The sequence below is a fragment of the Pinus tabuliformis genome, chromosome 6 (genome assembly GCF_031772625.1).
Source record: "Pinus tabuliformis cultivar Carrire ecotype Pingquan chromosome 6, CPIR1, whole genome shotgun sequence".
In the NCBI taxonomy this organism is placed as follows: domain Eukaryota; kingdom Viridiplantae; phylum Streptophyta; class Pinopsida; order Pinales; family Pinaceae; genus Pinus; species Pinus tabuliformis.
Genome location: NC_142292.1, coordinates 367,710,450 through 367,782,538, shown reverse-complemented (window position 1 = coordinate 367,782,538; position 72,089 = coordinate 367,710,450). Strand labels below are relative to the sequence as shown.

Genomic DNA, 72,089 nt, shown 5'->3' with positions numbered 1-72,089 from the left:
CGAGGATGAGGAGGAATGGGGCCCGGAAGGGGCCGTGGATAGCTAATCTATTACAATTGCAGAGGACCAGGGCACTACGCTCGTGATTGTACCAACCCAACAAGAATATCTTGTCCGTATTGTGAGCAGTTTGATCATGAAATGGTAGATTGTCCGATGCTGATCGCACAAATGCACGAGAAAGGGGTACTACATCCTACTCTGACTCAAAATATCCAAATGATGAGGTCCAAACCGCGCAAAGAGGACCCCAATGTGAACATGATGCTCAAAAGTGGCATGACCACAAGGGAAGATAAGGGGAAGTAGCCCAAGGAAGATACATGGGTTCGCAAGGCTCCTACAAAAGAACCTAAGTTTGACTTGGAACGTGCAAAGTTGATGTTTATGGCAGCTAAGAAGAGCTTCACGGAGGCCTCTACTTCAAGTAGTAAGGATCAGCCAGAGACAGGAATGGATCCTTCTATGCTAACTACCTTTTTAGAGACATGCACGAAACTGTTGCACGACAATAAGGCAGTTAAAGGACTACAAGAGCTAATCGCTAGGTGTGCAAGGTCGAGTGAACCGCACATATTCTAGAAACTGGGAAGGCATGCACTGTGCACTAGGAGGGAAATGAGATTGGCGGCATAGATTGGCGAGTATGAAATGGATCAAGTAATATTAGACTTGGGTTCAGACGTGGATGTGTTACCAAAGCAGACATGGGAACGCATGGGAAAGCCCGTGTTACAAAGGTCTCCTATTCAATTAAGGATGGTGAACCAACAAAAGATCTTTCCCATGGGAAGATTGCAAGGGGTAACAGTGGATATCGAAGGTGCGAGCACGCAGACAGACTTTGAGGTAATAGAGATTGTGGATGACAGTAACCCTTACCCCGCATTGCTAGGAATAGATTGGGCCACAGATATGAATGGAGTCATCAACCTAAAAAAATGGAAGCTAATATTCAAGAAAAAGTCCCTACACATAGTAGTTCCGCTAGATCCAGCTGAAGGAGAGTGCTACACTGAACCTGTGCGCAACGATGGAAGCAACAATGAGCTGGATTGTATCTACAAGATAACTACACCAGACTAGGATTGGCTAAATCCAACTGTAGATGGAAGGGTCTCGTGGGAGTGCATAGGTTCCTGCCCTTCGGAATCAGACGAAGAAGATGAACGCTCGCAAAATCGTTTGGGCGAAGTGACAATGCTTAATTGTATTATGATGACTAAATCACTGTGTTGCGTAACCACCCAGGCTCGAGATCTACCGACATATGATGGGTTGACAGCGGTGGATGAATTCTTGAACAAGTTTGAGAGCACAGTACCAGAGCACCAATGGTTCGATGCATTGAAGTGGGTGCTACGTGCGACACCTACACCTTGGTGGGGAACACATCAAGGAAACTTTGAAAACTGGCACGGTTGCAGGAGGATGATGCGGCTACGGTTTTGGAAACCTGAACTACGAATAACTGAGAAATACAATGGATGCGATGACCCATGAACGCACGTCACCAAATGGACCAAGGCATATGGAGAAGAACCTCATTCTGAATGGGTACACTTATTCTATTATACCCTGGATGTCATACCAAGGAACTGGTATACCAAGACAGAACTTCGACATGGTACAGGTGAATGGGATGTCTTGCGCGAAGGATTTTTGTTAACATTCTCATTTGAAGACCCTTGGGAGGATACTGTTGACGATGCACTGCAAGCCGTGAAAGTCGCTATTTTCAAAATACCACAGGAACCATGGGAAATAGATCAACCAGTATGGTCACCTCAATTAAGCCATGCCCTAGAATGTTACAACGTACAAGTGGAGGATGATGATGAAAACCCCCGAAATAATAATATTCTGGAAACTGAAGGGAGTTTCAAAGTTCGAGGACCATCAGTCAAGGACCCCAACATTGCTGCGTCGCTAAAAACAAAGCAGGTAAACGTTGGTAAAGATGCAGAGCCTAAGTACGCCACACTTGGGGATTATTGGGATGATGCCATGGTGGATAAAATCGTCAAGTTACTTCGTGAATATCAAGACTTGTTCCCAACCAAAATCACAGAGTTAAAAGGGATCCTTGGCGACTAATGAATGATGAAGATTACTCTGAGGCCGGACACAAAGCTTGTTAAGCAACGGCCTTACCATTTTAATCCAAAGTATAAGGAAAAGTTCCGCGAAAAATTGGACAAAATGCTAGTAGTAGGAATTATTGAACCAGTGGAAGAATCCGACTGAGTGAGTCCTATGATAGTGCAAGAATAAAAACAAAAGGGAAAAATTTGAATCTGTATGGACCTCAGGAAGCTTAATGACGCGTATGTTCACGATCCATTCATGACACCATTTACAGATGAAGTATTTGGGAATGTTGGTGGACATGAAGCATACTCATTCACGGACGAGTTCTCAGGGTACCATCAGATCAAGATTGCACCAGAAGATAGGAGCAAGACAACCTTCACAACCGAATGGGGTTGTTTTCAGTACACCGTTATGCCCTTTGGACTGAAGAATGCGCCAACGATGTTTTCGTGCGTAATGGTGGCCACATTCAAGGAATTCATCCACAAGTTTTTTGAGGTCTATTTAGATGATTGGATTGTATTTGGGTTAGTTAAAAACCATATAGTGAGCTTACGGTTGATGTTGGATACTTGTCGATGATACTAGATTGCACTGAATCTTAAGAAGTGCACCTTCCTCATCCCCTTTGGAAATTTTCTCGGCCATGTGGTCTACAAACAAGGCCTAATTGTGGACCCTACGAAGATTGTTGTCATTCTCAATCTAGAAGCACCGCGAAGTGTCAAACAACTACACACCACGTTGGGGCACACTGGCTACTATCAAAAGTTTATTAAGGGCTATGCACAAATCACAGCACCAATGGAACAGTTGTTGAAAAAGGATGCTACATATTGTTGGAATGAGGATTGTAAGAAAATTTTGGAGGTTCTCAAGGAAAAAATGGCATGTTGATGCGTCGTTTATCGCGCTGGGCATTGTACTCAAGCAGGAAGGTGCGAAAGGCATCGATCACCCGATCGCATTCGCAAGTTGGTGTTTGTCCAAAGCCGAAAAGAACTACTCTACTACTGAGCGCGAGGGATTGGCGATGGTATACACACTCCAAAAATACTTCCACTATCTACTTGGTGGGCACTTCAATATGTATACCGATCATTCCGCGTTGAAATACCTGGTGAACAAGCCTGTGTTGAGGGGGCGCATATGCAAATGGTTGTTACTGTTTCAAGAGTATGACTTCGAGTTCATCGTAAAGCCGGGACGCTTAAATGCAGAACTAGATCACCTATCACAAATTGAGAATGGTGAGGATCCAACAAATTTGGAGGAAGGACTACCTGATGCGCAGATCTATGCAGCGCATGTCATGGATGGCCACTTTGAAGATATAATCCATTTCTTAACCACAGGGATCGTGCCGTAGGGATATTCAGTCCAGCAGAAGAAATAATTGGTGGTACGCGTGGCATATTTTTCTATTATCACGGGGCACCTCTACAAAATGGGAAACGATGAGATATTACGAAGATATGTACCTGAATTTGAACAAGGGCAGATCCTCATAGAAGCACATTGGGGGGCTGCAGGAGGACACTATGCGGAACGAGCGATAGCACAGAAGATTCTTTGCGCCGAACTATGGTGGCCAACTCTACATCAATATTTGAAAGCATACTATTGGGCCTACGACGTAAGTCAACGAACTAGGAAACCATCGCGAAGGGATGAGATGCCACTCAATCCACAAATGACACTGCAACCATTCAAAAAATGGGTGATAGATTTTATGGGGCCCATCAAACCTCAAGGGAAGACGGGTCCGTGTTATATCATCACCACGACATAGTACCTAACTCAATGGGCGAAAGCACAGCCGGTTAAGGACTGCACGGTCACTACAACTGCAAAATTTTTGTTTGACAACATGTTGACACGGTTTGGATGCCCGAAAATCCTAATGAGTGACCGTGGAACGCACTTCCTAAATTAAACTATCAGCGCACTCACTGAGGAGTTCCAGGTGTATCATCAGTAAAGTACACCGTACCACCCGCAAGCTAATGGGACAGTAGAAGCATTCAACAAGATTCTAGAGACTGCATTGACCAAAGTATGTAACGCGCAGTGAAACGATTGGGACTTGCGCATACCTGCCGTCTTATGGGCATACAGAACCACATGCAAGAAATTGACGGGTTAGACACCTTTCAGGTTAGTCTACGGCATGGAAGCCGTCATGCCAATGGAATACATTGTACCCAGTTTGCGGATAGCAGCGATGACAAGCATGGCAGACCACGAAGCCTTGGAAGAGAGGCTCGCGCAACTGGAAGAACTTGAGGAAGAATGATTTCTGGTGGGATTCCATCAGCAGGTACAAAAACAGCACGAGAAATCTTGGCACGATCGCCATATCAAGTTGCACACATTCAAAGTAAATGATTTAGTATTATTGTATGACAGCAAGTTCGAAAAATTCCCTGGAAAACTCCGAATGCATTGGTTGGGACCATATGTAGTGAAAGAGGTCACAGATGGAGGCACGGTCTAGCTCGTCAAGCTTAATGGAGAGACCTTCCTAGGAAGAGTAAATGGCAGTCACCTGAAGCCCTACACGAGTGGGTCGGCTATCTAACTAACCGACCGAAGCACGATCTCAGCACTCCAAGCAGTTGAAAGAAGGCATGAGACTATAAACAAGTCTGCAAGAGAGATGCACGGAAAGAGGGTTCCACGTAGTGCGAATCTATCACAGGGATCGCGGTCGCACATAAGGGGATGCGCTGCTGCACGGACAGGCTGGAAAGTGACGGTTGAGGTCACTATTCATGACAAGATGGTCAACTTAAGACAAGAAGGAGTGGATGGTGGGCAATTAAGACATGGATTCAGTACTGTATTTGAAACGATCTGCCGCCAGTATCGCATTAATGAGCCAAAAAAGGGGGGAATGGTTGAATTTGAACTTCAATAGGCCTATAAATCATGGCTGGTCATCCACCGAACAAACCGTGGCATCTTGAGACTTAAGTTATTGTGCTATCCAATAGGTATGGACTCATCGAACTTCAACACTTTCAGAGTAATCCTAGTGGTTGCGACATTGCCAAAAGAGACGTCGGACCTTCAGGACAGCATAATATCGACAGCCAAGGCCGCCGCGCCGAGCCCAACATCAGCGGTGGGAGATGTACCGAAAATTCCTCAACGGATAACAGGACCGGTCTGGATGTCGCGCAAAACCCGTGCTCTGGTAAGCGATCTATGAAAGATAAAGGCAAGACGGTGAATCTTGGGATAAAAGATAGAATTCCATTGAAAAGTGCGTCCCTGGGCCACGTGCCCATGACAAAACTTGAAGATTGGGACCTCGCGGACAGCAACAACTCTCTTGCAAAAATGCAACACAAGCTGTAGTAGACATTGAGTATACAGGACAAAAGATCGCAAGCTTACTGCTCTTGCACAAAAATTTCACGCATTTGATATCTCAGCTAGAGCTAAAATCCTATGAGGGGTCAATTTTTGTTAACCTAGTAGAGCAAAATGAGCATCATCAATTAAGCGAATTAGAAGGGGAAATGGAGTAGGAGCTTGAAGAAGCATTGTAGGAGGCAAGGATGGAGCAACAGATTGTAGTGCGTCACTCACAGGGATGGTGGACCGCGAAGCATTGGCAGTGCACTTCGCCACACCGACGATTGACTCAGGACGAGTCATACTGATTGTGTTGGGGGCCTGTTCGGTAGTGGATCCCCCGCATAACGGTTTTGGGGCTTAAAGCCCATAATTTTGGGTAATGGTATTGTAAAGGCTCCGCGAAGTGCACAGAGCCTGAATTATAATAAGTCAAGTCAAAGGGTAGTCCGCCCTAAAATATTGTAATTTAATCTAGAAGGTGTCGGCCTACCCATGGTCCGTGGACCATGGGAGTGTATAAATAGAGCGAGACTCTAAGTGTAGAAGGTAGCTTTGGTTCTGGTCTAAAGTAATATGGTTTGTTGAATGCGATATTTGCTCTGAGTTTGTAAGTCAGAGTCATGGGTGGTAGTAGTAAGAGTAGGCTCTGCAGTTGTGTGCGCAGAGGCCTGGTAGAGTCCACAGCTATGTGCGCGGACCCCTGCAGCTGTGTGCACAGGGTGGAATTGGATTGTACTGGAACATAAGATTAATAAAATATACGTGTTTATGAAATATTGTGCATCTGCTCGTAGATTTGCGTGTTTATTCTTATGTTATGGTTTTATGCATCTCTTTAAGGTTTAGGTTTGCGCGCACTTGTTACGAACATTGAACGATTGATAAAGACTACTGAATTAAGTCAGATCTATAATAAAAACATACTAAGGGTAAGGGATCTAGACGCACCTTTTTGCGCTTGGTACAAGGGCTACGCAAGGTCGTATAACTGCGCAAAACAGTACAAGTGCGAAATATCAATTCGCGAACTCCCTAGACCTCATCAAGACATCCCATGGGTGCGGAAACCTAGTTCCAGCACCTTCCCATACTACCTCGGGTGAGACCTCAATCCGCGCTCCGCAGACTGTTGCCGAAAGGGCCGGTAGTCTCAGGATTCATTTGGCTAAAACACTTCTGAACCTGGGTCAGGCCCCAATAAGCCAACAAAAACCCAGATTGACAAAAATATCTTAACAGTCATCCTTGGGCATGATTTCTAAGGCCATGGAAGTGAATAAGGAAATTGCAAGAGACTTTTTTGTTTATAATATGACATATTAGGCTCCAAACAAAACATATCCTCAAAATACATCATGGTCGAGAAGATATGGTTGGTTCTTTAACACCAATTTGTAAAAAATTACAAAAAAAATCAGATTTTGTATAAAGTTGTAAATTCATTTTTTAGGTTTAGGGGATTGGATCTTATATTTCCTCAATGGATTTTGGGTATAAATAAAGCCTAAAAGGGCAGATAGGAGGAGGAGAGGATGCAAAGAGGAATTTTATCATCATTTTGAGTTGATCTTTTGTAATAGATTTGACCTTTTGTTTCTAAGATGAAGTTGATATTCTTATAATGAAGATTTAATTCTTGAAGCTCTACATGTTATTCTTATCTAAGTTGGTTTCCAACGTTTCCAGGGTGGGAAGGGCCCCTCGACTCAAGTAATATCCTGGACTTTATTCGTAGAGTAGAATGTTAGTCTAATTTAGTTTCTTTCTGTCTAGTCAATTTAACGTCTTAAATTGCTCTACATAAATTATCAATCTGGGTATCGTAAACTGATGAAGTGTGGTGCACCATATGTGCTTAGTTAACATTTTTCTTACTTCGTTGTTTTATAGATTTTATTTTGTTTTGGGGTTTTGTTTTTGTTGGTTTCCTAAAGTGTCTAATGCAAATGGAAATCCTATTCTAAGGTCTTAAGAATACTTTTAAAGGACAAGTATGGATAGAGATTTCAAGACAAGGCCTATGTCCCTAATGGTAACTTCCAAAACTTAGCACTTCAAAAGATCTTAAAACATGTTATTGATGGAATTAGTACTTAAACAAAAGTGTAAATATGCAGCTACTTCAATCAAAATGGAATGCAACAACCAATCAATGAGCTAGTGACTATGAAACCCAGTATCCTTGCTGCTGTATAAAAAGAAAACTGAACTTAAAGTAATTCAAAAATTGTAAGCAAAGTAAACTAAATCATCTTACAAAAACCCATATTCTGACCCCTCACCTTTCGACTCGCTCTGGCTATAGGAGGCAATCATAAACAAATTGAGTAATCTGATATCTAAATTGCATAAAATGAAACTAAGATCAAACTACGCATTCATACTTCAATCCCTCACCATTCGACTCGCTCTGGCTATAGGAGGTAGACGAAAATGACATGAGTAATCTAATCACTAACTTGCATAAAAGTAAACTAAATCATATTACATCAAATCATATTCTGATTCCTCACTATTTGAGTCGCTTGGCTATAGGAAGGTAATCATAAACAAATGGAGTAATATGATATCTAAATTGCTTGAAATGAAATTGCATAAAATGAAACTAAGATTAAACTACTCATTCATACTTCAATCCCTGAAAATGACATAAGTAATCTAATCACTAACTTGCAGGAAAGTAAACTAAATCATACTACATCAAATAATATTCTGATTCCTCACTATTTGAGTCACTTGGCTATAGGAAGGTAATCATAAACAAATGGAGTAATATGATATCTAAATTGCATGAAAGTAAATGAGCAAAACAAAACTGAAAGAAATAACAATGCTGGAATTAGAACTCAGAAAATAAATCAGCAGAAGGACAAGATGATTCCATCATGTCATTAGTCATTAAAAAGCTATGTGCATTACTAATCTACAATCAACCGGTTGAACACACTTGCATGAATTAAAATTGCATGAATGAAAAATCTAATCTATCAAACTTGAAAGCAATCAAATGACATAATGAAATCAAAGAAAAATTTACAAAATGAAATCTACTCTACCTTACATTCTAATATGCTCCATGACATCTACTTCACATCTCCTTCCATGTTGAGAACATCAAAGCTTTATTCAAATTCTTCAAAATTACAAAGTACAACAAAGTTCTCCAAAGCTTTCAAAAGCCATCAAGGAAGAACTACAAACTCCAAGCTAAAGAACTCACAAGCTAAAAGACTTAAGAACTCCAAACTCTAAGCTAACAAATGAAGGAGAGAGATCTCCTATTTATACAAAAAGATGAGAAGCCATCTCATTAATGAGAGTCCATGAATCTCTCCCTCTACGTCTAGAGTCCTAATCAAAATAGGAATTGATAAGACACATGTCTTCTTAGAGTTACAATACAATTAGGAGATATGACACATATCCTCATGATCCCATGATTCTTTTCCCTCGAATTCGAATTTGGCCTTAGAGTGCCACATAAGGGTCTTCTAGAAGCCTCCTTTCAACCTACACATGTCAACAATCTCAACCCATTTTTTAGGTATAAGCATATGCACATTATTTTCTAATTTTTAACCACAAATTCACTTAAAAGGCTTAGAATTAATAAAGATTGGAAAAACATAAATGTGGCCCAATGATAATGAAAGTGGGATGAATGTGGTCACATAGTAGTGAAATGGAGGTGAAATGGAGGTGATATAATGGACATAATAGTGAAAGTGTAATGGAAATGAATGACATTTTCAAGACTCAACACTTTCCATGCAGTTTGTTTAATATTTAGATTCATAAGTCTCAATTTATATTAGACTTACATGTCAAATCTGTTTGTATAGTAATCTCAACATGATTAGATTCAAATTAAGTTTTCTTAGGCTTAAGAGTCAAACAAATTTAAATTGGTTTCTTAACTCATTTTGGTATTCAAAAATTCAATTTACAAATTTTTCGTACCTAATTTGATACTTATTCATAATTTCAATTGCCATATTTTATGTACTTAATTCGATACTAAGTTCTATGCTAGAACAAGGTATTAAAAAATATGTAATTTGCAGTTTAAGATTCTTTAATTGAATGAAGCTTTGCAACTACTTGGTAAAATATTCCTACATCGAATAAGAACCTACAATATATCTCTAAACATGTTTAGCATTTATTTTTGATATTTTGTTAATGCATTTCTTGTAATTTATTGCCTTGTTTTCTTTATTTGCCTCGCACTCTTTTTCTTATAGTTGTCAGCATTTACTTTTATGTAATTTACTCTTTTGCAATTTACTTTTATGCAACATGTTTAATGGGTTTTCATCACTAGGTGATTATCACCATTGAAGTCTCAAGAACTAATAAGCTACATATATAAATCCACATGAACATTGTTTGTTGATAATGAAATATTGTGGTTTAGAATCTGATAAACATTAGAGTCCCATAGTCTAGTGACAAGTTATAATCCTTAGTGATTGATTCTTTCTAGAGTTAGTTGTTAGCATAGGTTATAATAGTCTATAATCCTGCATTTCTTGTGCTTGCATATCTAAGTCTTACGATCCCGGATTTTATAATTAAATGTTGGAATTAGAATACAAATAATTCCACCAACAATACCCAAAAAACTAGTTTGCAGCATACTGAAGTGTTTTGAGCAGTTTTTACAGCGTGTGGGAGATTTCATCAACTCCCTTGATGTAAGCACAACTAAGGTTAGGGACATGCAATTTCAAGTGACAAAAGTTGCAAAGGGAACAATTTTACTAACTAAAGGAGAGAAGTAACTTAGGAAGAAATGGTGATACTCTTTTTTTTCCTGTTTTAGTCATCATGTTCAAATAGAGATGCCAAGCATATGGTGAGGAATCTAAAAAAACCAAAAGATTTTTATGTTGGGAACGAGATAATTTACAAAAACATCCTTCATATTTTACCCATAAAACGTGGTTTGAAGGATATGAAGGAATATTTGCAACCTATTTTTCAAGATTTAAATAATTAATTATTTCATGTTTTAGTCATCCACTTTGGGCGAGTTTTCTAGAATATGAAGATTAATTTTCCAAATATGAAAGAGATTTTTGTGGGGAATGAGCTTATTGAAAAAAAAAATCTTCTAGTCTTTACACATCTATCACGGTTTGGAAGACACGAATGCATCTTTGAAACCTATTTTTCATAAAATACCAAATTTTTCGGAATTTTGTTTCCTATAAAATGCCAACTTAGCAGCTGAAGACCACCTCATCAAATTCGACTTGGGATCAGACTCAATATGGGTGAAGAGGTTTTCTCGATCCATTTCTTTTGGATCTTGATGGTTATTGTAATTAATGCTTTCCCAAGCCTTGTAGATCTCAAATTTATGTATTTTTCCTATATAATGAATGAAAAAGTAGAAAGAAGGGTTGGATTTTCAAGTTTTGGAGAAGAAACTATTTCTCTGTTTTGTAATATTTTTTGAGTATTAATTATATCAAGTGCAGAAGTACAAATTGCTTTCATATGAGAGATTCATGATGATGATGTTTTGAAGTTTGTCTCTTTACTCATGTGTATGTGATTGCCTTCCTAGTTGTTCATTTATATGTAAATATTCTAAGTATTTAAACTTAAAATAAATGTTGTAGAATTCATCCTTTGTTAGATGCTCCATTTCATAAAGTTAAATACTCACAATTTTCCTCTAAAGTTGCATTTTAAATTCATCCATTGTTATATGCTTTCAAATGTGATGGACTGTTAATCCTTTTTTTCACTTGCATACTGCAACAATAATATTATTAGATAGACATCATTTACCTTTCCTCTATTTCTTGGATCATTTTATCAGTCAATGATAATATTTATAAACACTCATATTTGGCTCCATTGCCCAATAGTTGATATTTCTTCAACCCTACCCAATCAAACTCTATTTTGATACCACCTTACTGAAGATCTAGCCATTATTTAGAGACATAGCTAGTTGTTAAACATTTAGTGATTAAACTATCAGAGAGAGCCCTCTCTGGATTGAAGGGGCTAGCCTTTAGTCTAAAGATTGGTCTTGAAATGGTTACCTTGGGAACTTCTCTTCCACAACCAATAGGACATTTCTAAGTGCTAATATTTTGGTGACCATACTGGGGATGAACGACATAGGAATTTAGACATCCATTGGTTGTACATTTTCTATGGCGACTCCATTTTCAAGAATCCAAAGTTTGAAGCTTCAATGGAAACTCCATTGTCTGAAGAATTTAAAGCTTGAGGAATATACTGCTGACTCCGTTGGATTCAATGAAGAAATTAGATGTCACTACTATTGTTCCAAGGTATGCATGTTTAGATTTTACAGACCTTCTTGGTTTTCCAAATCCTCTTCCTATAGATGAATACATTTTGAGGAGTGGTCCAAAGTTTAATGGAGATGATTTAAGTTTGTCTTTGAAACATATCTCAAATTTCCATGACTTTACTGATATTCTTAAAGTCAAGAATGAAGATGTATTTATAATATTATTCTATGATTCATTCCAAGGAAAGTGCAGGAAGTGGGTTGAGTGTTTGCCTACTAAATCCATAAAGTCTATAACAGGTTTTTGGGTTATCTTTTTGGAAACATGGATGGAAAAGACAGAGTTAGTGGAAAATATTGTTTCCACTCAAGATTTTCGAGAATGGAACAATGGGTATATTGATGATGAAGTATATGAGAATTTTTCTTCATTCTTATCCTCTTATTTAGAGTCATGTAAATGTAACTTAGAAGCTAAGATTCAGTTTCTAGAAAAAATTTGCTAAGGAGATTGAGATAGAGCTTGAAGTTTTAGAGGCCCAAAGAATTCTTTCATATCAAAGTCATACTTTTCAAATTCCTTTTCAACAAAAATGAAAAGACATATTGTTTCCCTCTGTTATTGAAAGTTGGTAATTTTATGTTTTGGATTATGGATTTGAAATAAAAATCATACATGAAAAGTTTAACTATGATGATCAAATTGCATAATACATTGAAGATCAGCAGACAAGAGATGTCATCTATGAATTTAACGATCTTGTAGTTGTTTATATGGAGGACCTTTGTAGCTTGAATGGCCAACCATGTTTTCAGTTTGAAAAACAAATCCACTATGTGTTTCCACAACTTTTACATTTTTCAGTTTTCATTTTGTTGAAGCACTGTCAAGTGGCCACATTATTTGAGCTACTTGATTGGCTTCACTAGAATTTTTGTATTTACCTGATTTCAACAATTCTTCGGTAGATTAGAGTAGGATGTTGTTCAATAAGTTTGGAGTCAAATCATATTTTCGGCAGTTTGGTTTTTAGTTTTTCATACAGTGTTTTCAATAAGGATTGGAATCGGTTAGATCGCAGCGGTTTGATTTCAATTGCAAGTCAAGTTATTAATGTTTGAGTTGGGAGAATCCCAATGGATCAAGCACATGGTTAGCATGTTATTTACTACCTCCTAGGGAGATAGTATCCCCATTGGAGCCAGTTGTTAGCACTAGGCTTTTATCTTCACAAAGGGTCCAAATGTTTTGAGAATAAGTTGACAACTTCATTTAGAAAGAGTGAAATATTATGTGTTGGAATATATTAAAATTTTGTGTGAAAGGTTGGAATAAGGGTTAGGAACATGTCAAAGAGGTTTATTATTGCATACCTAATGTTTTACCTAATTCTTGTAGCCAATCGAATGAAGTATATCGAAAATAGGTGCCTTTACGAAATATTTTTGTAGCGCCTACAGGAATTTTAAAAATAAAGTTTTTCTTACTGCCCTTTGGATCATATAAAACACCCAATTACTTTTCGAAGAAGGCTAACTCATGCTACAATTTTATGAGACATTTGGAAGGGTTTACAAACGTTAAAAGAGGGCTATAGAGGTAAAACCTAAAAACTGAAACTGTGTAAAAGAACCATTTCCAGCATACCCAGGGAACCAGTTTGCAACAAACATAGGAGTTTTTAGCAGTTTTTACAATGTGTGGAAGATTTCTTCAACTCCTTTGATGGAAGCACAAATAGGGTTAGGTACATGCAATTTAAAGTGAAAAAAGTTGCAAAAGGAACAAGTTTACCAATTAAAGGAGAGAAGTGGTTTAAGAAGAAATGGAAATACTATGTTTTTTCCTATTTTAGTCATCGTGTTCAAATAGAGATTCCAAGTATATCGTGATGAATTTTAAAAAACAAAAATAGGTTTTTGTTGGGAACAAGATGATTCACAAAATATCCTTCACATTTTATTCAGACATCATGGTCTGAAGGATATGAAGGAATATTTTCATTTTTCAATATTTAAATAATTAATTATTATTTTTTTAGTCATCCACTTTCGACAAGGTTTCCGAGAATATGAAGATGAATTTTCCAATTCTGAAATATGTTTTGGTGCGGAATGAGCTGATTGGAAAAAAAAAAAACAAACAAACAAACTTTTATTTTTTACACAACCATCATGGTTTGGGAGATCCGAATGAATCTTTGAAGACTATTTTTTTAAAATTTACCAGATTTTTCAAAATTCTATTTCCTATAAAATGTCAAGTCAACAGTTGAAGGCCACCTCATCAAATTCGACTTGGGATCAGACTAAAGATGGGTGAAGAGGTTTTTCAGATCCATTTATTTTGGATATTTATGGTTATTGTAATTAATACTTTCCCAAACATTGTGGATCTCATATTTATATATTTTTCCTATATAATGAATGAAATTGAAGGAAGAAGGGTTGGATTTTCAAGTTTTGGAGAAGAAACTATTGCTCTGTTTTGTAATATGTTTTTTAGTAATAATTATATAAAGTGTAGAATTACAGATTGCTTTCATACCAAAGATTCATGAAGATGATGTTTTGAATTTTGTCTCTTTTCTCATGTGTATGTGATTCCCTTCTCAGTTGTTAATTTGTGTGTAAATTTTCCAAGTATTTAAAATTAAAGTAAATGTTGTGGAACTCATCCTTTGTTAGATGCTCCATTTCATAAAGTTAAATACTCCCAATTTTCCTCTAAAGTTACATTTGAAATTCATCCATTGTTAGATGCTTTCAAATGTGATGGACTGTTAATCCTTTTTTCCACTTTCACACTACATCAGTAATATTCACAGATAGGCATCATTTACCTTAACTCTATTTCCTGGTGCATTTTATCAGTTGCTAATAATCTTTATAAACACTCAGATTGGCTCCATTTCCCAATAGTTGATATGTCTTCAACCCTACCCAAAGAAACTCCATTTTGATACCACCTTACTGAAGATCTAGCCATTTTTTGGAGACACAGGTAGTTGCTAAACATTTAGTGATTAAACTTTCAGAGAGAGCCTTCTCTCGATTGAAGGGGCTAGCCTTCAATCTAAATATTGGTTTTGAAATGGTTACCTTAGGAACTTCTCTTTCACATCCAAGAGGACATTTCTAAGTGCCAACACATGGCACATCAACATGACACATCAACCTCCCATGTGATCATGCCATGTCAACACACCATGTCAACATTGACTTACCTGTAAGTTCTAGGATTTCTCTTTTGGATTCCATGTACCCATGTGCTCATGTTTTTCTAGCATCAAGGTATAGGCTTTCATTTTTCATCCGAAAACTAAATTTGTAAAAATATTGAATTCATATCCTCTTCATATCTATGTCATTAAGGTTCCTTTGACATTAGGTTCTACTACAGCAAGTTCTACCCATTTGGGCCTCCAAAAGTCCAAAAAAAAAATGTAAAATAACCAATTATTTAAAGTTTTGAATGCCCAAATATTCAAATATTTAGATATGTAAGACATTCGTCCTTTGTTAAGTCCCCATGCTCAAGAAAAACTATGGATAACTAGATATCCAGATATTTGGATATTCAAGACTTCCCAACTCCATTGGACTTCTACCCTTTATCTACTTTTTGGATAGGTCCATGATTATAGCCATATTGTCCCATGTGACTATGGGTTGGGGCTAAAAGTCCATTCCTTGAATTTCCAAAATTACATCTTACCAAAATTTCTGAAATGAAGTATTAGCTCCCCAATATTTGAGTCCAACTCTAATGGGGTAGATATTACCCCATAAGGCTTATGAAAATAAAAAATCCTCATCAACCTTTAAAACCATCCAAGTCATTGCCACTAACTAGTCATCTTCTCAAATGAAATCAAAGGAGGCCCAATGGCCAAATCCCCCAATCTGAAACACTAAGTAAGATTCTTCTCACTCCTTGGAGGTTGCAAATCTCCTGCCTAAAACCAAAACACTTACACTTAGAAAGGCTAGTATTTTGGCTTATCTCTTGAGGAAATAACCATCACCATAAACTATTATCAATGATCATTTTGATACACACACACATACGTGCATGCACTTAAGCTAATCATTAGGGAAATTTTGAGGTCTTAAATGGACCTCCTAAGGAAAACAATAAAATAATAGTTAAAAAATAAAATAAGACATGAATTTTTAAAGAAAAAGAAAGAAAAGTACTTTTTTATTGTATTTTCAACTTATCTCCTTGTAGGTTCACTCAGATTTCAAGCGTATACACCCTTTGGATGTTGAATTAAATTCCAAATCCAACGAGTACCCACTCTGCATAATTTTGAGTAGATCCATATAAAAAAAAAACAAACAAACAAACAAACCAAAAATCGAAAAGACATGAAAAAAACATGTTGAACAATTTTTTTCATGTATTTTTTTCTATGTGGATCTACTCAAAAGTATGTTGAGTGGGTACTCATTGGATGTGGAATTTAATTCTGCATCCAAATGGTGTCTACTATTGAAATTTGAGTGAACCTACAAGGAGATAAGTCAAAAATACAATTAAAAAAAAAATAGTTTTCTTCTTTTCCCTCCAAAATATCTTCCACTAGGAATGACATCACCATCTTGAATCTTATTGATTCTTTTAAAGTTAAATAGTACATTTTTTATTTTGAGGCCCATTTTTAACCTCAAAATTACCCTAATTGGAGTTTCCAGAACTAGGTAATTTACCACTCCTAAGGTCTCCAATCAAGGAATAGCTCCAAGACATCTCATCCTCAAACAAAGATATAACTTAGCTATTTAATCCCACAATTGGCCTAGTAAAGGCCCTACACATCAATAACACTAGAGGTAACATACTTTAATAACTACCTCTATATAGAATTCATTCTTATGAGAATTTATTTATTTTTTTTTTTTTTTATGAATAAGTTTAATCTATTAGTATACAAAAAGATTACATGGAGGCCTAGGCCTCAGAAGTTCTGTCCCATGGTATGGGCATTCTAAAATAGCAGACATGATCAACATGTATCAAGCAATTCAACAAGAGAGTGCCGCCTTCATAGGGGAAACCGGCCATGAAGCTCCAACAATTTATCAACCCACAGTAACTCAGAGAAGTTATACATACAAAATTGTTCCCAATCAAAAAACACAGCCACCCGCAAAGGGGAAACCGATGACTTGACAAGCTGTAAATCTGAAGGTAACCAAGTTGTGGCAGCGAGTGAGTAACAGTGACTAACCTAGACCGTCATCCATCCAAAAACATGCAAAAATGGATATTATCCATTTAAGTACCTTGATAGGAGGGGGGAGATTCGACCACGCGACATGCATAGGCGTAAGGGTCGTCCTCGTCTTGCATATCATCTTTAGCACTGGAACAGCCTCACTTGGTGTCATCCTCGTCCTGCTTATTATTTATAGCACTGGAATAGCCTCGCTTGGTGTCGCCCGAACCAGCTTCAACTCTGAGATCCTGCGAGGTGCTGCACTCGACCACTTTCCTTTTCTGACCACCTCTAGAGGGAGAGCTAGGCCTTTCAACCTCCTTTTGCGCCAGATTAGTTCTCTGAAGCTCGGTACTCATTTCAGGGGGATCTTCTTTAAAATCAATGGTAATGGTGGCTATTATAGTCGGCATGTTGAGCAAACAGGGGAAATGGAACGGGGCAGTATGCTGCTGACTGAGGATGAGACTGGATATGCCTCTTACAGGCTAAGAAATCCCGCAACCAGCTCGAAAGCCATGACCACTTCTTGTCTCAAGGTAACGACCCAACGGGGAGTCCGAGGGAGGAGATGAGGAGCTCAGAGAGGTGGAGGGACAGTGGTAGGGAGGACAGCCACGGCTCGAGCCACGACGACACTGCATCCTCTGGCGCAGATGAGGCATTGGATACAATTGAGAATGACTGAGCGAGACAAAGCAAGAAGCAGAGGGTAGGGAATGAACGGGTGGACCAGTGCAAAGCTCAGAAGGTAGAGAAAGGGTGCACTAATCAGGGAAAGAGTCAGAGTGAAACCAGAATCCCCGAGAGCAATGGGAGCTCTGCGTAACATGAAAGCCCGGAATGAGGTCAATGCAACAGAAAATTGAACATCTACGCCCAGTGTTGGTTCTGGAGTTGTGCTCTGAGACAGCCAAGGAGCAGCAAGAGCGCAAAGGCAACAAAGCAGGCGTGAAGCTTCCAGAAGAAGCCATATTGCTGAAGAACAGATGCGAGCATGGGCAAATGTGTTGCATAATTGTAGTGGGGTGGTTGGTAGGCTCGTCGTTAATGCAGTTAATGAGGACGAGGACAAGAGGAAGGGTGGCAGTGGTAGAATCCCACACGCATGCCCAAATCCTCTGCCACATATCATTCCCTTTGATCACCCGCATCTAGGGCTTGAAGATCCTGGTGCACCAAGGAAGTGCAATCTTGGATGAGTTGTGCATCATCAAAGTTGTGGAGAGGGCCCTCATAGAAAGGAATAATCTGAGTGGCACCTTGATTAGCCAATCGATCAACAACTTTGTTAGCCGTGCGTCTAATATGCTTAAAGGTGATGGCTCTGGGCACCTTGAGCCATTTTTCAATTTGTTCCAGTCTGCTCAGCAGCCGCCAACTCGAGGCCACTTTAGTTGCTGTAGAGCCAGAGTGGAGACGAATTGCAGCCTCAATTAGGATCTGAGAGTCCCCTTCAACTTCCAGAGGGAAGAAGTTCTCTTTATCAGCTATGCATAACCCATGCCATAGGCCTTCGAGTTCAGCTGCATTGTTAGAGTCGTGACCAAGAGAGCCGAAGAAGATGTAGGAGATAGTGCCCTCATGATTCCTGAAGATGCCTCCATAGCCTGCTAAGCCCAGATTTCCTTTTTCCGCACCATCAAAGTTCATTTTGAAAGCCTGAGTCATGGGAGGAGACCAGGAGATAGGCGACTCAAAATGCTTCGAGGAATTCTGAACGTTCCCCCCAGGGTGTTTGAGATCGAGGTTCCATCTTTTCAAAATGAGACATTCAGCCGGTGAAGAAGGCATATCCGAATCTTGCCAGTGAACAAGAGCTAAAGTTTCTTGTAGGTTGCACTTGAGATTGGACCAAAGGATTTCAACCGGTGTGGATGTGTCCTTGAATGTCCTGTAATTGCGTTCTTTCCAAGCGGACCAATATATGAAGCCAGGGAACAAGTTCCAGATGGCATTGAGCAATTGACTTTGGAATGGCTGCGAAGGCCACCATCTGATGGTATTGTTGATATCACCAACCTGTCTACCAGTTCTTCTAAAGCAGAAGGTGAATTGGTCCCAAAGATGAGTAACTAAAGTGCAAGAATCAAGGAGGTGTTGTATGGTTTCTGCCTGAGAATTATAGTTGGGGCACCTTGAAGGGCCGATAAAACCTCGTTTCAGAAGATTGTCCCACGTGAGTATTTTTCCTTTGCTGAGGAGCCAGAGGAAAGAGGAGATTTTAGGCCAGGTTCTGGGAAGCCAGACTTGAACCCATATGCGATCCTGCTGATTCTGCTGGGGGCAATAGAGTAACCTGTAAGCTTCTTGGGTAGAAAAGTTACCCCGTGGAGTGTATCCCCACCTCAGCCTATCTGTGAGGGCCGAGACTTTGATCCTTCTTAAGCTGAGCTCCTATTCAATGTCGCCATAAGTCTCCCCCTACCAGTCCTCTTGCCAGGTGAGAGCTGGTTTCCACAACTGATGACCATGAGAGGAGAGGGGTTGCCAGAACTGATTGACTTGATTGGGGATGGTGTTCTGAAGAAAGCTTTGCCACAATGGTTTATGGAAAAGTGAGGATAGTTTTGGCATTTGTTGCCAAGAGTCTTCCCAGAATCTAGCTTTGTCTCCTGACTGGATCTCCCAAAAACTGTGAGCTTGGATGAAAGCACTATGTTGTTTTGTTGCATTCCAAATCATCAAACCAGGGGCATCCGTGATGATGCGGATGAGATCCTCCTAGGGTCTACCTAGAGCATATTTGACCTGCCAAAGATGAGCCCAAGGGATGTTTGGTTTAGAGATCCAATTCCACCAGATACGGGCTCCCATGGTATGGTTGCTATGAAGCGGATCTCTCAAACCCAGCCCCCCAGCATTTTTTGGTGTGCAAACCTCCGTCCATTTGACAAGGGCCCATTTTCTGTTGAGGCCTGAAGATCCCCAGAGAAAATTCCTCTGTAAGTTGCGAATTTGCTTCAGAACCCATTTTGGAGCAGCCATGATGGAAAAGAGATAAAGAGGCATAGCTTGGAGTACCGATTTGATTAAGATGATTCTGTTGGCCATATTAAGAGAGCGGTACATCCAAGAGGAGAGTCTGGCTTCCAGCTTATCAAGGAGGGCTCTCCAAGAGGCATGCTTGATGACCGAGTCTACTAGGGGAGCCCCAAGATACTTGGAAGGAAGAACATCAATCGAGAAGCCCAAGATTCTGGCGATATTGCGTTGAGAGATGGAGGGGGTATTGAAAAAGAAAATTTGGGATTTGTCTGAATTAATGGTAGTTCCAGAAGCATCCGAGAAGGTGTTAAGCAGGGATTTGAAGGCTCGGGCTTCTTGAATAGACAGATGGCCAAAAAGCAAGTTGTCATCAACGAATTGTTGATGAGTGATAGGGGAGTTGTCATGCAGAGAGATCCCTTTAATAGAGTCGGAGGAGGCAGCATGATGAATGAGGCGACTAAGGCCTTCTGCCATGAGAACGAAAAGGAAGGGGGACAAGGGATCCCCCTAACGGATGCCTCTAGAAGACCGAAACGGAAGTGAGGGAGAGCCATTAACAAGGATTGAGAAGCTGGGGGATGACAGAAGGCTCATGACCCACCGAGTCCAAGGGGCATTGAAACCAAAAGCCAGGAGCATTTGTTTGATATAATTCCAACTTAATTTGTCGAATGCTTTAGATAAGTCTAGTTTGAGAAGCATACCTGGTTTCTTAAGGAGCTTGAGTGAATGAATCACTTCATGTGAGAGGATTATGCCATCCAGGATTTGTCGCCCTTCCACATATCCGGTTTGCTCTTGCGAGATAAGGAGAGGTAGGAGGGGCTTAAGCCTGTTCGCAATGACTTTAGAAATCAGCTTGTATATGACATTGCAGAGCGCAATGGGCCTGTATTTGTCCGGAGTGCTTGAATTCTCCTCCTTGGGGACGAGAGCAAGGAAGGTTGAGTTCAGTGAAGGAAGAATCCAGTGCATGGAGCAGGATTCCTCCACTAAAGCCCAAACCTCCATCTTGATATGCTCCCAAAATGAGTGGAAGAAGTTGGCCGTGAAGCCATCCGGGCCTGGCGCTTTACCATCTTTGAGTTGAGCTATGGCTTGCTCTACTTCATGAAGAGTGACTGGCTAGAGCAGCATCACATTTTGATCCTCAGTAATGATTTTAGGAATATGTTGTGTGATAGATTGAATAGCGTGATCTCGATTGCCTTCAGGTTCCTGCAGAATATTTTGGAAGTACCCTCTGAGCTCTTTTTCAATGTCCTCATGCGCCTCTAAATGAACTCCATGATTGTTATTGAGAAAAGCAATGTTATTATGCATCCTTCTTTGAATAGTGGACCTGTGGAAAAACTTTGTGTTTTTCTCCCCTTCTTGAAGCCATCTGACCCTAGATTTCTGTCGCCAGAAAGTCTCCTCCTGTTGCCTACTCTTGTCAATTTTTGTGAGGAGATCGGTTTCCTTACTGTCATAGTCCTTTGTTCTACCTTCAGTGATGATTTTCTGTTGTAGAAGGCTCATTTGAAGCTCTAGCTCTTTCTGGTTGTCGAAGATGTTACCAAACTGAGATTTATTCCAATGTTTGAGCGTGTGCTTGAGATTCCTAAGATTTTGTTGGAATTGAAACATTTTTGAGCCCTCAGGTGGTACATAGGAATGCCAAGCTTTGATGACAAGTTCTTTAAAACCATTGTGGGTGAACCAGAACGATTCGAATCGAAAAGGCCGGTTGCAGCGCGAACCCGGACGGGCCCATTGAAGGAGGATGGGCCAATGATCCGATCCAGCAAGAGGCAATATGGAAGAATGGAAGTCACCCCCAAGATGAATAGCGTTGTCTGACATGAGAAATCGATCAAGGCGGGAGGCAATGTGCTGCGGCCCTCTGCGTTTGTTGGTCCAGGTGTACGTACCATTGGATGTCTGTAGATCCACGAGCTGGTTGCTTAGAATGAAGTCTTTGAAACCTAAGCAGTCCCCATCTAGCCTGTGCCTTCCACCAGATTTTTCCTCCAAGGAGGTAGTCATGTTAAAATCCCCCCCACAGATCCAGAGAGGGAAACGCCTCAAGGAGTTCAGATCTGTTAAAGTAAGGAGAAAATCTAATTTCTTTTGGATTTCTTGCGGGAAATATACATTGGTTAGGTGACCGTGTATGTTGGTACCTACCAGATGGAAGGTCGTTTGAATGAAATAGTGCGATGCATGGAAGTCATAGAGAGAAAGAACTTGAGGATCCCAAATGATTGCCAGCCCTCCTGAGGCGCCTGAAGCGTCCACCGTCACTGAGCGGCAGTTTGCCCAAACTTTGGCCACAATGTGTTCAAGTGCTTTGCTATTACATTTCGTCTCCTGAAGATAAACAATCGAAGGTTTGTATTGTTGTATCATATTTTTAAGCATTCTGTGTTTTGAGGGGCTATTAAGCCCTCTCACATTCCAGGAGATAAGCTTCATGAGGAACTATGAGGAAGAGCCTTGTAGAACTTTGTCAACTTGGGAAATCTGCCTGATTCCACAAGTATTTCACCTATAATAATAGTTCTCTGTAAGTCTGTCTTCCTTCCTCTTTTTTTGTTTCTTTCATAATTTTCCTTCCATCCCATAGGCTTCCTACTTGAATGCCCAGTGAGTTTCTCTGTTGTGCACGGGAAAGGACCACTTCCAAATTGTCTATCTGTCGAGGGTGAATGTTGCTATATTCTTTCTGATGGCATGCTTCTTCCAGAGCAAGAATGTCCAGCTCCCCCATATCAACGCTTTCAGGTTCTTCATCCATGAGGGTGGGGGCATTCTGATCTGCGACGTCCAGACCAAGAGGGAGGACCATAGCTTGGGAGCAGTCCACTTCCATGAGCGTAGTGGTGGGAACAGAGGGCTTGGTTTGGACCTCAGCAGAAGTGGAGGTAGGAGAGACAGTTGAAGTTGCGTCAGCATTTTGGGGTTTGAGAGTAGAGGCGGAAGAGTCGGGATGAGGGTTAGAGGTAGAGGGTTGGGCTTGGTGAACCCCCAGAGGGTCTTGAGAGGCAAGAACTTCAAAGTTGTTGCTAGTGTCAGGATGTTTGGGGGCAGTAGAGATGATGGGGGATTTCTTGGAATGCTTCTTCCTAGAGGAAACCTTGGTGAAGCCTTCCGCATCTTTTCCAGCTTCAGGGGGGAGGTATTAGGCTTCTGGGTCAGAGGACAATCTCTGAACAGGTGGCCATGCTCATGACATTTTCTGCAGCGGAATGGAACGTGCTCATAGTCAATAGTCTGAATCCATTCAAAGTCATCATGAAATAAGCTTACCGAGTCCGTAAGAGGCTTAGCAAGGTGCATGTGGACACAGATTCTGGCGTAGGAAGTGTAGCGTCTGAGTTTTGTTTCCTCAGCAACCTTTATGAACTCTCCCAGACCATTGCCAATGTCCCGCAATGTCTCTTCGTCCCAGTATTCCAGAGGCAGGGAATACATGCGAATCCAAACTGGAGCCCAATGGAAGTCTTCCCTGTCTGGATGAAATCTTTCAATCCAGTCACGCAGATACAGACCCGCTGAGTTGAAGAAGTAAGGGCCTCCTTCAAAGATGCGGGTCTTGTCCTCTAGGCAGTGGAAGATAGCAGTGAAAAATCCTTTGGGGCCAAGCTGCAGAGTCACTTGTCCCTTGGGCTTCCATTTGGTCATTATCCATCCTTGCAAAGCCTTCTCAGTTGGCCAGAGTCTGATGAACTTTCCAATGAGGGCGTGATCTTTCATATACTGAATGTGACCATTGATACGGTGACTAGGGAGGTCGATTTTGACCCGATCTACCGCTTTAGGGATGCATGTGGCAGAGGAAACTTTTGGCTGAGCCTCAGAAGCTGTCTGTTCGGTGCTCTCGTTCCTAGGGACATCAGAGCTTGTATTTGCGTCACTTATATTGTCTGTAGTGGGGGTCTAGTCAGAATCTGTCTGCAACCCTGGCACAGAGCTTCCTGGCAAGTCTGGCGTCGCCGCAGGGCCAGAATTTGGTGGAGGGGGGGTATTACCCGCCCCTCCGAAGGGGGAAGACATACAGAACCGTCAGTAGAAGAGCCCGTAGAATCTGCAACCTTAGGAGAAGAGGATCAGACGCGCAAGCATGAAAGGATCCACAGGAAAGGGTTCACGGAAACCCTAGAACCAGAAAGCTGCGCAGAGCTCGCCAATCGATCCTGAAGTGCCCTATCTTCTTATGAAAAATTATAACTAATAATCAAACATAATTAAACATTGCTCTAACTCATCATTACATACATGATCAACAATATAACACAAGAAAATTCATGAAACTTTGAACAAATAATGCTATTTCATTGAAGAGAAATAAATACACTTATTTGAGACACTTCAACCTTTGCTAGAAACTAAATAGGGGAGAGCCACTTTCCATCCAACCATAAGGTCAACTATGTTGAAATTTTATTATATCTTGCCACTCCCAAGCCATAATCAATGCCATAAGATGAAGACTCACTCAAGAATTAATAAGGTTCATTATTGTTAGAATATTAAAAATATGCATAAACATATAACATCATAAAACACCACATAATTTTACTAGTCTAACCTCCAATGCATAATAACAACGCTTAATAATAAAAAGGAGACAAAATGATAAGAGACACTAGATTTATGTAGTAAATGCCAATTAGGGAAACATCCACCAAAAGGTAATAGCATCGTTATTATCTTCAAAAAAATACAATCTTACAAAAAGCACCACCACAAATTCTTTACCACTAAACAATGATAAGGCTCATATTTTTCTTTATGATTCATGTTTTGTTGTGTGTCTTATGAGACTCCCTAAACTCTATTATATACCAAGAGATATTAAGGAATTAAATCTTAATAATACATGTGGGTTAATGCAATATCGCCGAGTTTTATGTAATAGATTATTACATGGGTATTTTACTCCATGATGAATGTGGGATATACATCTTTTACATAAAATTAGAATTTCTTCCAAAATAACCTAGACATTATTACCTTCTAAAGGAACACATTCCAATACTCCCCCATATTGATGACTAGGTAGATGAAAAACTTATGGAGGAAGATGGAATTACATCAATGCTCCCCTTTAATGATAACATCTTGATAATAAAAAAATTTGTTATATATAGGTTCAAATTCTTGAGATCTACCTATTGGGCCCTACTTATTGATTGTTTGAACTCAATATTAATATGTGTAGAATATATATTGATCCATAAACTATCGTGTATATTCCACTAGACAATTCATCATAACATATATAATAAATTATACTTAAAAAATTGAAATCTACACTATGAGGGTTGATTTCTCTTTTGAATTATGGATCTGTAAATTGTTGTTTATTTCATATGCATGTAAATTAAAATTATGTAGAAAATATAGAACAACAAAATAAAAAATCACAAACCATGATTGGCACAAGATATATCTCGGGAAACTCTTTCGATAGAAAACCCAACTGGAGGGTGAGGCCACTCTTCTTTCTTTCTCTGAATAGAAAATGGTTGCAAGTACAAAGAAGTAAATCTTATGGCTTGTGGGCTACTACAATGCAAAAATTCTCTCTATGTGCTCTCTCCCTACCCCTCTCGGCTACTTTTCTTGTCTATGAACAAGATACACTTGAAAAGAATAGAACCCCTTTTCCTCCTAGTGGCTCGGTTATAACACAACTTGATAACCTACTAGTGGTTAGGTTTGACTCCCTCAACTCTTAACCATAGTTACAACATGGACTCCTCTAGAGTATTTTTCATCATTATCACATGGCTAGCCCCTTTTCCTTATGAAATTGGGGCTAACATGGCATCCTCTCGAATTATGGTGGCCAAAATAGGAATGCCAACTTCTAAGTGGCATAACTTTTGCATACAGACTCAGATTGAGGTGGTTCTTGAACCATTAGAAAGGTATTCATGCATAGAATAGGAAAACATGTGCCATGCTAAATCAACAAATTTTTACCCCCAAAAAAATTACATTTGATTCCTCAAAATGTTCCTAGAAGGTTTTAGACCTAAATTTTCCATTAAAGAAATTTTGAGGTCTAAAATGGGTCTCAAAACAAAAATGTAAAACAAAATAAATTTGATAAAAACCAATAGGATTCAAGATGATGATGTCAACTATGGGAGATGATTCACCATTTTTAGAGTAAAAAGGTAAAAATCTTCTTAAAAAACTACTTTTTCAACTCGTATTTTCAAATTATCTCCCTACGATTTTAATCAAATTTTGAGCGAGAACACTCATGGGATTCATAATTTAATTCTTCATCCAAGGAATAGCCATGTTGCATACTTTTGATGGACCATCCTAAATGAAAAATGAGACATACATGAAAAATGTGATTGTTATCACATTTTTCATGCATTTCTCATCTTTCATGTAGCACAAACCATCAAAAGTATCCAACATGGGTACCCTTTGGATGGGGAATTAATTTTTGCATCCAATGAGTGCTCCTGCTCAAAATTTGAGAAAAATCGTAGGGAGATAAGTTGACAATACGAGTTGAAAAAATAGTTTTTTCCCCCTTTAAAATTTGGTGATGTAATCTAATCTTATTTTATTATCTTTGTTGTTATTTTATAATATTCTTTAGGAGCCCCATTTTAGACCTCAAAATTTCTTTAATACAAACTGGGTCTCATCAATAAAAATGGTCCTATGAGTTGATTCCTCCCATTTTTCCACTCTAAAAGCATCGAGATGGATAACAAACAATATAATGATCCAATCCAAATCACACCTTCCCATTTTGGGAGCCTTTTGGTCACAAAATTCTTCTACTGAATGAAGTGAAGAACATTTTCCTTCAACTTCTCTCAAACATGCCAGTTAGCTTTGCCTAGAAGTTGTCCTTAAGCCCAATCTACCAAAGCTCATCCTACCCCTTTCTTGTAGTTCTAGACTACTTCTGAAAAATGATGTCCTCTATCAACTCTTCCTAAGCATTTGGTGCTCAATCCTCTACGGCAGGTAGGACATATTCCTCTTCCTCATTTAGCCTGTAAGGCTCATATATTTTCAGGTTTTCTACATTCACAATTGAGTAAATGTGCACATATGGGGGTGGACTGAGTCTATAGGCGTTACTCCAACCTTTTTTAGTATATCAAAGGGGCCATATCACAAAGCCTTGATTTTCTTACCATGACCCTTTAGCCTGTCATTGTTTAACAGTAACCATATTTTGTCTCACATCTTAAACAATTTCTCTGTTTTGTGTTAATCACACCCAGCCTTATATTTCAATAATATGTAGATTTTTTTTTTGTCAAGTTGATTGTGATCCTTCATGCTTGATTTATCGCTTGAGGAGCTGTAATTCAGGGGCATCTAAGATGTCAAAGTCACCCAGGTATCGCACCCAGCTTGGGCCACACCAGCCCTGTTGTAATGGCTGCAACACCCTCCAAAATTTTGGCCTGCATCCAATTTTGGAGCCTCCTTTGAGAGTTTTACTTGATGACTGCACGCACTCGTGTTCACTCTGTGAGCTTGTGTGATTCTTTGCACCCACCTTGCTTAATCATTCCACCGACAGATTTTGCATGTTAAGATCAATGTCATGCTTGCGACCATGTTCTGTTCATGCTCAAGGTCTTCGCTTCATGTGTGCATGTTGTTTTCGTTATGGAAACATCTATCGCACTCACACATGAGTCATATTCACAGTTGTGCAAGTGTTGTTGCGGTCGTCCAATGATCAATCACAAGCATCGTGCTTTTTGCTTACACCGTCGGTCAGCCATGTTGAGCATATGTGTCTGGATGGTTTGAGTCGTCTCATTGTCAAGTCATGTAAGTGTGTGTTTGCAAGATCATGTATGCACCTTTCCACTTGTCCATACACTTAGTCATATTGTTGAAGTTCTGACAACCGGATTCCCCTCTGATAGCCAGACCTTCACCCTGCCATCTACTCGATCGACTGTCACCTAGAACAATGCCAAAGCACCAAGCAAGCCATTTCAAGTTGCGCTGCTGCAAGCAGATCAATCAACCTTCATGTTGGTTAATTGGAGAGTTTGACCTGTCAGTCACCCTGGGACTGACTCCCCTCAAAAATTTCGCAGAGGCTGCAGACCTTACCCACTTCGCTCACTGAGAAAATTGCACAGACAAGCTGAACAGAAACACAATGCTCGTCCCTGCCTCCCTCAGAAAATTGTGCATTTTTCCAGCCAACCCTCCAATCAATCAACCAACTGCTCACATGGAAAACTGCACTATTTTCATGAGCAAGCCCTCTGCTACCCAACAATCTGCTCAGCTCAAAAACTGTGCATAGGTGATCAGCAGGCCAACCTCCCAGAATCAGAGCATTTTTTCTCGCTAGTAGCTCCCGATAGCCGACTGCTAGTTCCCTCCAGGAATTGCGTAATTTTTTATGCCAAGATCCAGCAGCCGACTGCCAATTCCCTCTAGGAATTACACAGTTTTTGTTGCCAAGATCCTGGAAACTGACCGCTAGTTCCTCTCAGGAATTACGTAGTTTTTGTTGCCAATGTCCCAGCTGCTAGTTCCCTCTAGGAATTGCATAGTTTTACCTGCTAGGCTCCCACTGCCCACTCCTTCTAGAAATTGCGCAGATCTTGTCTGCCCAGCCTTCCCGCAGCCCAGACTGTTCCTCTCAAAAACTGTTTAGTTTTGTCCTCCAACTGAGCCAAACCCTACGGACAGTCACTATCGATCCGGATTGCCCATCTCCATCACCCAGTGAGTGCTGCGCAGTTTTCATTAGCAATGCCCAAAGCCTCCATCCCATCTTGCAACCTTGTCTCCTCTCTCGGTCACCTGCATTCGAAACGATCATGCATCATGGTAGACTAGGAGGTTTATGGATTTGATGTCATCTCGTCATGAGTGACTGCAGATATAGGTACACAAACAAACATGGCGCGACGATAGATGGGATGAACAAAGGGAGTACATGCAGAAGGACATGTTCACCAACAAACGAACAAACGATGCATGCAAAGAGATGTGCTTGCGAACGGACGATCAAGCAAAGATGTGTTCACGGACGAACGGACGGATGAACATGCACTTTTTGTGAATGGACGACCCTATTAAGCTTACCAACATACAAGCAAGAAGCAACGTGTGAATGGAACATCAAGCGAACCAACGACCATTGAAGACTTCACACACTTTTACATGCAAAGGTGAAGTTGTGACACACCATAAGGACATCCATCACCCAGCAACATTGTAGCTTGACATGTACACTAGCAGCAACATGAATGTACTAGCACTGTCATGTTGAGTCTTGTAATGAGTCATGTCATCCACATCTCTACTGTGGGCCATACTGTCAATCAATGTAATGTAACGTGGAAGTCAAAGAGACCCACTTGTTGTATCAAGAGTCATGTAAAGTCAAAAAGTCATGGAAATCAAACAGTCATGAGGGTAGTCGAACAACGACAAGGGTCAGTTTCACCCTTGGCTATAAATACCCCCTCATTTGTACAATCAAAGGACTTTTCACCTTAGTTCCTCCCACATAGCCTTGAGAGTCTGTAATATTTTCTTTGAGGAGTAAGCAGTGGCTCCAACGCCCCGCCCACGGGGTTAGTGATGTATGGTGTAATGATGTGTCTTAGAACTTTCGCTTATTTCAGAGGCCTACTAACAGGCCAACATGTTTTCACACATGTGTTGTAATTGTTGTAAGACTAGTCTTGAACACTTGTAATACTTGTTGCTTTAACCTGTCTTTAACACTTGAACTCATTCAATTGTTGTAATACATATATATTAATGAAAATGTGTTGTATGAGCTGTTAACGTTGTCATACCTATGTTGGTTACCTCCCCAGACATCAGACAGACCTTTCACATAAAACTTGCTATAACAGTCATTGCACTCACGCGGACTCATCCACTGAGTGTTGTACGTGTTATCTTCCCTATGTGTTGTGATTGTCACATCTGTGTCAATTGTTCTTCCGAAAGATGTGCATGTCCTGTTGTGTTGTGTGTTCCTAACAGAGTTGGGGCTTCCTCCCAACCGAATTGGGACTCACTCCCACCCTCTCCCTCTACAGTGAAAGAACCATTGACACAAGTAACACTAACAATCACTAGGCACACGAACCTCACTACTCGAAGACAAAGCAGACAACTCTCTTGTACTGATAAGCAAGAGTTGAGGCAAATGTTTAAGATAATGGCAACCGGGTCATCATATCGGATGGGACTCCCACACCAAATGGTATGAGGTCTAGTTGGGACTTCATACTGGGGTGATCCCTTAAATGTTGGCGGGTCTAGCACTATCAACAAGCTCTTAGCTGACTGGATTTTTTAACATGTCTCCTCCCCCTAGCATAGGGCACAACCACCCCATGAGGTTTCATCCTAGGTCATCTTGGTGATGAGCCCATCCTCAATCAGTTGTACTAATAAGACTTGACTATTAATATACAGAATTAAAAATATATATTATTTATTATATAAATTATATAAATAATAATTACAATTTTTTTTAATTTAATAAAAAATATAATATTAAAAATATTTATTATTAAAATGGAAAAATATTATCATCAAAAATCTATCTTTCAAATTGGCACAATCACAAAAAAATGTTATCATTAGTTTCATATATCATGTCATTCTATATACTTGCTTACAAAATCAAACTTTTATCTATAAAAAAAATACCTAATAATATGTAAATGCTTAGGACACACTTTGAATAACACGTTGGTAGCATGGCCTTGTAGTTTGAACTCAGATAAGTTTTAATGTGAAGAAGATTTCATTCAACATTTAGGAACCTAAATAATTGAGCCCATTACTATTAGGTGGCTATAATGATATTTGGACTAATACATGTGGGTTTGTTGTTATAAGCGCATGTTTATGTGAAAGCAATTATGTAGGCAACAACATTGCAGATTTATATTATGTACAATATTTCCATCTTAGATTTGTTGAGAGGGATTGCTTGTTTGAATAATAATAAGGATAAACTATAGACTATGTGTGTTTGTGACAACCATACAAAATTTAAATTACAATATTTCCACCTTAGATTTCTTGAGTCACGACAAAAGGTCCAAGTATACATCACTTTTGTTTGAATAATAAGTATAGACTAAATCGGTATTGAGTTTCAAATTGATAACAAAGATTGGTGGTCACCCCCACAATGATCAAATACCCCTTTGAAAAGTAAGGTTCGATTTATGTAAGTTTCAAATTGACAGCCACTGCTTATAAAGGACCACTTAAAGCATGGAATTATGTGTCGGAAGAACATGATTATGGAATTCTAAACCAGTTAGCTTGAGTTAAAGGGTTCGAAGGGGAGGGAGAGTATCATAATGGGTTATGTAAATAAATATATTTCAAATTTTAAAAATATTAAAATCATTTAAGTGAAAGAGTATATATATATATATATATATATGAGAAATTGTGTTGTAATAAGAACTAAAAGATAAATAGTATATCTTAAAATTGTTTTTGCTTGGCCAAGAGCTCGTCTTCCTCGGGTAGAAGGAAACAGGTTAACAACCCAAGACCCAGAGGCATCTTGCAGGAGTGAAAGTCTACACCCTTACGAACCACCAACGGGTTATTTCAGGTTGTGTGGTTTTCCTTGAATAATGGTGATGAGTCATCTTGCATTCGTGGATAGCAGCTAGAGATGGTTGTCTTGTTGGTTTGACAATTGAGCTATAATAGGTTTTCCCACCATGTTTTGAAGAATTAGAGGATAAACAAATATTATAAATAAGTGATTAATCCTAACTGATAAAATTTTTAAATATATATATATATATATATATATTTGATTAAAAAAGAAAATTAACATTATTAAATTAAAAATATACTTTTATGAAATCAATAATGAAATAGGGTGTTAGATCGTTTTTAAAATATGATGGATGGAAAGAATTTGTCATATTTATGATATTAATAAAGTTAAAAATGAAAAATAAATTCTCTTAAAATGTCTTATATATACCTATATTAATCACAATTTCAAAATAGTTATTATAATATTAATTTTCTTAACTTTTTAATACATTAAAATAATAGTGATTTAAAACTCAAAAACACTTCCAATAGAGTGTTTTTTTAAACATTTAAAAAAAAAAAAAAAAAACTAAATAATTCATTACCCTTCTTAAAAGGTGACCACTCCAATTTGATTTTAATGGATATTAACCATTTTCTTTATTATTATCAATTTAAATAAGAAATTTTAAAATCACAAATTATCTATAAAATGTTGTAAAATTTCCCTAAACTATTATGAATCATCATAAATTATTCAGGGTTAAAAGATTAAAAAAAATTAAATTCAATAATATATATTTTGGAAAAAATAAATAAAAGTGATTTTCAATATTATTATATTTGAATATATTTTTAACCAAAAAAAAGCAATTTACCATTATTAAGTGTAAATCAAAAATATTTGCAAGATATAAATAAATAAATAAAAATTATAAATTGAATAGAGTAATTTATAATTCTTATATAAATAATTGTAAATAAAAAATACTTGTAAAATGTAAATAAAAAATATTTATAAGTCATATACTAGTTGGTTTATGTGGGGTTTTGTCTTCAGCAAGTGGCCAGAAGTTGACTTTAACTCTGGAGGAATTAAACTATCCCAAAAAAGCTAACCTCTAATCTAATCTGTATGATCAAATACATTAAATTTCATGTAAAAATTGAAATGAATTCCCCAAACTTAATACATTTCTAATTTACTTTATAAATAACAAAAAGTTTAAAAGGCAATAACAAATTTATTTTAAATAATCAATGGAAAAATATCAAATGTAAAAAATAAATAAATAAATTTAATTTGTGCGATGTTGGAATGTCCTCGTATATTATGTTAATGTAAACATTTTGACTAGATCAAATTACATAAAATTAAAAAATAAAATTAAAATTATATAGATAGTCTTGAGGGTTGGCTCAATTGGTCGAGTCCCTTTCTTTGAAGTACCCTTTCTATTGAGAGGTCACGGGTTCAATTCTCTCGCCACTCTTGGGGTCAAGCTCTGTGGTTGAGCCAAAAAGAAGTAATATCTTTAGATGAATCTACTTCGTACAAATATTTTGTGGACAATGTAGCAGTCGTCGATCTATGGGGTTTGTGAAATATATATATATATATATATATATATATATATAGAGAGAGAGAGAGAGAGAGAGAGAGAGAGAGAGAGAGACGGTAATCGGTAATGCGTACTCATGTGACCTAGGGTCGATCCTCGGCAGCTGCCACTATAACCTCCAGGGGCAACCGCACCACCCCCAAGCACGGTGCACGAGTAAGTCGAGGTTTGAATCTGTGGCCTACACAGTGGCACAAACGCCTTAGCAGTGCTTTCGCTAGCCAACAAACCACAACCATGGGGAGCCATGAAATATATATATATATATATATATATATATATATATATATATATATATATATAGATATATATAGATATATATATATAACCATCCTATATCCATCTTAACTCCGAAGTATCAAGTGTCAAGAGAGATCAAATTTCTAGAGATACAAATCTTTCTTCAAATTTTACACTCAAAAAAAATATTTATATGTTAAAAAATTTGATCTATTTATAAATTCGAAATTAAAATAAATCTAAAATGATTTAACTTATAAAATAAACATTCATTTAATTTCATAAATTCATATAAATAAATAATAAATAATACTAAATACAAAGGTTAATTTAACATTCCTATTGTAATTGAAATCTAATTTTTTTCATTTCTCTAATTCACAAACTTTTCTTCCTTCCATTTGGATGATAATAGCGATATGTGATTCTGCATAGTCATAGTTGGAATAACATGAGATTTGAAAAATCATCTCTACCACACACTTATCATTTATATGGTCGATACAATATATAGTTCCATAGGTAATTGGATAATATTAGAATATAAATATAATTATTATTTTGTCATATAAGTGAAGGCTTGTGCCATGTGAAGCGTTGACATGGATTCGTTTTCCTAAGAGGAAGGGGACCGCAAAAACTTTATTGAAGCAGAGCACACCTAAATGTGTGCCAATTTCAAATTATTTGGAGGTGCAAATTTGTCCTATGTTTTGAAATTAATCACCAATCTCGCTAGAGGTCAAATGACTTTTTGTGATATGAGTAACTTAACTTCATGTGTTCGTCCATTATTTTAATTTGATATCATATAATTTGTTATCAAGTGACTAAATGATAACACTCGAGGGTATGGATAGGGTTTGTGGTCGATGAAAGAACATCTACAGACGAAACGTGTGCATGAAGTGGGGTACATAAAGTGTTTTGAATGTAGGGCAATGTAAGATAAAGAGGCAAGTAAACATCTAAAGAAAAAAAAAAAAAAAAATTTAAAGAGATATTAAAAAATCGTTTCAGATTGGAGGTTTATGTGATTTATGATTTAAGTAGAGTTTTTCTAGGTAAATTACATCGATAATTCTGGGTCGACGTGTTTCGAATCCTTATTGAGGTTCATCATCAAAGCACAGTGTTAATATGAATTTAATTAAATAATTAGAAAATTGAATTAATAAAAATTTAAATAAATTATGATTAAAGTATAAAAAAGTTTATGCATTAATTGGACATGTCTAATTTGTAAGGAAATAAAATTTTAAATAGAACGATATAAAAAAGAAAAATCATAAATTGGAGAATTCAAATTGTACCTATAATCAAAACTTATATTCACTAAAATGAATAGATATTTTTATATGATTATTATGATTTTGTATGAATAATATTTCTTTAATTATTTAATTTTATATCATTAAAATTTATATAAATCTTCCCGATGGGGTGACAAAAAATGGTTTGGTGGCTTGGGAGACGACCACCATCTCCATTGCCATGTGGCAATAATGCCAGTTGAGTGTATAGAGGATGCCTCACTTGGCACTTTGCCAGTGAAGCTTCTAGAGGATCGCAATCAATTTAACTCCATAGGTTTGTGAGCAGAGGTCGTTTATGGGTCCTGTGCGATGAGGGTTATGAGTGCCGGTGAAGCTTCTAGAGAACTCCATAGGTTTGTGAGCAAAGGTAGTTTATGGGTCCTGTGCGATGAGGGTTACGAGTGCCAGGAAAAGCAATGTTATTGTTGAGTTGGGCGACTTTTGGTCCAAGTTGCTCTAGGCTTTTGGTTGTTGGACGAGGTATGTTGTTTCGTCAATGAGATTACTAGTGCCTTTTGGGCTCCTGGGCTAGAGAAAGGGCTTGTCATTTGGGACCTGAGCACACAAAATTCACTCGTTCTAAGTGACATTTTCTTATAGTGTGTGTCGTTGAGAGTTTCTGGGCGTTTTTTTCCTAGTCGTTAGCCTTGAAGTCTTGTTTGAAGGGTTCGGTGGAGGTTGGTCTGGTGGTCTATGTGGAAAATGGGTTGAGCTTGGCATTTACGGTGAATATGTTGAAGAACTGCAAATTGTGCATTCAGTTAGCTTGCCTGGAATTACAAGTACCTAGTTTCAGTTTAATCTTCATCTTAAACAAGAGTTTGTTCTATGGGGCTTATGGAATAGGGTCTATGGCCTATTGGGTTGGAATCCAAAAGAATGTAGGGGCCCGGAGAATCCCTTGGTGTCTTGTGCTCCCCACTCTCGTTGCACTCTTGTCTTTAGGGTTTAGGGTGGAGTGGTACTGAAAGCTCAAGGGTTTTCTTAATAAAGGAGGTGGTCGACAGTTCCTATTCCAGACACTGAGCTTGCAGAAGGGTGGTGAGGTGGAATTTCTGTACAAGAGTTGGCCATGCAGTAAGGGGATGCGGGTTTGGAGTTATTTAGAACTTGATAGGTGATGGAAAGGGTCCAAAAGGTAGTGGAGACAACTGGCTTGTGGATAATGGAGAGGAGCTCGAGGAGTAATAGGGAAATTCAACAGGTTACATTGATCTGCCTCCACCCTTTGATGTTCTTGAGGCTCAAATTCATTAGCTAACAACCATGGTCAAGCAATTGGCTCGTGACAGACACGGCAACCAGAACGAGATCATCACTTTCATGAATGATCTCTAGTATAATCAATGGCACCAGATGGACACGTTCGTTTATCTTCGTCGAGGACAGAAGTGGCTCTAGGAGACGTTAGACAACGTTGAAGGAAGGACGGCACATATGGAGGCTCATATCCATGAAGCCTTCCATCAACGACATGGAAACCAGATGGAAGGCCCAGCTTCAAGTAACCCTACTGGCTAATTATGTTAATCAATTGTATTTTGATCCTTGGTTAGCTTTGGTCTTAGTGGGAAATCCTTGTTTGGTCCCCTCGTTTTGTTATGTTGCTATTTGTATCTTTCTGGCAATATCATCTGGCAAATAAGTTTGGTAGGAATGAGACTAGATTTATTTTGTTTAAAAGCTCATCACGATGTAAACTTTCCATGAATTAATATAATCTATTGACTTACAATTTTTTTATTATATAAATCATATGAATTTTCAAAGTTCAAGTATGTATACATTTTACTAAATTAAATAAATACTTAAATATTTCTCTCTCTCACACATATATATTTTCAATAATTTTACTAATCTAAATAGGAAAATTAATACTAATTGTATTATACTAATTATAAAAAGTGATTATCTACAATAAAAAAAAAAAGGTGATTATCTACAATATATAAAATATAAATAATAATATGAAGAGATAATTTATTTCAAATGTCTAATTGACTATTTGATTATTATGATTTTGTATGAATAATATTTCTTTAATTTTTTAATTTTATATCATTAAAATTTATATAAATCTTCCCGATGGGGTGACAGAAAATGGTTTGGCGGCTTGGGAGACAACCGACATCTCCATTGCCACGTGGAAATAATGCTAGTTGAGTATATAGAGGAAGCCTCACTTGGCACTTTGTTAGTGAAGCTTCTAGAGGATCACAATTGATTTAACTCCAAAAGTGTGTGAGCAAAGGTAGTTTATGGGTCCTGTGAGATGAGGGTTACGAGTTCCAGGAAAAGCAATTTTATTGTTGAGTTGGGTGACTTTTGGTCCATGCTGCTCTAGGCTTTTGGTTGTTAGACGAGGTATGTTGTTTCGTCGATGAGATTACTGGTGCCTTTTGGGCTCCTGGGCTAGAGAAAGGGCTAGTAATTTGGACCTGGGCACACAAATTTCATTCGTTTCAAGTGAAATTTTCTTATAGTGTGTGCAGCTTAGAGTTTCTAGGTGTTTTTTTTTCCTAGTCGTTAGCCTTTAAGTCCTATTTGAAGGGTTCGGTGGAGGTTGGTCCAGTGGTTTGAGTGAAAAATGGGGTGAGCTGGGCATTTGCAATGAAGATGCTCAACAACTGCAAATTGTGCATCTGGTTAGCTCACTTGGAATTACAGGTACCTAGTTTCAATCTAATTTTCATCTTAAACTAGAGTTTGTTCTATGCGGCTTATGGAATAGGGTCTATGGCCTATTGGGTTGGAATCCAAAAGAATGTAGGGGGCCAGAGAATCCCTTGGTGTCTTGTGCTCCCCCCTCTCGTTACACTCTTGTCTTTAGGGATTAGGGTGGAGTGGTACTGAAAGCTCAAGGGTTTTTCTCAATAGAGGAGGTGGTCGACAGTTCCTATTCCAAACGCTGAGCACGCAAAAGGGTGGTGAGGTGGAATTTCTATACAGGAGTTGGCCATGCAGTAAGGGGATGCGGGTTTGGAGTTATTTAGAAATTGATAGGTGATTGAAAGGGTCCAAAAGGTAGTGGAGACAGCTAGCTTGTGGATAATGGAGAGGAGCTCGAGCAGTAGTAAGGAAATTCACCAAGACACGTTGACAGCCTTTGATGTTCTTGAGGCTCAAATTCGTTGGCTAACAACCATGGTCTAACAATTGGCTCGTGACAGACACGAAAACTGCAACGAGATCATTGCTTTCATGAATGATCTCTAGTATAATCAATGGCACTAGATGGATAGGTTGGTTTATCTTCGTCGAGGACAGAAGTGGCTCTAGGCGAGGTTAGACAACGTTGAAGGAAGGATGGCACATATGGAGGCTCATATCCATGAAGCCTTCCATCAACCACATGGCATCTGGATGGAAGACCCAAGTTCGGGTAACCCTGCTGGCTAGTTATGTTAATCGATTGTATTTTGATCCTTGGTCAACTTTGGTCTAAGTGGGAAATCCTTGTTTGGTCACCTCGCTTTGTTATGTTGCTATATGTATCTTTCTGTCAATATCATCTGGCCAATAAGTTTGGTAGGAATAAGGCTAGATTTATTTTGTTTAAAAACTCATCACGATTTAAACTTTCCATGAATTAATAGAATCTATTGACTTATAATTTTTTTATATAAATCATATGAATTTTCAAAGTTAAAATATGTATAATTTTACTGAATTAAATAATTAATTAAATATTTCTCTCTCACACATATATATTTTCAATAATTTTACTAAACTAAATAGGAAAATTAATACTAATTGTATTATACTAATTATAAAAAATGATTATCTACAATATATAATAAAAAAATGAAAAGAATTTATTTCAAATATCTAATGACTATTTGATTATTATTTGTGATATTAATTTTCCCTTCATATTTTAGCAAGATGTACATTTCCACCATAGTTTAGTCCAAAATTAATGATTAAAAAATAAATATCACCACGTGAAAATAACTTTCAAAAAAGTATCATTGGTTTTTGTGCAAACTTAATAGAAAAGGGTTGAATCAATTACTATAATCCCTGTAGCCTTTTAGGTAGGGACTAATAATATTATTAACTATATAAATCTAAAAATGGAGATATCTTTTATATTATTTTACACCGTTTTGGATGATGTTTTTATAAATTTTGTCTTTCTTGTTAAGTGTGTGGGAAGTCATCTCTAGCATATCTCATTAGGTTTGTGTTGGATCCTATGTTGATATGAAACTTTTTTCAGTATGACTCTAGAAAGAAGACATATAAAAATACAATGGTAGCAAAAGTTTGAGGAGGGAAGATGGAAAGAGTGGTCTCTCGAGGTTGAAAAAATTGTGCACTAGCACATTAAAATGAATTCCTACCATGAGTAAAACATTAACATTGAAATGTAAAAGGTATTCAAAATTGGCTACTCCTCTGAAACTTGATATGACATCTCAATCTCTTCATATCCATTCAATGAATAGGGTAGAAATACCAGAAGTCTTAGATGGAACATGATAGAGCCATCTAAGACTTTCTTTGAAACTAAATAGATCCTTAATGAAAAGGGTAACATAGAAGTGGTCTTCATAATGAATTTAATATTTATAAGTGTGAGGATCTCTCCATAGGAAAGAATATCTTCCATGAATATCATAATAGGTCTAACGTAAGAAAATTAAGTATTTGCCTTTTTCAAACTCACTACGTAGCTTGTATGTGTGTAGATGTCTATTAATCATGAGGTTAGTTTCCATCCTTAATGTTTAGAAAAAAAATGGAAGCTATCTAAGAAGGCCATGAAAGAATTGGCTCCTATAATAACTTATAATAAGTAAAAATGATGAAGTTTAGGAGGAAACAATATTCTTGATGAATCCAATTATATTTATAATTATTGTTGAGATCTAGTTTATACTATATAATTCTTATAAGTAGATTCACCCTAGAAAGGAGGAAATAACGAGAAGGAAAATATTTAGGTGGAATGAAACCCCAACAAAGAGATATCCCAATGTAGAAGATAATATTATAGACATCACATAAATAACAACCACGATACAAATATGTTAAACAAAGGCATGGCCTGGAAAGCATTAGCAATGTTAGTATTAGTAAGAGAAATAACTAAAGAACTTGCACTCCAAATTTAGCTTTCTTATTAATAAAGTTTTTGATGTAGGCAATTTCTTATAAACCAACACTATTTACATATAGGGAAAATTTTAGGAGCTAATATTCGTTGGTGGCTTAATTTTCCATGTTTTTTTTCCAAAAGAATGACTTGCTAATTTCCATTTTTTTATAAATTATTTGCCCAAATTTTATAGTATAAAATTAATTTTCCTTAAAAATCACCAAAAAATTATAGAGACTATATAAAATCATTAGAAATTTGAATAAATTTACAAAAATACTATCAAACATTTTATATTTTGCATATTAGGGACTAATAAGATTTTCCAAGGTTTCTAAACTTTTAGGTAAATTTTCATCCATAAAATTTCCCCTATTAAATATACATGTAATGTTATTCTAAACAAACACACTTACACCCACAATTATAATGAGAGTATTAATGTGGAATAAAATCCTAGCATAATGATATGTAAATTTACAAGATAGTAGTGTAAGTATCATAAAGATAACAACTACATCTCAAAGATGGACCACAAAGCATGCCAACAATTCAACGACAATGTTAATACTATAGTGGAGGATGTTGTCACATCAATTCAAGGAATTACACTCCAAAATCAATGATTAATTTAACATCTTTGGTGCTAATCATATTTCTATAGACAACTTTCATATCACAATTATTATTCATAAAATCATAAAAGAAAATCATATCTCATGTGGGTTGAGGTTGTTTATTCAACATGCACAAATAATGTCAAGCACATACCTAATTCTTATGACATCCATGTGCATCATATTTAAGCCTTCCTTTTCAACATTTGAGTGGTTAAGTTAAATTAGCCTTGATGATCAAATTGACAAGCAAACTCAACATCTAGTAAGGCTTATTAATAATATAATAATATGCTTCTAATAAGTCTCATTAATTATAATAATAATAATCATCTAATTTTAAGGTCACAACCAAGCCAATAATAATCATCATCTAATTTTAAGGTCACAATCAAGCCAAACATGAAACCCAACTCCATGTAACAATTTGCAATGGAGGTGTACATATTCTACCCCCTTGTGAATTTGAACTTGTAGCCTCTTAAGAGGAAACACATGCCCTTAACTATAAGGCCTGCTCAAGTTGTGCAACCATCCATTAAGCCATGCTTGCTTTGAAGGACCCTTACTAAACACCATATCTAACTGAACAAAAGGCCATAAGGTGGGCATTGCAAATGCACTAAGTTGAATGAGTTGAAGTTTTTTAGTTAAAAATATTTGATAGAGATAGAAATATACAAATACTAATCATTCCATGTTTTTGACATTTTTCCCATTTGTCATCACCATAATTCTTCAATAATCTTTAACAAAATTACAATTTTAAATTGATGAATAGGTGATTTTATGCAAAAAAGAATTCAACGATTTCAAATAACCCTGCTACATTCAATATCAACATCTCACGTTTAAATTGAAATTGAATACAAAATATTTTACAACTCTTACTCAAGACATTTAAACCTCTTGAAAGATTAATTAGGTGCCATGTCCAAAACGTCCAACTAAGTGTTAAGACCTCATTGTGTTCACCTAAGTCTTAACCTCTGAAAAGATCAATTAGACGCCCATGTTCAAATTGTTCAACTAGGTATTAAGACCCCCATTGTGTTCACCTAAGTCTTAACCATTGAAAAGATCAATTAGGTGCCCATGTCCAAAATGTTTGACTAGGTGTTAAGACCCCATTTTGTTCACCTAAATCCTAACCATTGAAAAGATCAATTAGGTGCTCATGTCCAACTAGGTGTTAGGACCACATTGTGTTCACCTAAGTCATTCCATGTTTGTGACATTTTCCAATTTGTTGTCACCATAATTCTTCAATAATATCTATCAAAAATATAATTTTAAATTGATGAATTGGTTATTTTATGGAAAAAATGAAAAGGAAAATAATTCTATAACTTCAATAACCCTACGATGTACAATATCAACATCTCATATTTAGATTGAAATTGAATACAAAACAATTTACAACTCTTACCTAAGACATTTAACCTCTTGAAAGATCAATTAGATGTCGATGTCCAAAATGTCCAACTAGGTATTAAAACCCCAAGTCTTAAACTCTGGAAAGATCAATTAGATGCCCATGTCCAAATTAGTCAACTTGGTATTAAGACCCCCATTGTGTTCACCTAAGTCTTAACCTTTGAAAATATCAATTAGGTGCTCATGTCCAAAATGTTCGACCTCTTACCTAAGACATTTAACCTCTTGAAACATCAATTAGGTCTCGATGTCCAAAATGTCCAATTAGGTGTTAAAACCCCAAGTCTTAACCTTTGAAAAGATCAATTAGATGCCCATGTCCAAATTGGTCAACTTGGTATTAAGGCTCGTGTTCACCTAAGTCTTAACCTTTAAAAAGATCAATTAAGTGCCCATATCCAAAATATTCGACCTGATGTTAAGACCACATTATGTTCACCTAAATCTTAACCTCTAAAAATATCAATTAAGCTCCATGTCCAATTAGGTGTTAGGAACTGATTGTGTTCACCTGAGTGAGCATGTCATTAACCTCTAAAAAGATCAATTAAGCTCCATGTCCAACTAGGTGTTAGGAACTGGTTGTGTTCACCTAAGTGAGCATGTCATTATTTAGCATTTGTGGGGAGGTTGAAAAAATTGATTCAAATTGAAATATTGTTGGAACCAAAAAGTCTCTCGAATGGAAATTTGGTGGGACATGATAATAACAGGCATAGAATTAGAAGTAGGTGACTTTTGGAGGTGGGCAAATAATAACGATAACATTCACGCCAATTGCACGGAAGCCCCATGAAGGATAGCGACAGGACATGCAAACATTTATACGAATACTCGGTCCCTCTCCCACTCACTCGCCATGACCATCCCAGCCATGGCACGGATGGTGATGAATATATAAAAGTGACTCTATACGGAACGAATCGGCGCTTTTACCAGTTATCACCATTATGGTAGTCGGTCCCTGGTCCCTCCACGTGCTTTCTCGTCTTTCATTTATTGTCTTCTTACTCCACCGGGCCCCGCACTAGCCTTTCACGCGGATGCCCGCCCGCCCAGGCAACGCCGTCAGCCCCGGGTCACATGATGGCGGGTTAAAAGGGGTATAACGTGTGTGAAAGTTAGCCGTCTCTATGAAGGTGCCCTGTGATTGGATCGTTGTATGGGTATAGGGTTGAAGTCTGTGAGCCCTCTCATCGTGATCCTCATCGCATTATTTTCTGTTTTTATTTTAATTTTTTTTATCCGTCATTTATATGATTATAGCGTAGGCAGATACAAGCAATATGAAAGTAAATTTTATTATCAATTCTAGTCTCTTGAGTTTTGGTGTTTTGGTAATCTTATTATTGTTTAATTTTTTTATTTTTTTCAAATTTGTTATTATTGAAATTAACTTAACTTAAAATTATAATTTTTCATATTGAAATTTAAATATTCTAATTTTAAGATTAGATATAGAGTATCTAACTTTTAGTAAAATTTATTTTTAATTATTTATAATGTATTTTTAAATATATAAATAGATTAAAGTAGATTTAAATTTATACCATTTTAATGATTCTAATTTATTAATTCTACAACAATTTTAAATAAAATCATTAAAAAATACACTCAATAAAAAATTAAAACATTATTTTTCACTCTATATATTTTTAACATTTTAAAATAAAATATTTTTAATATAAAAATAGAAACAATGAATATCTTTAAAAACAAACTAATATATAACATTATTAAATTATAAATTTTACCCAATTTGAATATGACATAATTTGTTTTTCCAGGGTCTTAATCCCTTTAATTTTTCACTTAATTTTTAATTTATGATTTTATCTAAGATAATTATGACAATATTCTTCTTGGATCCGGGTGGTACACCAGCGGTGACATCCTGTCACCAAAGGCATTAAACTCAGATATGACGACAAGCAATAAGTGGTGTCCATGCGCCTTCAATGCCCACAATTCAACAACTATGACAACACCCTCGAATCATCTAGCTCACTTGCTCTGCATCCACCTTGTGATCTCTCATTACTTTGCTCTCATCCTCCATTCATTTCGCATGCCTCTCCCTCAGCCTTGGCAAATTCATTGGCTTCATGATCCTCCCCTATCCCATTCCATGCCCAACACTCTGCTTGGCTCTACCACTCTCCTGTCCTTCCCAACATTGTCTTCAATAACCTTGGCTTCACTCTATGTATCCCTCTGCCTACTGAAATTATTTGAGAGCACGAAAGAGCCCGACGTGGTGGTCGTGATTGAGGGCGCCCCCCTCGAAATTCATGGATTGATGAGAATGTAGAGCTTTTTGACCCTGACATTCCAACTCATATTTGTCACATAGTCTTTTCACTAGAAGCTGAGGAAAGGAGACACATAGGTGACAGACATTGGACCGTTAGGAATTTGTTGGCTTGTCACCTGTTGACAGAGGAGCAAGCCAAAGAAGGGGCGAAGCAAAGGATGGTGGAAGCCAACGTCCAAGTTAACAACATTCGTTAATCTTCATACCATCTATCTAGATGTATTGGCATCTCCTTTCCACATGTCCCCCATTCACCTTCTTCCTCTAGCTCTCAGGATGGCTCTGAAACCCATTCCCTCTCTCCATCTCATTCCCCTTCTCTCATGGTACATTATATGCAACTCCAACGTCAAGCGGTTCAGAACACAGAGAGGGAACCGAATCAACAGGAATCAAGCTTGTATGAATGTCTCATTGTGGAGGAGAAGTTGGAAGATGAAGCGGCTCCGACAATAGTCAACAAGGAACATGAAGTTTCCTCAAGCTCCAAAGGCAAGCATGTGGCTTGACCAAACAATCAATGTTTTTCTTGCCATATCTCTTCACAGTTCTACGCACAACACAACACTCAAGTAGACAATCATAGGCATTTTTGTAACTCTATTAAATGTTATTTCTGCAATCTTCTCCTACACTTTGCATGACTATGCACTATTAAACATATGCTTTCATTAAGGGATCATCTGGTTTCCCCTTGGTGGGTAGATGGTCCAAACTTTGCTACTCCTCACATAACTATGGCCCCAAGTCTATTAGTGATCTCATGACTATAACATATGTAATCTATTTTTACTAATATAAAGTCACTCACTTGCTTAAAAAAAACACTATGACAATATTCTGAAATTTAAAATGACAATTTGAAATTATTTGATTTTTTGGCTATATTGATTGATGAGTTTATGATGTTAAACTTGTGATAGCAAAATTTACTTACTACATTAAATAAGATTAATTTTTTTGTGGGATAAACAAATGAGAAGATTTGAATATTTAATTTTACAATTTACATAATACTTCCTAATAAGACACTTGCTAGTTAAATGGTCTTATAAATTAAATTAAATTAATATATAAACTAATTTTAATTTATTATATATATATGAGAATTTTGAATATCCAATATTATTCAAATAAAAATTAATTTACTGTTCGTATTCAATGGACCAAATAATATAAATACACCAGTCAGTATACCACACAGCTTCTTATAATATTTTTCATGTGGAAGTATATGTTGCATATTACTACATTACACAGCTTTATATAATATTTTTCATTTGGAAATTTGTGGTGAATATTTTTATATTTTAATATAAATTTTGAATCTGTGTATGTTTTGTAATATAATATAATGTTGAATCTTTGTTTATGTAAACAAATTTAAGAAAGTTATATGTAATTGGCTACACGTGATGGAGAAAGGAATTTAAAATTTAAAATATAATTATTTAAGTCAGTGATCGTATTCAATATTACCGAATAATAATATAAATATGCCCTTCAGCACACCACACAGCTTTTTATATTAATTTTCATGTGGAAGTATATGCTGCACTTTAGTACAACAGAGCTTTATATAATTTTTCGTACGGAAATATCCGGTACATATTTTTATATTTTAATATAAATTTTGAAACTGTGAATATTTTTAAATTTGATATAATTTTGAATCTTGGTTTATATGGGAGAAATCTAAGAAATATATGTTATTCGCTGCCAGTGATATGTAAAGGGATTTAAAATTAAAAGTATAATTGTTTTAAATTAAGTGCGCTTAAATTTTAGTGTGGTTTATATGTTTTGATTTTTAAAATACATTTTTTTCATTAATTTTATTTAAATTAGATTAGACATTGTAAATTTGTATGATTTAATTTGAATGTCCTGAAAATATTTTTAAATATGAAATTTATTTATGAATTTAAAAATATCAAATTTTAAAGAAAAATCCAAAAATAAAATATCTAAGTTTTGGTATTTTAATATAATAATATTAAAATATTCTATAAATATAAACTTATATTACGTAATTTTATATTTATATTTTTAAATATAAAAAACTGACTTTTAAATTATTTTAAGAGAAACCATTTCAAAGTGAATGTTAATTATTTTTTATTTTTATTAATAAAAAGTATTTTCAACTTTATAAATGAAATTGTGAATTATGAAAAATTTAAAACATAATTACGATAATTTTTTATTAATATAATAATATAATGTTTAATAAATATGGGCTGAATCTTATTATCCTGACCCGATTAAGAGAAGGGTCTGTAACAGTTAGTACCTCTTAAGGGAGTTGTTTTTAGTGTGATTTTTTGAAAGTTTTTACGGTGGGTTTTTTCGGTCAAATTTCTCTAAAATCCGGCAAGAATTTATTGAAATCACAAGCTTGATGGGTAATCCTGTGTAATTGAGAGATGTGTGAATCTCGACCTTGAAAGAAACTGACATAGATCATGAGGAAGAATGTGAGAAATACTGCATCCACCCCAAGCATCAGTGTCTAATCTCACCAGAGTGCCTCAACCAATTTTCCAAGCCAACCCATTTTTTATGGTGGGAAGAGATTGTGTAATAGCCTTCCAGACTGTAAAAGCACCAACCAGGGGCATGATAGGCCTGTGAATCCAATCCAACATTGGAAGGGGATAGATATATTTGAAAGACATAACTTGCTACCAAAGGCTTTGAGAATTAATAATATGTCATCCCATTTTTGCCGCAAGTGACCTTGAAAATAATTGCAGATTTTTTATACCCCATCCCCCCAACTTTTTGGGCTTGACAATCTGGTCCCAACTTACCCAAGCATAAATCTTCCCTGCATTTTGGCCCCTCCAGAGAAAGCAACAACAGATTTGTTGGATTCTTTTTAAGATTCCCTTAGGGATCCAAGCCAGTGACATCCAATAAATTGGGATAGCCTCCAGAACAACTTTTATAAGGGTGAGCCGACCCGCTCTAGAGAGCCAGTGCTGCTGCCAAATATTGATTCTATTTTCGATTTTTTCTAGGAGCCAAGCCCAATCGGCAATACAGTAACCATTCGGCTTCAGACGAAAACCTAGATATTTTAAACCTGCATCCAGCTCGTAACAAACATAGGTATACAATTGTGATGCGAATCTTGCCTCATTAGGAAGGCATGTTACAAATATAATCGAGGACTTCGCATAATTTGGTTCCATACCTGTTGCTTTACAAAAGAGAGAAAGGATATTCTTGAAAACTTGTGAGTCACGAATAGAGCCATTTAGAAAAACAAGTATATCATCAACAAACAGAAGGTGGGAGAGAGTGGTCATGTTCGAAATTTGGACACCCCCCAGATCTCTAGCCACACGAGCATTTTTAATCAGTCTGCTAAAACCTTCCATAATGAGAAGGAAGAGTAAGGGGGAGAGAGGGCATCCTTGCCTTAGTTTGTGCTCCGCATGAAAGGACCCGAAGACTGCACCATTTATGAGAACACTGAATGATACAAAAGTGAAACAACACATAATCCAGGTGACAAAGGCATGGGGGAAACCTATATGAATAAGAGTGAGATAAAGAAAGGTCCAACTAGCCTTGTTGAATGCTTTGGAGAGGTCAATTTTGAGAATGATGGACTTTAAATTCTGCTTTTTGATTGAATGGAGGGCTTCCTGAGCTGTTCCTATAGCTTCATGAACCTGGCACTAACTGAGGAAGGCAAATTTCTCCAGGGAAATCATTCGAGACAGAAATGGTTTAATGCGGAGAGAGATGATCTTAGCAATGATTTTGTAGCTACTGTTGCAAAGTGAAATAGGCCGAAAATAATCAAAGGATGAGGGATTGTTTGATTTGGGGATGAGGGCCAAGAAGGTCGCTTTAAAACTCCCAAACATTCGGCATGAGCTTCTACAGTCCTCGATGACCAATAATAGATCGTTGCCAATGAGATCCAAAAAGGAGTTGTAAAATTCCACCGCCACCCATCTAGACCAAGACTTTTGTCCCTTTTGAAACATTTCAGCACTGCCTCCAGTTCCCCTCTAGTGACTGGGATGTTTAATGACTCCGAATCATCAAGGGCCACAAATCTGGGTAGAGCTTCTGCTGTTCGAATGATTTGAGGAAGGGAAACACCAATGGGGGCCTTGAAAATTTTGTTGAAATGACGGACTCCCATATCGGCCAACTACTCAAAATTATTAGCCTTTCTACCATCCTGATCATGCAACTCCCATATAGTGTTGATTGCTTTTCTCCCACGGGCATAGTTGTGAAAAAACTTGGAGTTTTCATCACCTGCTTGTAACCAAAGAGCTCTGCTCTTGAGTCTCCAGAGGTCTTCTTTCTGTCACAGTAATCTAGAACTTTCCAACTCCAGATGAGTTAAATGGGCCTTTGAAACCTCCGAAGCAAAACAATCAATCTCAAACGCTTCCAGATTTTTGAGGGCTTCTTCAATCTTAAGGAGATTGGCATCACCTCTTCTCCACTTCTCCCTAGCCCAGATGATAGTTTTAGCTTTAATGTGGGATAAATTGTTGGAAAAAACCTCCATCGGGGAGAGATGATCGACAGGCTGACAGTGAATCCATGAATTAGTGACTAATTTATGGAAGTCTGCTTCATGAAGCTAATTCAAATTGAATTTGAATGGAGCTGGAGGTTTAGAATTGTTATCCCTGATCTCCAAACAGATAGGGGAATGATCCACAATACCCCCCGAACCCACCCACTGGCGGAAGAGGTTCAAGCTGGCGAGGAGCGGGGCCTTTATAAAAAAACGATCGAGCCTCTTGGCAAGCGCCCCAACACCGGTTCTTCCTTTTCTCCAGGTCGGGAGGATCTTGGCTGAAACAATGGGTAGGAGATCATGTGAATCCAACAAATTTTCAAAAATCGCTAAGAGGTGATCAATTTGGGCTCTACATCCCCAAGATTCGACCAATCCTAATGAAAATTTTAGATCTCCACCAATAATCGGGTTATCAACTTGCATAAATTCAACATCCAAGAGGTTGTGCCAAAAATGTTCCCTATTGTGACATGGCCCATAAATGTTAATGAGCCTAAACAACCTGTTTAACTCCGACGAGGTAATGTCAGCACCCAGAATGTCCTCCCCTCCCCAAGCGTTGTGAAGAGAAATGGTTCTTTTGTTATACCCAGAGCACAGCCTCCAGAAAGACCACAAACATCTAGAAAGTGGAACTCCCAATCAGGGAGGAAGCTCATAAGCAAAGAATTGACCAAACTCCCTTCTCCCAAGGTTTCTTGCAAGAAGATGACATCGAAACGATCTGACTGAAGGATAGGCACTTCATGGGATATCAGGAAGTGGGTTACCCTTTTCTCTAAGGACCCAGTTGATGGGATGTTGCACTCCCAAGGCCACTTCCACACTTGCCCTCTTAATGGCTTTGGAGATTTTGGACTGTCTGCCATGGAGAGGTTTTAGGGGGATGAGGGGAAGGAGATTCGCTTCTAGACCAAAGGCCGTTGACTGAGAGGCAGGAAGAGAGCGGAGAAAATACCGGTGAGAACCACTAGAGGTCGGGCACCCCCCCCCCCCCGACTAGGAACGAACAACATGGAGGAGGTTGTAGGAGAAGAATCTAGGAAGGAGGGAGGGGCCGAGAGAATCGAACATACCATGGAGCACAAGTTGCAATACTCAGGGAGAAACCCAGAACATAATGAAGTAGAAACAAAATAAAAAACCATACAATCAATAGTAATGAGAGGAGGGGGGGGGGGGGGGGGGGGGGGGAGTGCCCGCAAAGGCTGACTCATGATCTCGAGGGATTATAAGTGCAGTCGAAGAAGATGGCTAAGAGGTAGGTATCTTCGCACCCGACATCTGTGACTCCATAACCACAGGATGCGCCTCCGGAATGGGAAAATATGAGTCCACCGTTTGAGTACTAGTTGAGACCAAATCTTTGGGTAACTCTTGATGAGGCCCGGACAAGAGAGGGAAATCCTTGTATAAATGACCCACCTCATGGCATCTTCGACATTGGAAAGGGATGCCCTCATAGTCCAAAATATGCCTGCACGTAACGTGCCCCATTTGAAACAGGTAGCTCTCCACTAGCCCTTCTTTGGTGTTAAGGTGAACCAAAATGAGGGCCAAAGCCAAGCAACCCGTATCCTGATAAGCCTGATCATGATCAAGGTATACCCCTAAATCATCACCGATGACTCTGAAGACCTTGTTCGCCGAAAATTGAAGTGGTAGCCCCGAAAAACGAACCCAAATCGGTCTCGCACCCAGATTTTCTTTGTCTGGATCAAATAGAGGAGACCAACACTTTAGCAGCACTAGAGCCATTTCAATGTGCCAGTGTCTGGTTAACACCCAATCGACCTGGACAGGCTGGGCAAAAATCAGGGTGAACCATCCCCGTCACAGGGTGATGATTCGAGGAAGTTGAGCCAATAGATTTCCCCAAACCTCGACAGTCCATTTCCTCAACCGTGCTGGGGTATAATTTCTGCCTCGAACCCTACCCACAAGCACAATGCTTTCTATAAGGGCCGCCTGAGCCATAGTAATACCGATGCCAAACACCAGCGGCCTGTTTCTTTCATGTAACTTGGAGAGCTTCGACTTCTTCTTTTTGTGGTGGGATGGTGGAAGAGCTGTCGGGGCACCTTCCTCAGGAACGTTGTCGTCAGAGTTAGAAGACCTGTTCTCCTCCGTGTTATTGTCAGTCCTTGAAATTCCACTGAAAAACCCCGAGGGTGGAACCAAAACAGAGGGAAGTGAGCTGAAGATGAAGGCACTAAGTCCTGGGATCTAGCCTATGTGTCCAAACCTTGTGAAGCAAGTGGAGAACCACTAGTCTCCCCAACCATGATGCCTGCACCTCTGTGAGGGATTGAGAGATTTGGGTGATCCTGAGACCACTCTTGGAGCTCAGAAGGAGAAGGAATGGAAAGGAAAGGTGATTCAACACCTTCACCCGAGCTAAAAAGACCACCTGGCGTAGCCACCATCGGATGAGAGTTGCCCAAGTCTTGAAGAGAGACCTCTATATCGAAAAGTGAGGTGAGTTCCTTTACCTGAGGGGCCGGTAAACAATTACCTTCCAGTGTAGACTCAACAGTTGATGGGCGTGAATAGTTGACCTATATGTCTTTTGGAGCCAGCGAATCTGAAGAGTAATTAAGAAGTTGTTCTTCCATTCACCTGACAGCTGCCGAGGATAAATTTGCGGGGCCGTTTCGAGAAAACCGTAGCGGAAACCTTGTGACCATTGACCAGGGTTAGAGGGCAACCTTAAACTGAAAAAACCGTCAGATGAGACCCTGCAAATGGAAACCGTAACATTGGAATGAAACCCTTAGGAGGAACTGCTTCAGCCACTGACAATTCTGCCAAAACCCGTGAAAAAACTGTGGTAACCACCAAGCAATAAGTCATGAAAGACGAGAGAAAACCCTCAGTGAAGCCGCGGCGGTTAGCGACAAGAATCACCACGGTCGAGGAGAGAAACAATATAAAACCAGCTTCGAAATAACCCCAAGGCAAAAGGGAAAAAATGGTGACAGAGCAACTGTGAGCACTCCTTGCTTGGTTCACTCAAAAGTACTGTGAAAAAACTTCAATGTAAACCCCAACCCACCATCGAGCCCATCAACCTTCGTTTCCATCGCTCAAACCTTTTTCTAGAAAATACATCTTTTATCTTTAAAAAATGTTTATATATATATATAAATGATATAAATTATTTTTAATATTTATTTAAATATGATATAAATTATTTTTATTATTTTTAAAAATATATTGTTTTAATAAACTAAAAATTAATTTTTTTTATACCATATATATAAAATTTAAAAAATAAAAAATAAATACAAGAAAACCAAGTACTTCATTAACTAAAAAAAGAAGACATCTTTGTTTATAACAGGTTACCAATTAATTAGAGTTTTATTTAAAAGAAATGTTTTGCAACCATAAATAAAAATAAATAAGAAATAAAAATGATAAACCATAGAAGTAAGTTTTTTTTTTCATAGATATTTATATAATTTCTTTTCCCAGTGTTTTTTTATTATTAATAAAAAAGAAATATTTGAAATTTAAAAAACATAATAGTGTAATAAAGGAAGATAAAATAAAGATAAAATTTAAAATATTATTATGAGGATAAGTTGTGAGATAAAAAGGGGTTAACTAAGGTATCATAAAGTGGTGATCAACCCCAATCTTGCTAAATAGAATTATCTTTGTCTTGACCAATGCTGAACATTGCAAAGATACAGACTAATGGTCATGAGTTTTTGAATGAAACTTGGTGTTGGTCGATTGCCAAAACACCTTGGGACGAAAGAGTCTTTAGGTTGAATATAAAAAACACTCTCTTCATTGTCCGACTCTTGAATACTCACATCCTTTCCCATTTCTAGAACTTTTGTCACACTACCAACTTTCTTGATTTGCAAGTCTGCATCTATGAACTCTTACATCCCTCCTTTTTTATAATAGAAATAAAATATTAAAGAATCTCAATTAATCTATTTCTTTCTTAATGTCCCATAAACCACTCTTCTTTTTTATAATAGAAATAAAATATTAAAGAATCTCAATTAATTTATTTCTTTCTTAATGTCCTATAAACCATATTGATCTTAATAAATGTTAATCATCATCAATAATAAATTTAGAGAAATTAATTAAATATTTAATAACTAATTTATTTTATTGAGAAATCTATTAAAAAAATAACAAACATCCCATATTTAAAGCAATAAAATTTATAAATTTATATGGAATTTAAAATTTAAATATTATAATTTAAATAATATTAAATTATTATTTAATTAAATAATTATAATTTTATAAATCTCAAATTAAAATAAATTTAAGTCAATTAATATTATTATATGTATTTGTATTCATTATATCTAAACAATACCTTATTTTAATTTTTTCAATAATAACAAGAATATTTTATTGATTTCGAAATCTCTGTTCATTTATAGTGAAGTTACCATTCAAATTTTTAAAGGTTTTTGGAGTTGAAAATCTTCCAAAAAGACTCTCAAAATAACGCAAAATCCGCAAAAACATCCAACCTATTTGAAACTTAAGGAATAAAATATAGTTTTAGTTGACCATCAAACTTTGAATAAAATAGTTTATCAATTATTTATTTATTTTTCTTAGGAAGAAGAAGAAATTATTTAACATCCACGAGGCTAAAGATAACCTATGGGACAAATTGCTTTTCCATCTGATTATTGTATTCAACCTTTTTCCTGTGAAGCCTCTGTTGGCTTATGGGGGACCGACCCAGGTTTAGAGTTATTTAACCAAACAAATCCCTACACTACTGGCCCTTTTGGCATTCGCCCATGGAGCGTGGACTGAAGTCTCACTCAAAGCAGTATGGGGGATGTTGGAACCAAGTTTCCACACCCTTGAGATGTCTGTGATGTTGGTTTAGTCCAACTAGACTTGCCTTGGCGCAGTTCGCTTCACACATTGTTCCAACATCCAGTACCCTCGTGAAATGTCACAATTGTCTTTCGCACAACCCTAATCAAGGGCTGAGATGCTTTTGTGCTGCTATGGCAGTGAAATGCGCTATTTACCAAACTACGCTAGGTATCTTACTTATCTTATTAATAGGTCTTGATTATCTTCGCGTAAACTGATATTCTAAATTGATTCACTTAACAATAACAGTTATATATATTCGCGCATCATATAAACATTAGAAGTGCAATTCATACCCAATATGTCTGATGCATAAAACAGAAAATAAATACACAAAAATGATAGAAACTTATCTTTATTATTACTTCCAATTGTTACAGATTCGACTCGCCCTGCGCACCTAGTTGCAGGGGTCCGCGCACTCAGTTGCGGACTACTAGGCCTCTATGAACTCAACTACAGAGCCTCTACCTACGCTACGACCCAAAACTAGACTTTACACTTTAGATCTATCTCGCATACATCATTAATTTTTCCATGAGATGCCTTAACTACTTAGAGCCTCGCTCTATTTATACAATCCCATGGTCCGTAGACCATGGGTATATCTCTACATTTGACATTACATTATTAAAATAAGGGCGGGCAACCCTATGACTCTTTAACAAACTACGCACTCCATGCCCACAAAATGCGAAGTCTTTACATTGGAGTTACAAAATTAGATCAAAATCTGGGCTTTAAACCCCAAAACTGCCCTTGGGGGATCCCGCGCCCAACAGCCTCACAATAAACGCTATGAGCTTCTTGATAAACCCCTCACTGAATAAATTATCCCAAAAGCTAGCTGCTAGAATATCTGCATAACTTTCTTTGTTGTGTTTGAAGGCCTCACATTTTAAAATGAAATGCTTTTCTCTTTCCACTTTTTTGGAAGAGTAAAAAATACATACTCTTTCTTCCCACACTTCTTTTGGCCTTTTTCAACGCCCTGCAGAGTTGATGAGAATTAGTCCTTAACTAAGCAATAAGAATTTTGGCTCTCCATGAAATATTGGCCCCTATGTAGGCTTTTTGTTGATGATTATGAGCGGGGTTAAACTCTTCAATATAGTACTTTTTCTTTCTCCCTAGCTCCTTATTCCAAGTACGTTTGTGGAACTTATCCATAACAAAAGCTTTTATCTCTTTAATGTCTGTGGGACACATGTTCAAGAAAACACCCCATTTACTAAACCATTCATTATTTTGTCGCATCCAAGTCTTCTTTCTTTTGCACAATATGTCATTAAAGACAACCTTAGGCCATCTACCCTCTTCCGCTTACTTTTTTTAAATATCTTATGACTCACACCATAGCAATTGCTTCAATATGCACAACCCTTGTTTCATTTAGAAAGATAGCATAAGGAACTGCACTTCTAATTTTGAATTTGTTTGTAATCAAGCGCTTTTGAATTTTCTCAATTTGTTTCCACTGCATGTCAGATGTACTGCTGGCCTAGAGTTCACAATCGTAGAGAATTGTCGGAATCACTAAAAGCCCAAAAAGAGTTTGTGGTTTTCCAGTCCCGTAATTTGGCCTCTCTACACCTATTTTGAAAAGCATAAAATGTTTTCCAACCTCCCAAAGTTATTTTCTTTCTACATCTTTGTTGAAGTCAATTCTTAGGTATTTGTAATCCACAACTTCTTCCAGAGTGCCTTCAAAGTAGAACTTATGCTGGTTATGTTTTCTTTTGTTAGAGAAAACCACTACTTTCGTTTTGCTAATATTGACTTGTATCCCCATCCTTTCATAAAAATACTCAAGTGAGAGTGAGTGTTCTTGCAAACCAAGAGCAAATTTAGCAGTCATAATAAGGTCATTTGCATATGAAAGAAGCTTTATAACAAACTTGCCTGAATGGATACCATCATCCCCTTGCAAATTTAGCCACTCTTCGAGCTTGTCAATATATAAACAAAAAAGGGTAGGAAACACGCCCTAACCCAGGTAAAATGAGTTCTGAGACGACTGCCACACCTAACCTATGGCTTGATTAACCCTGACCCAAGGGCATCTAAGTCGTCAAAATCACCCTAGGACCGCACCAACCCTTAGCATAATTGGAATTTTTCCCACAAAGTTTTGGACCAATGACCTTTTCACCACAGAGTGCCTTAACATAGCACCATGTACTCTATATTCTAGAACCGATGAGCACACACACACACACTCGCACATATAACTCTTAAAAACAACGGGAAACTTTATCATAATTTAATTGTGGAACTAGTTGGGACAACTATCATTAGGTGCTATCCATTAATGCAGGTTGACTCATCACTATTATTCAAGGAAAACCAAGCCACCTGTTACCGTTGGTTGTCTTTAACTCTTGCTAGATGCCTTTGGGTCTTGAACCGTTAAATTATTTTCTTATATCCTAAAAAGATAAGCTCTTAACCAAGCAAAAACAATTTTAAAACATACTCCATGCTTAATTACTTTAAAAAAAAAATTTAAACATTTAAATATATTTATAAAATTTAAGTTAATTTAAAAAATTGTAATTAGATTATAATTTATGCAATTTTTTTAATAAATATTAGTTAATAGGATGGTTAATTAAAAATTTAAATCTGGAATCTCATACTAAGATTATGCCAAAACTCTTAAAATTATGATAATTCTCATCTACATTAATTTAATTTTTGGAAATTAGAAATACATTGAAAATGCAAGATTATACGACTTTTGGAAATTACAAATACATTGAAAATGCAAGATTATACGACTTATGATGTGTAACGCTTCGGGATCGACGGCTGACGAATTGTTCCGTGTTATTTACTTCATTTTGGGCAGCAGTTTAACGATAAAACTTAATTAAGAATAACGCAACCGTCCAGCCACTTGCTGCATTCATCATTGGAGATCTGAAAAAGCAATGCCCACTTGAGAGAGAAAAGATCAATTCGTTCACTGTGAAAATCACATCATGACCCCATGGAGCAGAACCAGCCAGTTGAATAAATGCACGTGAAACCTGCTGCGAATCGGCGTTGACCTGAACAGGGCAAACGTATCCGGAAGGCTAGGCCATAGCCTACATAGTCTAATTAGGCTGCTGCTTTTTTTGTCTTGAAAATCATGGAAAATTTAGCAATATTTTGATAAAATTTAGTCTGGATTTTTGTAAACCTAGATTAGTGCTGTCAAACTTCAAGATCTTGGATGAATCTATTTCTAGCGTCTTGAATTTTTTTTTGCCCGCAAGTTTTGGCCCTCCGTCAATTCCTCCGCCTCCATAGACTAGGCTTTATAAAGATAACTAGTAATGACTGTCCTCAAGCATAACTAGTAATGAGTGTCCTCATTGCTGATTTGACAAATAAATTAAGATTTTTTCACTATTAAAATAGGATTATTAAATAAACATGATTAACTAGATGTACAGTGTTTTTGTCCCTCTATTTTGTGGGGTCTTTCAGAAAATTATTAAAGACACCAAAAAAATAGAGAGGGGACAAAAACACTGTACATCTAGTTAATCATGTTTATTTAATAATCATATTTTAATAGTGGGAAAATCTATCCTAATTTATTTGTCAAATCAGCAGTGAAGACAGTGATTACTAATTATCCCTATAGTGAAGATAAACATTACTTCTTATCCCTAATTCATCATCTTTATTTAAGGAAAATCAGGCCACATGGAATTATCTGAGTGTGGTCTGTAAAGTGGTTTGTAAGGGGCAGAGTTTCACCACTGCGAGATGCCAGACCAGGGTTTCACTGCTACCAGATGCCAGACCTTTCACTACTGCCAGATACCTCTGATCTTGCGCGGTTAACCTGTTTCCTTACTTCTGAGAAAAAAGAACATAAAAAGTAGGCTTTCAGTCCTGCTAAATAATCTTGGGAAGTACTGCGAAATGGTCTTGAGAAATTAACATATTTCCTTACTAAAAAATAACACTGAAAAAATTAATATCTATATAAAACGCATTAGTTTAAAGTGATTAATTATACGACTTCACAAATTTTTCTTGAAAATTTTACGCAGTAGAGTTTTACATTAGTTTTAAGTGATTAATTACATGACTTCACCATCTTTTCTTGAAAATTTTACGCAGTAGAGTTTTTTGGTATCTCCTAATTCATCCAGAACTTTAGAAAAAACTCTAAAATATATCTCAAACTAACCAGAACCAATAAATTTATTTTTAGGTCCAACTGTTACAAGATTGCGTTTTGCATTTCTGCATGTGGATTTGAGTTTCATGCACATGTTTAACGTTATGGATTTTGAAGCGTTTTTGGGACCGTGTTAACTCTTTGGGAGAACGTGTTTTAAACTGTATATATACTGATTAGTGATTAGACTCTTTGATTGGCCGATCGAATGATTTTTTCTAAGAACAGTATTACATTGCCATCATAATATATTATGGTGCAGGATGGGGATTGGATACGGTAACGATGGATCTTTTTAGGATATTTGCTTGGAGAATCAAATTGATCCGAAAGATCTGTGTAGCACCAGAGTTATTAAAGCCCTCCGACGCGGAATTCTCCGCGCCTTCTTATCAGTCAATCGGTCTGGACTGTACCATTCAGGATTTTACCGCCCCTGTTCATGCTACTCTGTACAGAGATTAGAGGATATAGTAAGTCAATAGGGGAAAAACCCAATATCTTGCTGTCAGTCATAATCTGATTTAATTGATGGAACTCTGATATTCAATTTAGGGTTGTTTTAATATTTTTGGGTAAATTTTGCTCAAAATTGAATAGAAATTTTATTGGAATTGTATATTAAAGTTACAATCCATATTGTTTCAAGGGAATTTTCCAGAAAGCTTTGAATGTAGTTATGCAATAAACAAAAAATATATAATTTAAAAGATTAAAGTTACAAATTTCATTAAAATTTGTAAAATTAAAAGTTACAGTTTCAATTAATGTAATTGTTTAAGTTTTTCATTTTTTTTAAGTATATTTTAGTTAATCTTATTTAAAATTGGATAAAAATATATTAGATGTGGTTTCTATTCAGATCTTTTTTCTCCCTTTATGAAGGGACTTTTCCCTCTGTTTTTGTTTTCAAGATTAAGATCAGCCAGCTTCTAAAAGCTTGATATTTGTACTATCTGGAACCTTTATATAGTCTCAATATAATACTATTATGCTTTTTCGTTCTGCAAAAAAAATCATTAGAGAATGAGTGATTTTAAAGATCAACTGCTACTTACTAAAATATCAGGTACAATTATTTGATAAATGCCACCAATGTGCCAGTTACAGGGATACCAGATACAATTATTTGATAAATGCCACCAATGTGCCAGTTACAGCAATACAGGTACAACTATTTGATAAATCCCATCAATGTGCCAGTTACAGGGTGTTTCTAGGAATTTGAACCCACATAGTTGGAAAAATGATTTGTTCAACAAACTAATATACCTAAGATATTTTGACAATCCATAAAAATAAAACTCAAAACAATTAAAATACACTATTAAATTTTAATAAATAATCAAAAACACACTTTAAAAAACAGAAATTACAATCTCACCAAAATTGTAAAAAGTTCTATTGGAATTGAAGGTTAGAGCTATAATCATTGGAGAATCAGTGAATAGGTGATTTCAAAGATGGGCTGCTACTATTATACCGGGTATCACTATTTGACAAGTGTCACAAATGAGCCAGTTAAAACATGTCTCCAGAAACTTGAACTCAAACAATTGGAAAAATGAATTGTTCACCAAATCAATCTAGCTAAGATATTTTGCTGATCTAAAAAACAACTCAAAACAATTAAATTACACTGTTAAATTTAAAAAAAAATTAAAACCATGATATAAAAAATTGAAGTTACAAATCTCACCAAAAATTGTAAAATTAAAAGTAGCAGTCTCAATTTAATTTACTGTAGTGTAACTGTTTTCGTTTTTATTTTTCTTGGAGCATATTTTGGTCAATTTTGCCTAAAATTGAATATAGATTTATTGGAATGGTAGATTAGAGCTACAATTATTGGAGAATTGGTGAATATGTGACTTCAAAGATAGGTTGCTACCCTTATACCAGGTACACCTATTTGATAAATGTCACAAATGGGCCAGTGACAACATGGCTCCAAAAACTTAAACTCAAACTCACACAGTTGGAAGAATCAATTGTTCACCAAATCAATCTAGCTAAAATAATTTGATGATCCAAAACAAACACAATACAATTAAACTACATTATTAAATTTTAATAAGTCATCAAAAACATAATTTAAAAAATTGAAGTTAAAGTGTCATGAAAAATTGTAAATTAAAAGTTACATTGTCAATTTAATTTACTATAATATAACTATTTAAGTTTTTATTAAATCAGTAAACCAATAAATTCAAAAATTAGTGACTATTATTATACTCCGTATAACTATTTGATAAAACATGTATCCAGAAACTTAAACTCTAATAAGTAGAAAAATGAATTGTTCACCAAACTATTCTAACTAAAATATTTTAATAATCTCAAAAAACTCAAAATAATTAAACTACTTTATTAAATTTTAATAAATTAAATTATTACCAATTTAAAAATAAATAAAAAACCAACTTTAAAATAATTTTTAATTAAAAAATTATTGATTCAAAAACGAGTATAAATTCAAAATAAAACTTTACTTCAGGGAAAAACATGGAAAAAAGATTGAATTTCACGGATTAAAAGTACAAAAATCACTCAAATAGACCATCACAGTAAAACCTTACCTCTGCCCCCAAAAAAACACTCGCAGAAAGGATAGACTGATATTGTACACTTTTTAACTTACTCATTGTATTAGGGCAGTCTACAGTGACCGGGGTCTGCTTTCCTTGCAGAATCACAAGCAAAGAGAAGATCCAAATTCTAATTCTCCATCATGTGACCAACAGCTGAAATCCCATTGGTTCATTAGATATCTTTTGACAGGGCGACATCATCAGTGACGCACAACGCTGAAGCGTTTTTCCACCACTGATTAACCAGGGATCTGACGGTGTCCAGTCAAAGGTACATCCGTTGTTCCTTATATATTTTTTTATTAGTTTTTATCGATTTTCGCTTGGACTAGACCTTTCCACGACCAAAAAGCGATAATTGGGATCAAATTCCCTATCTTGATTGGTCACCCTTAAGATACCCTCTAAATTTAAAGGAAACCCTACAGTCTCAACATAAAATAGGCCACCACTAAAAAGCCCACATGAACCCAGTTGAGCGCCTCTAGAATTAGCTGAGATATCAGTACCGTCATAATAAATGGCATAATAACAGACCCACCATCTAGGAACTTCTTTGAGAGATTTAGGGGTTGCTGCAGAGGAGAATGGTGAAGGAAGAAGACAAGGATTGGCACAATGTTGAAGGGTGGGATAGAGGGTCTCATGTTGATCACAAAGAGTTTCTCAGAGGGATTGGAGGGTGGAGAATGAGTATGCCAAAGCTCTGTGATGTTTGTCAGGTATCAAGCTCTGTAATATATTGCAGAGCTCATACTGCACAGCTTTGCTTAGTCTGTGATGCTAAAATTCATGGTGATAGCAAGGCTTCGTTGTGTCATGAAAGAGTTTGGGTTTGTGAAGTATGTGAGCAGGCCCCAGCTGTGGTTACATGCAAGGCAGATGCAGCCGCTTTATGTGTAGCCTGTGATACTGATATTCATTCTGCCAATCCTCTTGCAAGTAGGCATGAAAGAACCCCTGTGATTCCATTTTATGAGTGCCCCAATATGCCCAATAATAATACAGTTACACATGCCAATAATGATAACTTGGACTGCAATATTTTGCTGAATGAAGATGGTGGTGGGGATGATCCTCTGAAACATGATTATGTTGATGATGACTATGATGATTATGATGATGATGAGAATGATCAGAACAATTTGTTGAACAATCAGGAAGATAATAATGATGCTGAAATATGTTGCGCAGAAGAGGCTGCAACAACATCATGGTTGATTCCTGAGGCCAACAGAAATAATTTGACAATTATCAGTGGAGGTAACTCAGAAGGAGAAGATAAGATGGTGAAGGATAAACTCAAGTTCAAGGCCTATATGCAGAGTATGGATTTTTTACAAGATGTGGATAATTATGCCGATCTGGAGTACTTGGGAACAACTACTATTACAACGCCAGTAAACCCCACTGCCAATATGGGGGCAGATAGTATGGTTCCTGTTCACACTCCTGAAGTTATTGAGCATTCTTCTACAAAAGTTTCTATTGATACAGCTGGGTCAATGGATGTGGATGCAGCATCCAAGTGCAATCACGTTTACAGAACTACATCTCTCAACCACTGTGTAAGAAACTTCATCCTCTTTGTTTCTCAAGTGAGCTATTATATTTAACTGAATACGTACTTGCACTTCCTTCTAACCCTCGAAAAACTTATGGCAACCAGATCCAGCCCCTTTCTTCCCCACCCTGGTCGACTTTTTGAAGGGCCCGTCCTAAAAAGATCTTACCTGATTTCCATGAAGACCTGGCTATATTTACAGACTGCCTATAATGCTTTGGTTTATTTTTTCCCTAGAAATTGAGGTGCTCTTATCTACGTGGTTCCCTAAAAATAGACCAAATCTCAGAATCTGTGAGGGGAATTTCCAGTCAGGGGCATGCCAAATACAAGTTCCAACAAAGGACTGTGAGGTTTGAAAGACACTCATCTTGGATTCTCTCCAATTGAAAATTTGGGCTTGTGTATATTATCCATTGTTTGGGGTTTTACATATTTTTCAGAGCTACCTCTTGATTTGGCCATCCAATCTTAAATTCTACTGTAGTAAATAATAATAGATAGAAGCCTGGGGAACTGGTGTACACTGTACAATCCTCTCTTTTTGATCTTGTGACATGTTACCTGAGACCGTGGACAGAATTTATGCTCACCTAGCTTCAATTCCATTGTACATGAATTTCAGGTCTCTCTGGTCTACTCGGATAGCAAGTTTCAAGATTGAAATTCCTTTTCAAAGGTTTTCTAACCCCATCTAGCTCTTATGATGGTGCTCCAAATGTATTTAAGCCAAAAGTAAAGCATCAGTAAAATGTTGTTTTGATCATCCGTGAAATTACACCTTTCTTGTTTGATACAAGCAATGAACTTCAACTCAAAGGAAGCCTTACCCATCAGAACAGATCCTTAGCACCTGGCTCAACTTCCATGTGCACTTTCTGCAAGTTTCAGGTGTTTTATAGAGCACCTTCTTGGCTAGTTCAGCATCTTCATTATAATTTTCGTGGCCTTGCAGATACACCCACATAACTCCTTTTGCATTTTCCTTATAATTTCGTTTGTTCCAACGTCTTATCATCTAATGTTTTCTGTAAAATTCTGGAATATTTTGCTCTGAAAATTCGTTGAGAAGTTTATTCATTTTGCAATACTCAAAATACCCCAAGCCACAGTAAAGCACAGGTATGTAATTAACAAGAGTGACAAAATGGGTATCTAATAAGAAAGGAGTTACAGATGAACCCTGAGCTTTGCCAGCAAAGAATCATAATCGTTTGGACCTACTTTTGATCTATACATTTTGCAATATCAGGTTAATTCTCTGGATATTTCACTTCTTGTGGTATCTCATATGTTTTGCAAAGTCATTTGTACTCACCTCAATGTGGTATACTCTCATGGGTCTCTTTGTCCTTTCCTTGTAGTTCTATTTCCAGAGCTCTATAGTCAGTTGTAACCTATCATGGAGTTTTATTGCATTCTCTTTGAACATTTTGGGCCTTTTTAAAGCAGAAGTCCTATACCACAAAACCAATATACTCCATCATGGTCTAAAAGGCTGACCATGTTTGAGACTGATTAGTGTTCAAGAAGCAATAATTAGAGTGAGAAAGAGCTTGTGACATGATTTTTTTTGTGAGAAAGAGAAAGACTCAAGAGAGAGCTTATGATATGATTTTTTTGATGCGTTTCTTGACATACCCACATTATACTTCATGCTGCATTTTGTCTTCAGGTCTCTTCCTCCCCCATAGATGTTGGGATTGTACCTGACAACAACATTACTGATATTTCAACACCTTACCATGACCCAAGAGGAGTATTCGAGATTCCTCCTCGGGTTGTTCATCCTGGAGGCCAAGGTGAGCTCATGGGAAGAGAAGCAAGAGTTCTCAGATACAGAGAAAAAAGAAAGAACAGAAGGTTTGAGAAGACAATACGATATGCTTCTAGAAAAGCCTATGCAGAGACTCGGCCCAGGATAAAAGGCCGATTTGCCAAGAGAACAGAGGTAGAAGTGGAACAGATATACTCATCTTCTTTGCTTCCTGATCAAGGATATGGAGTTGTTCCATCTTATTGAACCAGTCAATAGAAATAATTAATTCTTCTTTAGTATCTATCCTTATTATTCTAATTGTAACTGCCATCATAATCATAATGCCTTGTAACTTCAATTTATTCATGCCTATGAGATGGGGCTGGTATGTAAAACTCATGGCAGGTCTATTCACATTTGGGTTGTTCGCATACTCAAAGCCTCCTCCTTACTCATTCTGCCTTGCTCATTGATGCGGGTCAGACTGCAGTAAGATGAAGTCGGTGTGACTCACACTTTGAAGAACAGCCATACATACTATTAGTGTTTCAAGTCGATCGAAGTTTGTTTATTCAGCTTCCTGCAATCTTCTCTGCTCATGAATAAATCGTTTCCCAGTCTCCTACTATCTTGTGGATGTTGCAAGGATTATATTTTTTCAAAGTTATAATTCTGGCATATATACTATTATGCTGCATTTAAATTTCTTTGAATGTAATCTATAAGGAAATGGAGATTAGTTGGAAATTGTCCTTAATTTTGTGATTTACTACTTCACATGAGTATTTCAGAAAAGCCAACGAAGCCAACGGGTCAATTTGCCATCCCCTATTTTTGACTGCAAACGTGTTCACAATGCGCAGAACCTTTTTCAGAAACCTCGAAATAAGAATACCTCATACTTCAATGTTATGTGGAAAAGTTTGCATGGTTTTTGTCATTTTTCACAGTCTGACTGCTCAGTTACAAATTGAAAGAGCTATTTGCATATATGTTTTGAGGGGAAAGAAAAAATTCCATCTTGAAGTTTGAAGATAGTTCTGCCAAAACTTTCTGATAAAGTATCACCTCAATAATTACTGGAGTAGAAAACTGGACATCACAGATATTACAGGTTGTTGAGGACTAGAATGCGAATGCTTAATAAGTAAGGATTTATATTCCGAACTTCGTGATGCACAGTGGGAGACAGAATGCTTTCGAATGAAATTTTTTCAAACCCTTCTCGGAAATATAAACATTGAAGTTCTAAACTTGGTTTCATTATTAGTTATTAGAGCAGTTCTATATTCAGTATCATAATATTTTAAATTTATTAGGATATTCTCATTTACAAGGCAGAAGTAGATTAGGCTTTTCAAATATATTATATATATTTGAAGTTAGAGTTTTATGCATCATTCGAAATGGGGTGTCTTAAATGATATTTGTTCTTTCTAAATTGTTGGAGATTACTAAGATCTATGAACGAAATTTTATCGAAACTATGGTATTTGCAGAGTTCTAGAAAATGGTTGCTTAATTATTATAGAAAACTTATATATATATATAAATTTTAGATAAGTTGGAGGGGAGATGAAGTAAGTGAACGTAAACAATTTGTTTATTTGAGATATTTGAGATGTGTAATTTTATTCATTCTTACTGTAAAGTTGATATACAACATTGACTTGTCTATTTATTTATTTATATTTATCTTAATTCTATATCAACTATATATGTGGTGAGAGATCAAATTTCCTTATATGATTGGAAAAAAAAACAGAACAAACAAAACAAACATATGAGGTCAAGGAATTTGATCTTATAATAAATTCAAAAAATAAAATAGATTTACTATGAATTTCTCACATATGAAAATGAATAATTTTTTTTGAATTATCATTTTTTTTCAAAATCTTTAAAAATATGATTCTTTTAACAATGAATAAATCCAAAATTAAATTGTATAATTCTTTTTTTGTGTTTTGTTTTATAAAATATTCACTCTACATCTACTTTGTAAAAACACACTTACTATACAATATTTATAAATAATGTCCACCGATAAAGAGTCTTTATAATTTCATTTTTATCTCATTTATATTATTTTGGTGATTAATTTGAATGATTTTTAAAACATTTATCATATCTATATTATTATAGATAATTATTGTTACTCATTTTAGTTATTAAAATAATACAAAGATAATATATTGATAAAGATTACATGGTTCATATTTACTTATTTTAATAATCTATTTACTTATAATATAGATAATTCATCTAAAATTATGAATAATTTTAATTATTAAAATAATACCAAGATAATATATTTGTAAAAATTACATGGTTCATATTTGTTTATTTTGATAATATATTATATATTTACTAATAAATTATATTATAATTATATTTTTATTTTACAGTTAAGTTACATTAAATTAAATTAAATTAAATTATAATTTTCATTCATTAAAATTATGTTATTATTATTAGTATTTAATAAATATTATAAAATCATTTTGAAAATAAATAATCTAGGATTTTATTTTAAAAATAAATAATTTAGTATTTAAATAGTAAAATGTTTTTAAAAATGCACAATAATTTATTTGTAAAAGTTAAACAACCTAAAGTTGATTCATTTTTCTCAAAAATATGAATATTTATGAAAAATATAATTATTATCATTATTTGTTTAGTTTGGTAGGAATTAAATTGTATTTGGATATGAAAAATTCCATTCATTCTTCTCAACCACTCAAAATAATCCCAATTAATCATTATTATTAATAAAAAAACACTTAAATATATTAGTAAATTATATTATAATTATCTCATAACATTATAATTAAATTATATTAAAATTTTAATTTATTATGATCATTTTTAATATCGTTATTGTAATTTATTAAAAGATACTAAAAATTATAGCTACTACACATGTTTGATATATGTATTTGTCCATGTAAGTCATAACACTATCTATTAGTATTGTATGCATGCCACACTTTAGTAATTATCTTTCTTAAGGTTTATATTCTCAACTATTATATTGAGTAAAATTATCATAAATCTATCTTACATACGGATCTAACATGAGCCAAGAGAGATTAAATTTCTTTAAGAACAAACATATTTTTTTGTTGATTAAATTGTATTTTTGAATGTTATAGAGATTACATAACATATGTATTGAGCCATTTTATTAACACATTAAACTGGCTTTTATTATTATTAATATATTTTTAAATATATGTCAATATTAATTCATATTCAAATATTTTACTCATAACTCCCAATGATATTTTACTATATATAACATTAAAATATTTTATTCTAACATTTTTTCTATATATAGATATATATGAAGTTGATATCAAGTGTTAAAATGTTTTTGAAAAATATAGAGTTCAAAATTTTTACTCACATATTTTATTTTACTTCTAATTACTTTATATGAAATTATATTAGGTCATATTGACAACTAATTAAATATGCATAACATATTTTTTTTTTTCTCTTTTTTTTTTTTTTATTATAGTCCACATTGCTTTTCTATTTAGAGAATATTTTATTTTTATTTTAAGAGGGTGAACATACTTGCACATCGCCTTCACACTAGGTTGTAGAATGAGTTAATATTTTATTTTTATTTTAAGAGACAGATACACTTACACATCACTTTCACATTAAACCGTAGAATGAACTTATCGACTTAATAAATATAATATATACATTTTATAATTAATAATATAATCGTGATTATTAAATTAATATTTAAATATATTTAAAAAATAAATAAATAAATAAATTTATTTTAAAAGTTATTTTTGTATTTAAAAAGCTATAGGCAAACTATTCCTAAATTAGTATAGTTTTGATAAGATAAATATTATGAAGGACAACATTTTTGTAAAGTAATAATATTGGTTTGTGTTAATGGAAAACATGACATGATTAGCTTAACTCTGCTTAACCTAAGCAAAAAGGAATTACTGCCTCTAAATTCAGACGACAACGTGAATGCTCTTCTTTGTGGTTTCGGGATGAGTTGTAGCAGGTGATGAACCAATGCGTTTTGTACCATACCACATTTTGAAATTAAGTTTTAATATGGATGTACACATAATATTTAGAAAGAGGTTTTTATTTTTAACCATTTTTATGACAATAAAGTGTTTTGACTCATGATGTTTAAGAAATTGTTTAATGTTTTATTTTCCTATGTAGATCATGAAAAGTTTGTTTTTGTTTTATCAAGGTTGAAGTCTTATTTTGTGCTAATTAAATAAAGAGATGTATATGCTTTTTTAAGATTAGTGTTGATCATTTTTTTTTGTGCTATCTTAATTTTCTTATATTTTTTAATACTAATTACACCACAATTTCTTTTTAAATTTGGATGTAGTATTATTTGTAATATTATTTTTTTCTTATGGAATTATTTTTTTCTAAATTTAGATGACTATATAGTGTTGTTATTTGTGGTTCTTTGATGAGTTGTAGCAAGTTGATGAATCAATGTGTTTTTACAATATCATATATTTTGAAATTGAGTTTTAATGTGCATGTAGGCATAACATTGACTTTCATCTTCAACCATATTAGTGCCACCAATATGACAATTTCTTTTGACCCATGATGTTTAAGGAGTTTTCCAATGCCTTATTTTACCATGGAGATCATGAGAGTTTTTTAAATTTTTAATAATGTGGATTATCACCTTCTTGTGGTATCTTACTTTTCTCTTCTCCTCTAATTCTTTTATCACATAACAATTTCTCCTTAAATTTATATGAATAATATTTTTATTATGCAAAGTGATTTATTTCTTGCTACCCCAATTATTTAGTCAAGATTTTCCATATTTATGGCAAGAGTCATATGTGGTTTAGACTAGACTTTGAAACAACCCAAAGAAGTTAAGTTCTCATTCATGTTATTTATATTGTTCTTGAAAATTAAGTATCTAGTCATAACCATGCTCTCAATGGGGTGAAGACTCACTTCTATGATGAGGATAGGATGAGTGTATTGCCTTTAATTTTAAGTTAATATTATGTGTTATAAAACCCTTTTGAATTTTTCTATCCCTTTCTTAATTTTCTAGAGATGTTGTAAGTCCCAAACTTCATTGGTGTGTTGTGAGTTTCTAATAGGAGTTTCAAATCCAAATTTCCATTTATTTACAACTAAATTCAAGTGACTCCATAAATTAATTTCCACCCTCGATTTATTATTTTCTCAATGCTATAGTTGTTGTAAGCTTGTGACAAATATCGATTCTAAGAGATTTATATGAAGTCACTTCATCCAACATGTTATTATCATATATGAAATTAATGTAAGTGGTCATAACATTTTTTTTATAATTGTTAATAATCATACCCATACTAGAGAAAAATCAATAGTTTTCAATATCATAGATGCTTTTTTCCAAAAAAATTAATATCTTTAGCGCAAGGACGAAGGATGATGTCTATTCTAGCTAGGGACATGTTGACATATCCTACTTCTTCCAAACAACCCTCTAACTTGTTAATGTGTATGCCAAAATATATAAGGGACATGGGACAACCTTATTTAAGTTCTATATATTATGTAACCACTATAAGGAAAATAACTTATAGCATAGATTTTTATAGAACCTCCCCAAAAAAAATGTCATTGTTTGTAGTGGAGGTGGGTAGCTGGAAGGTTTTGAAGACGTTTATTTATCAATGTGTGTCACTCATCACAATAGCCCAATGTTTTCTAATGCATAACACATTAGTGTAGATATACTAAGGAGAATAGATAACAATATTATCATTTAATTAATTTTTTTTATTTTTTATTTATTTATTTTTTTTATGAAAAAAATAAAATGCATATTGTTGCTATACATGAAATTAAATGCACTCGTGCACACGTTTTCAACAAGAACATTTAATTCAAAAGCTAAAACACTTACTAGTGTGCATGAAAATACACTTAGCATTGTTGCATATCTATAATGTATTATAGCTCAGGTCTTACAAAATATAAAGTCATGGTTAAAAAAATAACATATCAAAATAATGTGCTTCAATGACCCAAACACCCTAGTGTGTCCCTTTGTTGGGTGCACCCATGAAATGATATATATATATAGTTGAGTTTCATTATCACCTTCCTTTCTTTGCTTCCAACCACTCACATACGCACTTGTGCTAACTCTCCTTGTATGAAAATCCTATTTTCAATGCTCAATAGTGTTTCTTTCTTAGCTTGATAGCTTGATAGACCAATTCAATTCATTTTTTATTTTTGAGAAACATTGCATATTTTTTTCCCTATATGATGCAAACCAAACCTTCAGTGGGAAGAGTCCAATTATATTGTTTTTACCAACTTATTTTTAATTTTACTAAATTAATATTTACAATTGGCCTTCAATTTCACCAATTTCCATTTTTTTTAGATTTTCACATTCTGCAATTCACAAGCTCAATCCACACCAACCCTTTTATGGTGGTTAATGTGAATTAATAGAATGCACGGATATTGGTGATTCTAGACGAATGCTTCATTAATGGTGCAATATAAAAAATGATGCATCGTAATGATGTCAAGAGAAAATATTCTACATTGAGTTTTAAAAGATAGATAACGACGTGTATTTATGAATTTTTTGTTTCTATATAGGCATTTGTATTTAATTTTAATATTCTTTTGATCAGTTTTCTCACCTTAAATAAAACAAAAATTGCCCTCCCTTTTGATTGCTTTGTTTTAATTTTAGTCTCATTTAATTATTATTTTTGTTATAGGATCTTGACTCATTAATCAGACCTTGATTCATATATCTATATATATAGACTATGTTCCCTATCTTTGGTTGACCTGGATTGTTTGTTTCTTATTAATTTTTATGTTATTCGATCTTTCTTTCTATATATATATTATTTTTAAATAATTATTATAAATTATAATATTATTATTCTTAAACTAGCCGTTATAGGAATATTATTTGATCTTAATAATCATTATTAAAATATTATTTTTCATAAACTAGTTGTTAAAAATAATAATAATAATAATAATTTTACCCTCCCTTTTGATTGCTTTGTTTTAATTTTAGTCTCCTTTAATTATTATTTTTGTTATAGGATCTTGACTCATTAATCAGGTCTTGACTCCTATTTATTTATTTATTTTTTATTTTTTGACTATGTTCCCTGTATTTGGTTGACTTGGATTGTTTGTTTCTTATTAATGTTTTCATTTTTCGATCTTTCTTAATTAATATTATTGTTATTATTATTATTATTATAAATTATAATATTGTTATTCTTAAACTAGCTGTTATATTAGCCGTTTCAAGAATATTATTTGATCTTAATAATCATTATTAAAATATTAATTTTCATAAACTAGCTGTTATACGATCTTTTGGTCTCTACATCGCCCTTTATTTAAGCATATGCCATGATCTGCATCTTCATCTAGTCCTGATGATGAACCGCACTAGTTGGTTCGAAACGTGTCGACAATTTTTTTCTCCTATGTGATTTCTACCAAAAAGACTCTTCTTAATGTATCAATGTGCTTAAATAGTACATAAGTGTTGTTTCTCGAGGTGACACCCCATAATTGACACATTACAAAAATCTCAATGCATCAAAATGGTTGTTTCACATTCATGGTGCATCTTGGAATAAATGAGACACCAATGCGAATATTGCGTGTTTCCTGAAATTCAGTGCACTAGGGTGATTTAAATTAAAATTCATTAGATGAATGTTGCATATCAATATGCATATCGATGCATATTTTTTTCTTTGTCTGTTTCTTTTGTATTGATCGAACCTTGTATGTTGCCTTTACATTTATCATTATACGGACAAGTAGTTCTTCCAGTCACTTAAAGCAGGATATGAGGAATTACACATCGAGGTGGATAAAAATCCTAGAGTGTGTTGTAGGCTAGCAAATTTTGTGTTGCTCAAATTCTTTGAGTTTCATACATTTCACTCCAATAAGGGATTATTGATGGAGTGTTAGGTCCCTATAATACTAGTGTATACCCCTTATTGTTATTGTTAGTGTAGCCCCCTATTGTAATTGTTGTGCCCTTGCATTATTATTGTTATGTAGGCTTTGATTATATTGTGACCCCTTATACTCTTATATATACTAAGGAGGTCTTATCATTTGTATCATACAAGAATTATTCATTCATGTAATATAAAGGAGGTTTCCCCATCGAAGAGGATAAATTTTAAACCATTGATCTATCTTTTCTTCTTCTTTGTGAGCTGGTTGCGTAACATTTGGTATCAGAACTTTGGATTCTAGGGTTTCGCTATTGCAGATAGGCCATCTTGGAATTTTTGCTATACAATTTTTTATGAAGTTTAAGAAGCTGAAATTGTGACCACGTGGAGCCTAAAT

At 35.9% G+C, this 72,089-nt stretch overlaps 3 protein-coding genes across 3 annotated transcripts; 1 reads left to right on the top strand and 2 right to left on the bottom strand.

Annotated features, from left to right (window-relative positions):
• Nucleotides 1-21,081: 21,081 nt before the first annotated feature.
• LOC149258824 (uncharacterized) lies at nt 21,082-21,984 on the bottom strand. Its single transcript, XM_089435370.1, has one exon. It carries the CDS (start codon nt 21,982-21,984, stop codon nt 21,082-21,084), a length of 903 nt encoding a protein of 300 aa, XP_089291496.1.
• Nucleotides 21,985-23,164: 1,180 nt separating this feature from the next.
• On the bottom strand, nt 23,165-23,694 carry LOC149258823 (uncharacterized). The gene is made up of 2 exons (XM_089435335.1): nt 23,248-23,694; nt 23,165-23,176 (listed from the first exon to the last, which is right to left on the bottom strand). The coding sequence occupies exons 1-2, from the start codon at nt 23,692-23,694 to the stop codon at nt 23,165-23,167; spliced, it is 459 nt and encodes a 152-aa protein (XP_089291461.1).
• A 37,121-nt stretch (nt 23,695-60,815) lies between these two features.
• LOC149258822 (zinc finger protein CONSTANS-LIKE 3-like) lies at nt 60,816-64,446 on the top strand. The gene is made up of 2 exons (XM_089416389.1): nt 60,816-61,934; nt 63,606-64,446. The coding sequence occupies exons 1-2, from the start codon at nt 60,954-60,956 to the stop codon at nt 63,951-63,953; spliced, it is 1,329 nt and encodes a 442-aa protein (XP_089272515.1). The 5' UTR covers nt 60,816-60,953; the 3' UTR covers nt 63,954-64,446.
• The last annotated feature ends 7,643 nt before the right edge of the window (nt 64,447-72,089 follow it).

Bases quoted from the DNA above. Each gene is read 5' to 3' on its own strand.
- LOC149258824 (XM_089435370.1), bottom strand. From the start codon at position 21,984: ATGACTACCTCCTTGGAGGAAAAATCTGGTGGAAGGCACAGGCTAGAT.
- LOC149258823 (XM_089435335.1), bottom strand. From the start codon at position 23,694: ATGAAAGATCACGCCCTCATTGGAAAGTTCATCAGACTCTGGCCAACT.
- LOC149258822 (XM_089416389.1), top strand. From the start codon at position 60,954: ATGGTGAAGGAAGAAGACAAGGATTGGCACAATGTTGAAGGGTGGGAT. The intron at 61,935-63,605 runs GTAAGAAACTTC...TTTTGTCTTCAG, and splicing joins CTACATCTCTCAACCACTGT to GTCTCTTCCTCCCCCATAGA.